General features: G+C 33.4%; 7 protein-coding genes across 10 annotated transcripts; 2 read left to right on the top strand and 5 right to left on the bottom strand.

The window, feature by feature from the left end:
* The first annotated feature begins 791 nt into the window (after window positions 1-791).
* LOC125189680 (NAC transcription factor 32-like) lies at window positions 792-1806 on the top strand. Its single transcript, XM_048086932.1, has 3 exons — window positions 792-954; window positions 1031-1326; window positions 1387-1806. Exons 1-3 carry the CDS (start codon window positions 792-794, stop codon window positions 1804-1806), a joined length of 879 nt encoding a protein of 292 aa, XP_047942889.1.
* A 448-nt stretch (window positions 1807-2254) lies between these two features.
* Window positions 2255-4352, bottom strand: LOC125191398 (syntaxin-71-like). 3 transcript variants are annotated; one of them, XM_089059719.1, is made up of 10 exons: window positions 4131-4352; window positions 3938-4063; window positions 3368-3521; window positions 3201-3286; window positions 3040-3108; window positions 2926-2970; window positions 2795-2857; window positions 2630-2706; window positions 2442-2501; window positions 2255-2339 (listed from the first exon to the last, which is right to left on the bottom strand). In XM_089059719.1, the coding sequence occupies exons 1-9, from the start codon at window positions 4284-4286 to the stop codon at window positions 2486-2488; spliced, it is 792 nt and encodes a 263-aa protein (XP_088915845.1). In that variant the 5' UTR covers window positions 4287-4352; the 3' UTR covers window positions 2255-2339; window positions 2442-2485. The 3 variants fall into 3 exon arrangements, with proteins under 3 accessions (XP_088915845.1, XP_047944908.1, XP_088915846.1); XM_048088951.2 differs by lacking the exon at window positions 2255-2339 and having other exon boundaries at window positions 2346-2501; XM_089059720.1 differs by lacking the exons at window positions 2255-2339; window positions 2442-2501 and having other exon boundaries at window positions 2626-2706.
* Window positions 4353-6113: 1761 nt separating this feature from the next.
* LOC125187364 (uncharacterized) lies at window positions 6114-8443 on the bottom strand. The gene is made up of 6 exons (XM_048083944.2): window positions 8160-8443; window positions 7984-8011; window positions 6777-7007; window positions 6621-6684; window positions 6476-6535; window positions 6114-6388 (listed from the first exon to the last, which is right to left on the bottom strand). The coding sequence occupies exons 1-6, from the start codon at window positions 8285-8287 to the stop codon at window positions 6330-6332; spliced, it is 570 nt and encodes a 189-aa protein (XP_047939901.1). The 5' UTR covers window positions 8288-8443; the 3' UTR covers window positions 6114-6329.
* A 2617-nt stretch (window positions 8444-11060) lies between these two features.
* LOC125187039 (Preprotein translocase Sec, Sec61-beta subunit protein) lies at window positions 11061-11598 on the bottom strand. Its single transcript, XM_048083548.2, has one exon. The coding sequence runs from the start codon at window positions 11508-11510 to the stop codon at window positions 11193-11195; it is 318 nt and encodes a 105-aa protein (XP_047939505.1). The 5' UTR covers window positions 11511-11598; the 3' UTR covers window positions 11061-11192.
* An 814-nt stretch (window positions 11599-12412) lies between these two features.
* Window positions 12413-17443, bottom strand: LOC125187310 (MLO-like protein 12). Its single transcript, XM_048083873.2, has 15 exons — window positions 17191-17443; window positions 17047-17104; window positions 16725-16969; window positions 16521-16637; window positions 16365-16425; window positions 16191-16279; window positions 14750-14824; window positions 14562-14656; window positions 14384-14433; window positions 14142-14182; window positions 13828-14001; window positions 13499-13534; window positions 13169-13236; window positions 13022-13082; window positions 12413-12946 (listed from the first exon to the last, which is right to left on the bottom strand). Exons 1-15 carry the CDS (start codon window positions 17311-17313, stop codon window positions 12530-12532), a joined length of 1710 nt encoding a protein of 569 aa, XP_047939830.1. The 5' UTR covers window positions 17314-17443; the 3' UTR covers window positions 12413-12529.
* A 2551-nt stretch (window positions 17444-19994) lies between these two features.
* LOC125189604 (uncharacterized) lies at window positions 19995-21541 on the top strand. Of its 2 annotated transcripts, none has more exons than XM_048086867.2 (4): window positions 19995-20164; window positions 20265-20340; window positions 20437-21046; window positions 21135-21541. In XM_048086867.2, exons 1-4 carry the CDS (start codon window positions 20137-20139, stop codon window positions 21321-21323), a joined length of 903 nt encoding a protein of 300 aa, XP_047942824.2. In that variant the 5' UTR covers window positions 19995-20136; the 3' UTR covers window positions 21324-21541. The 2 variants fall into 2 exon arrangements, with proteins under 2 accessions (XP_047942824.2, XP_047942823.2); XM_048086866.2 differs by having other exon boundaries at window positions 20431-21046.
* On the bottom strand, window positions 21458-26224 carry IVD (isovaleryl-CoA-dehydrogenase). The gene is made up of 15 exons (XM_048086865.2): window positions 26021-26224; window positions 25591-25674; window positions 25447-25504; window positions 24421-24545; window positions 24295-24339; window positions 23874-23922; window positions 23665-23774; window positions 23191-23267; window positions 22710-22760; window positions 22561-22625; window positions 22267-22421; window positions 22146-22186; window positions 22013-22067; window positions 21866-21922; window positions 21458-21750 (listed from the first exon to the last, which is right to left on the bottom strand). The coding sequence occupies exons 1-15, from the start codon at window positions 26117-26119 to the stop codon at window positions 21604-21606; spliced, it is 1218 nt and encodes a 405-aa protein (XP_047942822.1). The 5' UTR covers window positions 26120-26224; the 3' UTR covers window positions 21458-21603.
* Window positions 26225-57530: the final 31306 nt, after the last annotated feature.

Below are 57530 nucleotides of genomic sequence, written 5' to 3'. Positions count from 1 at the left end.
AAGTAAAAAATTTAATAAAGTAAGATGGATGGAGAAAGAGTAAAGTATTAAAAAAGATTAAATTTTTGCCAAGACCTAATAGGGCAGCCGCGTCCGGATACGACTCAAAAAGATTAAGTAAAAAAGATTAAGTTTTTGAACTTGACCAAAAAATGAATACAACTCAACTACCTTAAGATGTCTGAGGGAGTATAATATATTTTGTGAAGACACAAAGCTCATACATCACTATTATCAAATATCTTAATAGAATAGGATCTGATATGTAAATAGAAATTATTGATTGTCATTTTTTACTGAATGTGATTAACTACGTGGAGAGAAATAGTAGAATTTTAAAAAGAAGAAAAAGAATTCATTGTTACTAGTTTAATTAAGTAGAAGCTCTCGATATTTTATTTCTTATACTTTTTCTTATTTCTAGATGGAGTACTTTTTTTTGCGAAAATATCGCTATTGAGCTCGTTAATGCAAACGATCCATGAGTTATGTTTCCTAGATTCGTCACTGACGACAACGAGCCCTTGAGAGAAGAGAACAAAGGACAGCAATGTTAACAAAAAAATTTAGTATAGTAGTAGTATTTTTTTCATCAACTAGGTAAATGATACGCACATAAGATAAAAATGAAAATAAAAAGAGGAGAGTTTTATTAGAGTAAAAGTTTAATCTCATGACATCAATATGTGATCATCTAGCTAAGCCAACGCAGCAATATAATGCGGAGCTGGAGTGGCACTGTTCTCCCAATCCACACCTCACTTGTACTAGTAGTATATGTTTAAGTTTGCATGGAGGATATTCGTAGCCAATACCCTCCTGGGATCAGATTCCACCCCTCTGATGAGGAACTCATCTCCTTCTACCTCCAAAGGAAAATCAAGTCCCTCCCTCTCCCTCCAAACGTCATCACAGATATCCACCTCTACACCTACGATCCCTGGGATCTGCCTCGTGCGTTTTCACGTTTCTTTCAATTTACTAACTGGAGTAGTACTTATGGATAATTATTAAGTTTGTTGATGTGCAGGAAATAGTATGTTTGGAGATGAGGAGGAGCTGTATTTCTTCAGCCCGCGGGACAGGAAGTATCCCAAGGGTGGGAGGCCTAATAGGGCGGCCGCATCCGGATACTGGAAGGCCACTGGCACGGATCAGCCTGTTTGGAGCTCTTTGGGATCCAGGAAGATAGGAGTCAAGAAAGGCCTTGTTTTCTACAAGGGAAAGCCTCCTCGTGGCCTCAGGACGGACTGGGTCATGACCGAGTACAGACTCCCAGACACCTCCCATCCATCCAGATCCACTGCAGGCTCAGGCTCAATGAGAGTAAGTTGTATATATAAATATATATGTTGTTCAGCTGCTGACTCTCTCTGTTCCTGTTAGCTGGATGACTGGGTGCTCTGCCGCATTCGTCACAAAGGCAACATGTCAAAGAAAGAGAACTCCATGAATCATGATTCTGCAGCTCCAGACATGCTTTCAGAATATCTCAAATCAGATGAGTACAATCTCATAGTTTCACTACTAGCTGGCCTTGATCCTGTCTCCTTAACTACTCCCAACCCGATCAACCATAACTCCACTGCTACTACACCAACAATGGATCATGCTGACCAATCAAACTTGGACCTCATCACCTTTGGAGGGCCGTTGGTAGCTGCCACTGATGCAAGATCATACGGTCAGAATGTGTGCAAGTCTACATATTCGTCGAATCCCAGCATCAGCATGCAGGACCAGGATATGCTGCACCCATTACAACAAAACTTTCTACATTGCCCTTTCACACAACAATATATATAGCTGGGATGATGGTCCCAACGTCTCTCAATTCAATTAGACGCCTCCATTTGTGTCGTTGTTGATTGTGTTTGTGTGTTTGCAGTTTCCAAGTTCTGAAGTTTGTGTTTGTATCATGTTGTCTGGTTTCATGTTGAATAATTTTGAAAATAATGTGATCTTGTTTCATTCTCTTCTATCTTTATAATTTCCCTGAAATTCTACACCCATTCTGAATCATAAATCAACTCTTGATCTGCATAAAACATTGGCCTTCAATCTTCATGCAAGATAGATTTACTTCCATTAGTGTACATGGCTTATTATTTGTTGTAATTAAATCATGAAGAACAGGGAAAGTTTGAAATTACTTGATGGAGAAATCGATTAGTTATGAAGCGTACCAAGCAAAACTTGTCAAGTGAAGACAATTTCCGGGATCAATACTCTATTGTTATACTTGGTTAGAATTGGTTTCTCCACAATTATTTAATACCACTCATAAATTACTCTCCTGTTGAGTTATGGACTCTTGGATAAGTATATGTATTGTAGTCCTGAATCAGTAGCTCCAATCGAGTTAATTCCAACAGAATGTGCCAACAAGATTTATTAGGAATAAATGATTATGATAATAACAATTGACACACTAAACATACATGTGATAGAGGAAACTCCAGGTCTTCAAGAACTACGGCCTTGGCTAATAGGTCAACACACTGCATTGATCAAAGAAACACCAAACTGTTACTAAACCATTTAATGTCAAATAGTTTCACTATGTAGAAAACAACATGTGTTGAAATGATAAAATTTGCATTTATCTTAGACTATAAGACTAGCTTACTTGTATAAATAGGCTGCGATTCCCAGAAGAATGATAATCAAAACTATATCGATGCAGAAGTTCCTAGACGACCTCACCTGCCACAAATTTCACGTTTCTGATAAATAGAAACTCCAAAAAAGATCACGACACGTTACGTGGTGTATGGACATGAATTGGTTTTACCCTTGTAAGTGTCTCCTTCAGCCTGACATTAGTATGCCTGAGATCACTTGATGCCTTATCTACCTGAACAAAATATCATGTTAGAGCATACTCTACTGTCTTGTCCATAGAAAAACAGCTGATAACCGAACCTTCGTGTCAATCTCATCAACCAAGGGGACCTGTCTATCCAATTCCTGCACACAAGAATCGCATATGTATTAGTCTCTCTTTGAACTGCAGAACATGGAACAGAAGTGGTAGACCTCATTCATATCCTTAGCCAAATTCTTTAATGTATCTAAGCCCTCTGATATCACCTCAAGACCTTGATCCTGCATGAACGAATCAAACCACGTGAAGAAGATTGCATCGTATGGCTTTATTTTCCTATGTAATAACAAGAAAGAGTGGAGAGACTACAAGCCTGCTTTTTTTTCCTCATTTCATATTCCTGCCTAAACTGGCTCGATTCCTCAGATTCTTCAAAGAAACCATCATCCATTTTCCCATCTGACATTAAAAAAAGGAGAAAGTTATAAGAAGATGACAAGAGAGCTCTATGTACAAAGATTCTACAGCAAATGCAATCACCAGAGTCAAATTTGATGTGCTTGTTGGACGATGAACCAAATATTTCTGTGGCTGGACCACCTCTACTGCCATCTTGTATCGCTTGGATTCTGTCAGGAAGCGTGACAACCAGCTCAACGCGAGCTTCTTGTTCTTCTTTAGACATGCCTTTCACCTGTACAGAAGTGAAGATCATCGTCCAAATCAACAGTTGCAATGCTTACTCGTAAGCTACTAATGCTGCATTCGTATAGAATCGCAGCATAATGCTGTCGAATATCTTTCAAGTCGATATAGGCTTTTGGCCTCTTCATCTCTTGCTCTTTTGTTCTAGGTGAAATCTTGTTTTGTTTGAGCTAACATAGTAGTAGTAGTATAGTACTAATTTATTTCTTGTTATCTTACAAGGTATACAGTGAACTCATGAAGATTCAAACATGTTACTGTTAAGAGGGACATCACGCATTATTATCCAATCAATTTCGTTTATCTCTTTTTTCTTTTGTCCTGTTGATTTTGTCTATGTTCAACACTTTTCTATAAAGACAAACATAAGATGTTACTACAAAAAGGCTAACACAAAAAAACAACCTTCCTTTGAGCAAGTTTCCTCAACTTAGGCACTTCATCCATGAGCCTGGCCTTGATGCGCCGCACCTCTGCATACAACGCCACCACGGTCGCCCTGTCCGTCTCATACGCAGCAAACTTCGATTTCTGGAGACAAAAAATCAAAAGAAGATTTTGTTTTGTATGGTGAAAAAAAATTGATGGGGAAACCAACCTTGAGAGCGAGGTCGATTTGGGAGTCGAAGGTGGAGTAGAGGTGGGCGAAGGCGTCGTCCGAGAAGGCATTCTGATCGCGCTGCTTCTCAATATCGTATTTTTCGTATTTCTTGCAGATGGAATCTACCCGGAACAGAATGTCGTACACGCTCATCTTGTTTGAATTTTTTGTATTTGATGATTGAGGGCGATACTAGATTTGTTGGGGGAATGAAGAGAGAGATAGAGAGAGTCAGCCTTCTCTTTCCCGCCATTTTTGCCTTTGTTTAGCTGTGTTTAGTGGTGCAGGAGGAGGTCAGTGGTTTACCGTTATTGACGGCAATGACTGGCGCGCATTTATCAATTCAATTAAATCCAGAATATACATATGAGTTACTTAATTTCCAAATTATTCTCTCAATACTCCCTATCTCTCTGTCTTTTTTAATGCCATAAATCTGAGAAGCAGACACATAAGAGTACTTTTCATGTATGTAAATATACATTAATATCATACAAATGAACACAATAAACATGGGTTATGATCTATACAAAACTAGATCTTAATATGTAGGGAATTTTTAGATTATTTTGAATTTATTTTCACATTATTTTAATAATAGATGACCTAAAATGATCTAAAAAGACATCAAACATGAATTTTATAAAATGACTTAAAACTGATTAATAATGACCTTATGACCATGTTTGGTTAGCGGGAAAGTAAAGTTGGCAAGGAAAATGATTCCTGGAAAAATGAATCCCGGGAATATGATTCCTAGTAACTTTACTTTCCTGTGTTTGGAAAATATCAAGATTTTAAATTTATATTTAATTTAAACACCAAACTAAAAATATACTTATTATTATTATTTTATTTATGAAAAGAATAATATTGTAAAATTTTTATTAAATTATTAATGACAAATAATAATAATAAATATATTATTATATTTATTATTATGATGGATAGTTTAAATATGGATTATCCATCATAATATATAATAATATAATTATAATTCTAGTTACATGGAGTATTACAGTACTCATTTATTATAACAATAAATATAATAATTATACTATAGTTATAATATTTATGAATATTATAATTTAATAAATTTTATAAATTAAAATTGCACTATGACTTTATTGATTAATTATTAATTTATAAAATAAAATATTTATTATTTATTATAAGATTTATATTATATAATTATATTTTAATTATTTAATAAATTATTATTATTATTATTATGAATTATTATAAAATAAGTTATAATTATGATAATTTTAATTATATTTTTTTAATTATAGTGAAATTAAGTATGATTTATAATTTTAAATTATTTTAAAAACATTGTAATTATTATTATTATTATTATTATTATTATTATTATTATTATTATGTTATTATTATTATCATTATTATTAATAAAATTATACTATATTGCTTAAATATGTAAGAATCCTAAAACTGGAAAAAAGAATACCTAAGAAAAGTTAGGATTCAGAATCCTGGAAAGTTGTACTAACTTTCCTTGTTCTCGGATTCTGATTACTTTCTCAGTTTGATTAAAAACCGAAATAAACACAGGAATTTAAAATTTAAGGAATCAGATTACTTTCTCAGACAGAATCCTAGCAACCAAACATATGTATTTTTGGTTAATTATTAGCGGTCAGCTCGCCTAATCATAGGGCTATGATTTGGATTGCATTTCTGTATTAAGATGCATTTTTGTTTTAATCATATTCCCAATAAAAATTATTGGGAAAAAAAAATGTCGGTAATCCTACATAACTAGGCTTAATCCATCAAACCAAATTAAACTTCCTCTTCATTTGAGATTTTGACTGTAATCTCTGGTTTCCACTTCAACAACCTCTAAAAATAGCTATTGATAGTGACACAAGATGAAAACTGAAAAAAGACTTGGACAAACACAACTAAAAAATGTCACACTACCTCAATTTAGAGTAACTAGCTGCAAGAAATCCTGGATAAAGTTAAACCGCCAGAAGCTAATTTGAAAATCCAAGCATACATTATACAGATGCCACAAATAAAATCATGGTTTGATTACAATTTGATGAGCATTGATATACTAAAAAAAGGATTTAAAAAAAATTTCTATGAAAGAAATAACTGTCCAAGCCTAATATTTCCACAGTGATAGCTTATGATCTTCCTTGATGAAGTTTATTACTGCATTTTTAGTCAGTTTTCCAATGAATCTCCAGTAGCCATGTAATGTTTACGCACTGTTTTTCTGTACTCTGCAATCAAAAATTGTATAAACTGCATTTCTCAGTACTATGCACAACAGAGTTGAGTTCAAGAATGGAATGACAATTGCAACCAACCTTCCTGGTTCTTCCAGAGTAAAGCAGCAGAAGCATTGAGAGGGCTCTCAGTATTTGGTTCTGCACATTACAACGCGAGCATAAGATAAGACTATACATCCACAAAAGAACCAGCAGAAAATTGAGAAACCAGCGCCATTATGACCTCCTAGTAGACTTTGTATAGACAAGAGAATTGTTCTGCAATCGTATGCTGAAGACCACTTGTCCTGTAACAAGGAATTCAAGTCAGAAAATTTGGGATAAAGCAAATAAATCTGTAATTTTTGACACTGATGCAATAAGCAAACAAGAAGGTTACCTGAAGAATATCTAAACAAATATTCCCAAACTGATCAACATTCGGATGGAAGCATGCCGTCTCAAACTTGACTTGAGGAGGCTTGAAAGGATAATCTACTGGAAAGCGCAGCGAAAGTTTGTAAGACAGACCATCATACATAGTTCCTTTACCACCTTCAATTGTGCCAGTCCATGCAAATATGCTATCCCCATCGGGGAAGGCAGATACTCCCAGATCTCCACCTGTCATCTATGTTACGTAATATAAGTTCATAATCAGAGACAGCAATTGAAGACCAAAATACCACTTAACAAAGCACCGGCATATCTGGTTGGCACAACAGATTGTTAAACATCAAGCTAAAATAGCCAAGGTTACCAAGAGATGCTGCAAACGAAGAAATGAGTCACATCAACTCTACTGCTTTACCTAATGTAACACCATTACTTTTTTATTCTGAAAGATAAGCATCTCTCTGAATAATGAATATAAATGGAGCAAATAGGATTTTTAATGCGACCTATGATTCATTCAGAAGTTTAAATTGAACTAAACTTTAGTATTAGTTGTTTGGCTTAGCCCAATAGATGGTTTAAGTCTTCATGAAATAATACCATGTTCTTCCAAGTGTTACTCACTCAAATTCAACACGTACGATCTGTATCTTCATCATGAAGCTGGTAGTTCCATTGTTGTTGAACATGAACTCTAAATCTAGATTTTACCAAATTTATACTAAAGGAAACTCAGTGCACATCCATTTTGAGGAAAAGAAAATTCTCTATCATCTTCAACTTGTTAAAAGAAAAGGATCCAATCAACATCAAAATACTCCCTCTTTCCACTATAATTGAGACATTCTATTTTTTTAGCAAAAAAAAACAACACTTTACTCTCTTACTTTATTCCCTCTTCTGCTTTTCTAATCATCAACTAATTACCCAATTAACAAGTATTTATGGCATCGATAAAGATTTAGCAAGATAAGCAGAAAATAGCTAGGAGGGATGAAATCAGCTACTGTTCATTAAACAATGAGATGGTAAAGTTTGAATTGTTTGCAATCTTTTTCAACTTCTAAAATGATAAGAGAATATCACTTATACAGAAAAAATTTAATTCCCTTCTCCTTATCAGGAACAAAACTTTTACTTGTGTCAGTGTGTGTGTGTGATACACACAGAGATGAAAATGAAGAAATAAGTTTGATATGAAATGGACATACCATTAGAGCCATGAGCTCCTTTTGCAACCTGCAAATTGCAAAACACATTCCCATGATAAAATAGCACTCATCTCGATTCATTTTATTGAGAATTTTACTAAAAAGAAACCGCCAGTAATCCCGTAAATTTGAGAAGACGCACTTGAGCACTCAGAAAAAAGGAATCGAGAGTGGACCTTTGGGTAACGGAATTGGTATCGATATGATTGGGAGAAGAGTGGAGTTGCTTGGAGGAGGCTGTGGGCGGCGATTGCTGCTCCTGCTGATGGCGCGATTGAGCATCGCCGTCGTCTCGAACCTCCATCGCTGTGTCTGTGTGTGCTGATTCAATAACGCGCAGAAATGGGCTTGATGGATCAGTTTATTAATGTTTGGGCCTCATGTTCTTACCCTTGAATTGAATGCTGTAATCAAAAAGAGATGAGAGAGATAAAGGGAGGAAAAGTTTGATAGATTTGGCATATTTTAGGAATGTGTCAAAATGTACTGATGGAAAATTGATGCACTAGTCATTCAAAATTAGTCACATCAAACCATTTTGTTTAGCCTTTATTTGTCCCAAATTGATAAATTGGTTTAGGTTGTTATTTGCTGCATTTATTACAGAACTAAAGGGTAAAAAATGGATGATTGATTCATAGTGTACTACAATATCAATACCTGTGTTTTATAAGAGTGTGATCGCTTTATATGGACTTGGAATATAAAATCAAATTCTAATTTGGTAGGAATATGTAGGATAGTGAAATAAAAGATGTCAGAGGTAAATAAGTTGAAAAGATTGAATAAAAATAGTATAGTTCCTAAATGAGAATGAGCAGATTCTTGTTGGGACAGATATAAATGACAAACTGAGCATATTTTTTGAGCGTATGAACCATTAAATTTTAGCATATGTATATATACTCCAGATTTTATTAGTACAACTTCAATCTTGTCACTAAACTTGTCTTTAGCATGTCCCTCACAATTAAGGTAACAATGTCACCGATATAATTACTAGCAATTATAGTTTCATGCAGGCAAGTTGCATCCTACAATCCAAAGTGGGGATGGGTTTTTGGGATTCGCTAGAGACGAAGCTAGAAATTAAATTCAAGGGGCAAAAACATATAGCATAAGCAAATAATTGAAAGAATTGAGAAGGACATTTAAGAAGAAAGTCAAATAAATATACTCCCTCCGTCCATGAATATGAGTCTCATTTCTCCGGCACGGGTTTTAAAATATGTTAAGAAAAGTGGGTGGAAGAAAATTAGTGGAATAGATGTCCCACTTGTATATATTATTATATTAATTTTAAAAATTATGTGTGTAGAATGAGTTAGTGGAACGTGAGATCTCTTTACCATTTATGGTAATTATGAATCAGGACTTCTATTAGCGGACGGACAAAAATAAAAAAATGAGACTTTTATTCGTGGATAGAGGGAGTACAAAGGGCAACCAACGGGCCATGTGGCTCCGCCCTTGAGCTCACCCTCGCGAGATCACAACCTTTTTTCCTGCCATTATAAGGCGTGTGCCACTCATGGCATAAGAGCATGATGACTTGTCATTATACTCGCCTTAAACTTATACAAATGTGAAAGTATGTGCACAGGTAAAATATGATCCGTATTTAAACATAATATATAGTGTGTATAACAAAAATAATAGACTTATACATCTAAAAAAACTTTTTTTAATGCAATGGGCACATGAACTTTGATAGCACTATTATCCAACATTGCTTAAAATATCAACATTAACAAAACTCTCTCTTAGATAAGTACTACTCCTCCCTGTTAGGGCATCCGCAATGGGGCGGATGATGGGTTAACCATCGTCCGCACCCGATACATCGTACGCGGACGATGTGCGGAGGATACTCATCGTTCGTCGCATCGTCCGTCACTGTGGACGACGCGGATGATGGGCACGCGTTTCTTTTTTTTTTTGAATTTTTTCAATTTTTTTTTCTTATTTAAACACTACTATTCTCTACCATTTCACACACTCCAATTTCACATCTCTTCAATTTCTCTTCAATTATTCTCTCTCATCGTCTCAAAAATGAATCCCGACGATTACGATTTGAGTACATCGAATGGCTGCAAACGGGCCTTGACTCGAGCCTTGTTCGATACCGTTAATGAAGCCAAGGCGGAATGCTTGGCACAAATGCAGCGGGAGCAGGCGGCGATGGCGGAGGCGGAGGCGCGGGTCCCTCGCCCGGTACGACGTCGGACGTATGTCCCCCGCGAGCATGACGTAGCGCACGAACGTCTGTTCGCAGATTATTTTGCCGAGAATCCAAGGTGGGGCGCGAATGTTTTTCACCGCCGTTTTAGAATGAGCCGAGATCTTTTTCTCCGCATTGTGCACACGTTGGAGAGACGTGATGAGTACTTCCAGTATCGGGAAGACGGGATCGGCAGACCGGGACTTACACCGTTGCAGAAGTGCACGGTTGCGATCCGCCAGTTGGCCTACGGCACAACAGTGGATATGTTCGACGAGTGCTTTCACGTCGGGGATACAACTGGCCGCGAATGTCTGAAGAAATTTTGTAAGTTAGTTGTGGAGACTTTTGGCGACACATATTTGCGACGCCCGACTGCTGATGATTGCCAGAGCCTGATGCGGATGCACGAGACGGTGCACGGCTTCCCTAGGATGCCAGGGAGCATCGACTGTATGCACTGGCAGTGGAAGAACTGTCCGACGGCCTGGAGAGGCCAATTTACTAGCGGCTACAAGGGCAGATCCTAGAAGCCGTCGCTGACCACCGCCTCTGGATCTGACATGCCTACTTTGGTGTAGCTGGGTCGAACAACGACATCAACGTCCTCAACTCGTCCATCCTATTCGCCGATCAGTGCAGGGATCGCGGTCCGGCCATTCAGTTCACTGCCAACGGCCACACACATCATATGGGGTACTACTATGTGGGACAATCTCTGTGGTACGGAGGGAGGGAGCAGTGCTACAAATAATAGTTAGTCTTGGCATCTACGAATTGATAACATAGGGAAATCAATCCATATTTATCAAAGACAAGCCAGATATATTATTGTAACATAGGGAAAGCCATATTTATCAAAAAAGCTACTATATTATTTTAAAATAAAAAAGTGGAAACATTATTACATGAGAAACTGCATAAAATTAAGTGAGAAACGACACGTGGCGGCGAGGAGAGGTTGATGCGAAGGAGAGGATGAGGATCAGGATCCGGTCTTGAAGCGATAAAACTTGCCGATGACGTGGAGGGCGGTGACGAATCCGATGAAGCAGAGGCTCATGATCAGAACTACGGTGGGCCCGATCTTGAGCCCAGGCGAGTCGTCCGTGTAGAACCGGAGCATGTTTCCTCCGCCGCCCACCCCGTTAGAGCTGGAGTTGGTGGAACCGCCGCTTCCTAGCCTCCGGCGACGCATCCCGGCTGTGGCGGCGGCCGAACCGCGTGGGGCCACGGTGCCGGGGCGGGAGGTGGTTGAGGAGGCGGAGGCGGTAGCTTGCGATTGGGAGGAGCCCCGAGCCATGCTTGATTAGTGACAACTATTGAATTCTGGAGTTTGATCAAAAGTGAAAGTGATATCCAAGAGTCCAACACCAAGATGGGGATCTTCAGCTTTTATCTTTTATCTTTGTCTTTTTCTTTTTTAACTATAAATAATTGGTTTAGGTAATAGCTTATTATTTTTTAGTTGAGTAATTTTTTAAAAATTCTTTTAGTGCTAAAAGTATGTCATTTCAGCAATATTGTTTTACTAGTAATAATTATAAGTGCAATGTTTCAAAATTATAGCTATACATATAATAAAAACTTGTGCATTTAAGCATCCAACTATTTGTATCAATATGATTATTTCAATTTACTGAATATTGTCAAATTTAGAGCTTACATTTTTGTATAATGGGCCCCAACGGCCCAGTTGCAGTTATTCACATAAAAATATACAAATAGACAAAAGAAAATGAAGCGGCCCACACCGATGTTGTAATTTTTAAGAAACATACCCTAGGAAAATGGTAAGTACTTCTTGATAGGAGTACTACATTTCTCGGCCTTTTGGCTATATGTTCTTATATATCAATTTAATTTAATACTACTATCTGATACTTGGATCATTGTTTATATGATACTCCAAGTTTATACATCCAGGGTTCATGATGGTAGCTTATTAATGTATACATAGGCTTACACTATTGCATTGGCCCGGAATTCTCACCAATTCTAGTTCAGTTTTTGTTATTTTATGATTAAATTAATATATTTGAATGTATTTTTCATTTGATGTGTCAACTGTATTTAAATTTAATAGGGATGAAAGTCTCTTCAAATAATTACATAATTATCATACAAAACTCGCCACAATACTCTGCTTAAATGATATTGAAGATGAGAGTATGGGCAGGGATATATAAGAGATAAGACACGATGTACAGCTGTGACCTAGTAAATTAATAAAATACAAAGTGTAATCCTTAGAAAAAAGATTCCATATTGTCCAACTTTACAATTATAATAGTAGGAGCTGAATACAAAATAGTGAAGTCCTTAAATCTCTCGTATACTATTACTATTACTATTACTAGCCGCCTTATCAAAAGAAAACTCATTTGGCGTGACAGTACGGATATCGATCTCATGTTGGTAATCGCGTTGGTGTTGTTCAATGTAGGCCGCTCGAGGCGGGGAGGGCGAGGAGGCCTCGGGCTCGGTGTCGCTGTGCTCTCCGTAGTAGTAATTGGGGTTTGTCGTGGTCATTTGGGGACTGTCCGTTTCGCTGGGATGGTAGCGGAGGAGGTGGACTGGCGATAACCCATGCGACGGCGTCACGGGCTGGCTCGACGTCGGCGTTCCCGCGCGCGAATGCTTGTTTTGCTTCACATGCTTCTTCGCCGTGTGGTGCCAGTTTCGTAGGGCCGTTGCTACTCTGTCGTTGAATATTGTTGGCTTCATACTTGTTCCCATCTAATAGTCATATATGCACCATTAATTACTTTTATTATTTATGATAATAATTTAGATATATAAATATAGTAGTACCTGGGTCACAAGAGCGTAGAGAGGGAGTGTGACATAGCTGCAGAGGATCTGTATGAGAATCCTGTGCATATAACAAAGTTTAAAATTTATTTTACATTAAACTGAAATAAATATATTGTGTAACCACATCACTGAAATACGGCTCACCCCATTGCCATTCTGATGATGATATCCTCTACATGTTCATGGAAACATGTTCTCATCCCGAATTCATACTGATGGAGGAAATATTTTGTCAGAGTTTATCTTAATTTATTAATTGCTATATGCAGTCATGATCTTTAATTAGTTCGTCATGATTAGTTCTTTTATTTTTACACATTTTAATTTGGAATGACATTAGCAATGACTTTGAATTTATGCATCAGATGAAATTAGAAAATTTATCTTTATAATAACCTTATTAATTTAAAATTTTATTAGATATAAATAAATAGAAGCCTTATTTGTAAACGGATATTGGAGTAGAAGCATTACCCAGCTCCATGCGAAGAAGGCAAGCTGAAATGCATTCTGCAATGTGAAACCAAAATTAGTTCGAGTTAAATACTCCCTTAACTAGACAAAGTCATTGACTCCTTAAAAAATACTACAAGTCTTTGATCAGTATTAGATAACTATACAAGACTAAGACCATTTTAGTTTAAATAATCTTCAACGGCATCTAATACTATAATTTACTACCGATACAACTGAATATTGATATGTAGCACCTTCTATTAATTAGATCATATATATAGTTAATATTTTAGCATGATTTTCTTCTAAATTTTAAATTGGCAATTTTGAATTATTATTGTATATACCTGAAAAAGCACAAAATTAATAAGATAAAGAAGTAGATGGGGACGATTGAACCAAAAAAGGTCATCTCCTGGTTCAACTACTGGAACACCCTTCACCACTTCGCCGCGTTCTTGAATTCTAAGCCCCATTTTTGTAATTATCACTTGTAATTTCGTCCCCACCAACAGTATTATCTGCAATTTTCAAAATTCTTATATTATTTGACCCTTCATATTAATTATATAGGCATTGATAACTGAAAAAAATAGACGTATCAACAGCTTAATTTATTTGAAGGTGGACTTTTGCTTGTGATAGAATATTGAGTACTTACGAATAAGGGTAGGAAGGGCAGCCAAAGATAAGAATACCAGCCTGTCCACAATAAATAAAAGAAATAAAAAAATTGTAAATTGTTATTGAAAATAATAGCACGCCAATGCTTAATGTTTCAGTTGCGGTATTTGATGGTTAACTTTAAATTAAAGATTAATTTGTGCAAAACTCATCACTCAACAATTGATTTACAATTGGAATTTTTTCCTATGTAGTATATTTATTTATTTACTTACTTACCATGGGTATTGAAAAGTAAGAATAGGACTGCCAGAAACCAAATGGGTGGACTGAGAATCAAAATACATATGAGTTAGGGGAGATCATATGAACTAATTTACAAGTTTATGTATAGATTTAGTAATTTGAATAAATGGCCAAATTAAAGGAGTAATAATTAAACAAATCAAGCACAAACCTAATTCCGACGACCACCTTGAAGTCCTCTTCAAGTGACCTATTTATGTACTTTTGAAAATCAAAGTTAGCATGGCTTTGTGGTGCTAAATGTGCCTGATACGTCACAAAGAAATTCAATATGAATATAATACTAGTATTTACGATTTATTCCTGTATCAATAATAAATTTGATACGATTCTGATTACCATAATAAATCCATGGCGCAAAGTCAAATAGTCGACTTTTGGAACTGATCTTACAAATTGTCTAAAGAAGCAAACCTGAAAATGAATAAGATAATGCACGTCAGTATTTAACATTAAATTTTGATATTATATTTCTCTATTAACAAGTTGGAATAGACAATTGATATGTTTATCCCCGTTTGTCCATTCAAATTAATAAGAGTCGAAGATAATACTACAAAAGTCATAATACACATCTATGATGTTCCCGACCGGTTTGATTTATTTAACTAAATATGATGATAATGATAGCACAAATTTCAACATGACCACAATATTCTTGCACAGTTACTAGTTTAAATTAGATTATTATTTATTGTTTAATTTTATTATATCATTTTTTTTTACATTTTTCAACGTTTTCATATATTTCAAACAATGTTATGCTGTTACTAAAATTGTTATAAATTTTTAAAATTGTATTTATGGCTCAAGATCACTATTCAGTGTATTCACTATGTATAAAACCGGTTTATATTATTAACGTTCATTGCATTATTTTCGATTAAATTTAACATATGTATTACTCCATATAATATGGTATAATATATTTACATAAGTCAATATTCGTAGATTATACAATTAATGATCATCCTACTCCGATTACTTGAGAACTTCCACGTGCTCAGGAGACGTATATATCCATTCATTAATTCGATGAATCCACCAAATATCTACCCAAATAACTGATCAGCTACGTTACAAGTCAATCAAATGATAGAGCTAATATAAATTAATGTCAAGACTTTTATAGTGGAAAAAGTCAAACAGACATGACAATAGTATTTTAGTGATTGAAGCAAGATATCATATTCACATGTATAATATGGATTTTTCTACACTAAAATGAAATACATATGGACCCAGTACAAATCATAAATTCTCTTGGACAACTGAGTCAAGTTATTCATATAGAAATTAAATATTCACATAGATTGTGAATATTTAAAGTTTATTTAAAAATCTATTAGTTAATTTATTAAATAATAAGTAGTACTATAATTAGGTGATTGAGTGGGGGCACTGGTAGTCCTACATTGTTGTTGTAGATCGGAACTAACTTCACTAGAAATGATGAGATAAGTATTTGTTTGGGAACAGATTTGTTTCCCACTAGTTTAGCTAACTGATCATCACAATCAAGCATCAAGTAGCAACCAGTAATTAACGAATATAGCAATACCTAACGCGTCATATTATGCATCACTTAGATTTTCTTTCACACCACTATTTAGTTATAGTAACTAGTAGTAACTTATATTGTACGTGATTGAGTTTATGTGATATCAAATCACTGGAAGGACATTATCCAACCACAAGCAGTGTTCACATAGAATAATACTAGTAGTAAATTGGTAGCTTTAATATTAATTTGTTGATATTGAAAATTAGCATCACTTACATTCCACAAGAGAAGTGGCGTTTTGCTCCAGAAGCTCAAGTGCCTCCTCCCAAATGATGTTTCTCTTGCAAACCTAAATCTCTCTGGATCTGCCCAATTCAGAAAAAAATAAATTAGTACTACTACACTAATATCTTCATTACGTAGAGCTCTATTTATACATGCATATTATACCGTGAGAAAATTGGTATTCCACTGTTTTGGTTTCTTTTTCCCATGCTTTCCAACGTCTCATCTTAAACAACATAACCAATTAAACAAAAATTACTAATATTTAATAAATATACTTGGTAAAACTTACAAGATAAAAACCTTTTAATAGATGCATACCTTAGCTCTTCCCAAAGCCAGGGTGGTAATGCAATAGAGGACGTGAAAAATAGCCAAAACAAATATGAAAATATGCAGTTGATGAATACCATCCGAAGATATAAATGCCACCTTTCCCTGCATATATATTAGTAATAACATGCATTAAGTTTATTTATTTACATATAGAGAAAGAGGCCATTAATTAATTAAAAATAGTCTCACCTTGGCCGCGCATTTGTCCGGTGCGCCAGCAGCCAAGATTCTTCGGTAGCTGTCAGCATCGCTGCCATCCATGAGAAGTCTCCGGCGGCTCTCGCCATCGACTTTCTCCAAAGGGTACTTCTTAGCCTCTTGTTTCTTGTTACATGGGTGCCACGTGGCAGCAACCTCCTCTGATATGCATATTTCTGATATTGGCCCTTGTCCCACTGTTAGCAGCAGTGATATAAACCCCAAAAGCATCAACTCTGTACATACATACCACAACCACAAAAATGTCAAATTTATAGTAAGAAAAAACATAAATTCTTGTTAATTCGAATACCTGATTTGACCTTCTCCAGTGCTTCATATAGAGCTCTTTTATGTCTGGATTGCAGCCACTGCAAAATTGCATGATTTTATATTAATTTCAATTTAACTTATGTACTCCTTATCCATTTTATAGCTCATCTATAAATATATGAACCTTTGCTATTAAGTGGATAATATATTCGATAACAATGGAGATGGCGACGAGAATGAAACAAACGACCGCAACAGCCCATGTTGGCGTCTGCTCCAGACTCCTTCCTCCGCCGCCTCCAGCCATTTTCTATAATCTCCGCAGTCGACCCTCCTCAAAAGTTTAATAATTACCTCACTCTTATTATTTTCTTTGGAGGAAAGCAAGCAGCGTTAACTAAGTTAAGGTTATTGAAGGAGAATGTCAGAAATACATCTGTGCTCACTCAAATTTATACAGTAGATGTTTGGAATAAGATAAATCCTACTACAGCAAGGGTAGAAAAGGAAAATGAGTGTGGAGTAATATTGGAAGACTTTGACTTTAGAGACGCGTGAAAAGGAGTTGGCCAATTGCTTGACTTGATCAAACAATTTGTAAGCTTCTTATAATTTAGATTTCTTTGACTATTTTCCTTTTTTAACTGGATTTTAGCCCTTTCTTTATTCATTTCGATTTTTATTGTCGAAAATATAATAATGATAGTATTTTTTTTGTCAGAAAAATAATTTGCCGTTGATCACTCCACTCAGTCAAACTTTGAGTATGATCATATTTTCGCTGAAATGAATATAAGCAATTACATTTGTTAATTCAATGATTGGATTATTGACTTACATAAGTTTCCTTCTCTTTTCATTTTTCTTTTAAATTCAGTGTTAATATAGATATATACAACCGGTGTCATAATGTAATTGATTACTATATCGCATTCGGTATAATCCCTCCAACTAATTAAATTAAATTCTTGTTTTATCTGCTTTCACAAAAGGGCAAAACAAAATTAAAATATTGTGCGTCTAGAATTTCAAATCCGTGATTACAATAGATCCAAAATATCGGTCTCATAAAGACATTCTTATTGTAATAACAGTGTCCACGCAATACTAAACTTTTACGAGAGCTTTTTTCCATAATTCCATGTTGATTATTTAAGAATTAAGATTCAATTTGTTAATATGCAGCAGGTGTATTTGTCATTGTCATAACTATTTACCGAGCTAGTGAAATAAAGTGTACATCCGATTCCGACCCACTATAAATGATGAAGCATTCTAATTAAAGATATTTTTATTGCAAATGAGGAGTATTCTAATTTAGATTTAAATTTAAATATATGTAATTTTAAGTAAGAACAAATACTCTCAACATACATATAATTAACTAAAATAACTAATTAGAGATTTCATAGCTAATAAGAACATGTGCAAACAATATATTTTATTAGTATAACTAATTAGTAGTACATATGAAGTATTATGGGGATTGTCCCAAGAACAAAATAGTAAAGACTTTTCGCCAAACCCTAACCGTTACAATATAATAATATTAATCGTACCAAGTTAATAACATTATATTCTAAATCTAGCTCACTTAAATTCATTATCACGAGCTACCTAGTTGAGTATTATCAAGCACAACCTTAGTTTATAACGAACCTTCACTAAATGAATCCTTGTTTGAGTTGACATATAACAAAAATAAAACTATACTATATGAGACCAGATCTAACACAATGTTAACAAACTAACACGTACACCTAGTACAGTATATGATATTTATGTATTTGTTGAACAGTACTGAACACTGTGTAATGTAATTTGATTTAAACATTTACTCATTCATAGTGCTTTGGAGAATGTCATGACTCATGATTAACTGACATACGTATTAGTAGTATAGTAGTGCCGGACACTGCTGACTAATTCATAAATGCTATGTACAAATAATGAGTTAAAAAATATGGATGTTGCGTCGAAACTAATGGTAGCAATATTCTTTATGGTGAGAATGCTGATGTCTAAGAAATTTGTATTCACTTTCTAGGTATTTGTGATGTATATATAATTGTAAAACTTAAATACTACTAGTATACTACAATTTATAAATGTTTTTTTGTAGAGTTGATGATAATTAATATAATGGCCTCGCAGTTTTAACGTAATAAGCTGCTTAAGTACTTGGTTCGAAATGTTTGACTAGGACTAGCAGAATAATGTTTTCTATTGCTTATAATTCAAATCCTTAAATTTGCAAATCCTTAGTTCGAAAACTTGTCACGTCACTTCAACTTCATCATCCTTTTCCCGGCCATATTTTTGTACCAATCAAATGGATTAGTTCAATTTACATTCTTACATGCAAAAATTAATGAAGAGAATATATATGAAAATTTATGACTAGGTGCATGCATATATAAATAGTACGGAGTACTATATATATGACTAATTAAGTGCATGCAAAAATAATTAAGAGAATAAATGAAAATAAATAATATACTCCATATGATATATGAGTAATGAAGTTCATGCATATATAAATGATATATGAACAAGGATATTGCAAGTTGAATCCCAAGTGGCGGTTCTATATATAGTCCCTAATCCCATCAACGCAGAATATGCTGACTTCAACGTATACGTTGATATACTTTACCTTTGTTTTTTGATTTGTGGATTGTGCTGATCAATGTGCATTTTCCTTTTCTTTTCTTTTTAACATTTTTTTTGTTTTGACTTTTAACTACTTAAGTAGTCATCAACATGCTTTAAAGTTTAATCAGTCAGTCTACCGAGAAAGATCTTATACATTCAAATCAAATCATATATTGGGTTCGTTTTTACATGAACTCAATTACCTCAGAAATATTAAAACAATAATATCATTATTTTGGTTTATTTTAATGACTTTGTTTTTAAGAAATTGGGCCCATATTTGTGGCAAAAGGAATTATTGACCCATTGGGCCATGATTTAGCAAGCGTTATTCAGAAACTTTTCCCGCTCATCCTTCATTTAAACATAGCTGTCTTCTCTTCTTAATTTTGAGAAAATGAAAAGAATCTAAATCAGCAAGATTTATTCAATTCTCAAGAAATCTAAGTCCCAGTTTTAACTGACTTTCGCCGCGATGGAAACTCATCCCACTCCGTTCCCAGGTTCAATTTTGTTTTTCCTTATTTTGCGATTATCTGTTCGTTTCGGTTCATGTGCGTAATTTGAAACAGTTTGTCCTGGATTTTCTTGAAATTTATGCAGTTATCAAACCAAGACACACAAGGAAAATCTCCGAACCCCCGAAAATCAAAGCGAAGGGTGGATCGCTCGTTCACAGGTGAAAAAATTGGCATCTACAAGGTGTTTGTTTTAATACCTGAGTGAATGACTGGACAAATGAAGGATTCTTATGCGGTTGGTTGGTTAGTTGCAGGGAAAGGCGAGTGTTTGGAACTGCCCGAAGCCCTGCCGTTCCTTTGAAGACGAAAACAGTGATCGAGAAGCCAGTGAAGTCGAAACCCGCATCAGGGCTGCTAAAGAAGCCTTCAAAAGTGACAAAACCATCCCAAGCAACTCGATCACCAATCATACGGAGGCCAATTTTGGTGGCTGGAAAGCCAACGGAGAAGACCCCGGCTCGGCCGATGAAGGCAAAACCCGCATCAGGGGTGCTAATGAAGCCTTTAAAAGTAACAAAACCAACTCGATCACCAATCATACGGGGGCCTATTTTGGGGGCTGGAAAGCCAACTGAGAGGACCCTGGCTCAGCCGATGAAGAAAACCGTATGTTTTCAAGAGAAGGGACCCGGAAAGAATTCGGATGATGGAAGTGCCGCTGAGCCTCACACTCCTCTGAACGCGATCATAGCCAAGCCAAGAGTCGCCACGCCTTTTTACAGCGCAGAGAAATGTAGCAAATGTAGGTTCGACAAGCTTGAGACCGCGACTTACTGGCTGTCTCAGATCAAGTTGGCGGAATCTGTGGGGAAACATTGGGTCTCTGCTACTTTGTTTGGACTGGCTTTCGACTGCAATGCAGAGGTGAGTTTTGTTTTCATTTGAGGTGTTTAATGTTAAGGCATCTTTTTTTCGAATCCAAAGCTCATTGGGATGTGAATTTCTTGCATAGCCCATTCGTAACTTGAGAGTTGAACTAAGGAAGTATCTGGCACGACATGAGCAAGTGAGTGAGGAAGAGGTGTGGAGGAAGATGAAGGTTAGCTATGGATTGGTAAAAGAAGAATGCAATGCAAATGTGGAGGTTGTAGAAGGCGGCCGTGGAAGAAGCGAATGCAAGTCTCTACAGCCACAAAGATGATAATTTGCCAAACCAATTTGATGAAGAAGATATGAAGTGGCCTTTTACAAAGATGCTAGTGTTGTGAATTGTGGTATAGAGTAGTTTAGTTCATGTTAGAAAACGGCTGTTTTATGTCTTTTCAATTCGGGGGATAACAATTAGGCAGTTTCCATTTTGTAGGCTAAGCTTGTTGTTTGGTTGACATAATCTTTATAAATTATAATGATTTCAATTTATTCTCTAAGTAGAACAGTGTAAATTTAACATAGCCCACAGTACTGAACACCAGCAGTCAGCCTCACTGTTCCTTAAAGAGCTCACGGCCAATAATCATTCTTCGAATTTCACTCGTTCCAGCTCCAATCTCATATAATTTGGCATCCCTCAAGAAACGCCCGGTTGGGTATTCATTCACATAGCCATTGCCCCCCAAACACTGAATTGCCTGAAGCAGAATCGACTAACAAAGTCAGCTCACTAGTTCTCCTTTATTCGAGAATCATGGTTCAGTGTTGTAGACTAAGAGGAAGTATATCACACAGAACTTGAACTTTTTTTACCTGAAGAGCAACTTGTGTAGCTCTTTCAGCTGCAGTAAGTATGACACCAGCACAGTCCTGCACAAAAGAATTTAATAGAGAGTTCGAAAAAAGGGCTTCAAAGTCAGGAATTTAGTCAGCCAAGACAGAGCAGGAGAGTTTGCAGACCTTTGGATTAATAATTCCACTATCACAGTCCCTAGCAACAGAGTATACATATGACCTGAGATGTATAGAAAATTATTATGTATCTGTACGAATGAACGTTAGTGTAAATAACGAAATGATGCAAATCTCCCACCTTGAAGACTGTAATGAAGTATACATATCAGCAACCTTTCCCTGCATTTAATACAATATCAAGTTCAGTAACAGATTGTAGAACCACTCGAATATTGTGCCTTGCTAAAACTTATCTTGACCTGTATAAATTGAAATTCCCCAATTGGTCGGCCAAATTGTTCTCGCTGTTTGACATAGGGAAGAACAACATCAAGACATGCCTGCATGATTCCTAGAGGTCCTCCGGCCAAAACAAGCCTCTCCAGATCTAACCCCGACATCATGACATAAACTCCTGATATATCAAAGTACTATCAAAGACCTCCCAGATGGAAAATATCGGGTTTCTGACAGAAAATGAGAAAAAAAAAAAAAAAGAGTTTGGCTCTGAAAGAATGCTCAAATAGTTGTTAAATAAAAAATAACTGAAATACCTTTCCCCTCCTGTCCCAAAACATTTTCGTCAGGAACAAAGCAATTTTCAAATACTAGCTCACATCTGCAATTATTTTTATGAGTTCTTGGTGAGGGCCAACAGAAAAATTGATAATCAGAGACAAGATGTTTGAGCAATATTGCTTACGTATCACTTCCACGCATTCCAAGTTTGTCCAGTTTCTGAGCGGTGCTAAATCTGCATTCACATTAGGAAACAAAAATGTTCAGTTAAGATTAATCTAAAATTACAGAAGAATCTCCCGAATCTGCTTTACTGTAGATTTCCACTTCCTTAAATCTAGTGCATCATATATGTGCATCTGGACCCTTGTGCCTAAATTGCACATATACATGTAGTATAGATAGTTTATCCATCTCTTCACTCCCAAAACTAAAAATGTCCCATGAATTATAAAATTCAGCAGAAATGACCAATTTACATTCTCTATCCTAAATGCACTTGCATGAAAAAAATGTTACTACATTCTTTCAGCACTTGGATCGGGACATCCCGGAAGCAACCCAGGTTAGACTATGCCTGATAGTCTACTAAATTGAGCTACACTTTTTCACCTAAGCAAGGTATTGACAACAGGGCATTTTCACTAGCAGAAAAAGTATCATACCCAGGCATATCCTTCTCTATGATAAATGCTGTGATTCCTTTTGAGTGAGCTGCCATATCTGTTTTTGCATAAACAACCTGCTCCAATCTAAGTAATGAGCAAATCAAAGTCACTGAAAGCTAGAACACAAATTGAGTAGAATTATATAGCATTAAATACTGATTCCCGAGGTTTAGCAACGGTGAGAGGCTTTAGTAAGAAAATGTGTATATTAATTATCATTACAAAGTTCAGAATTTTAGTCAAGATCCCCTAGAAAGTGGGCGTTTGGGAATTTTCTGTTAGGGCATCACATTTTTCAAAGACTCGTATTATATCAAAAGGAATGCTTCTGGTGCCTATGGCATTTATGCTAAAACGTAATGATTTTCATGCTTTATCTTCTCCCATCTTCATTAGTGTATTTTGTCAAAGTAATGAAGTTCTTAAGCCGGCTGTTGTAAGCACCGAAAATAAGGCTTGTCATTTACATACCAATGTCTCTGCAACAGGACCATTAGTGCACCACATCTTGTTCCCATTGAGAATGTAACCACCTTTAGCACGATCAGCTTTGCATTTCATGCTAACTACGTCGGAGCCAGCTAAGTATTCAAAATAATAGAAGCAAATGTCACAATTAACTATTATTTTACCCATTATGGTTTGTAGCAAGAAGAAATACATAGGTTCAGAGGAACTACCATTAGGTTCACTCATTGCAAGAGCTCCCACATGCTCCCCGCTTATTAGCTTCATCAGAAAAATAACATTACAAAGAGAATTAGCTATTGTCAGTATTAACATATACGAACAGAAATACAGGGTATGTATCATCGCGCATAATTGAAGAGGAAAATATAAGAAGTATGTAACAATATTGTATTAGCAGAAATAAAGTTAACTAGCTTGACCAACCAAATCCTCTGAACAATCTCCTGCTTAAACCCATAATGGAGAATGTAGAAACTGGGGTAGTAACAAAGTATCGCTAGTGAGGACATTGTCTTTCCTCAAACAGAAACTAATTTGATTTGCCATTCCATAGGTTAAACTTAGTTTGTAATATTGATTTGATGAAATAACAAGAGTTCATAGAGACAGACAAGTGAGATGTAGGCAAACCTTTGGCAAGTATTTTTGCTTCTGTGCAGGAGTCCCATTCCTCACCTTCAAATCATGAATGTTACACAAGCTTAAAAGGTATATAATTGGTTAAAGGTAAGTTAAACTTAAGGTTTAAGTAGTTACCAATTGATTTATGCATAGGTTAGAATGTGCACCATATGAAAGACCAACAGAACCAGAGGCACGGCTGATTTCCTCCATAGCTATACAATGGTATATATAGCCAAGGCCAAGTCCTCCATATTCCTCTGTAGAATTCAAGGATGTCAAATACAATTTGACAGCATACATCACAAGTTTCGATGTACAAATACAGAAGAACATTTCAACAAAGAAGAACTTGAAAGCTACATGAATAAAGAATGAGTAGCTGCTTCATTCATACAAGTCTCATCTGCTTCTCTAAGAAGTTCCTGATATGTAACAGCATAAGAACAAAAATACGTATGGTAGACGTATCATTGTATTGGAGGAATCAATTTCCACTAAACTTCTCTTTCTGAAAACAATAACTTTTTTTGGCTTCTTCCAAGAGAAACTATAGAATAGATTTAAAGATGAACAGAAAAACAGAACAGTGAAGTATGGTGACAGAAAATACATGAGAAGTTCCTCCATAAGAACCTAGGAAGAAACAAAAGAAATTGAAGGAAATAATTTGAATTCAGAGATGCTAATTTTCTTCCTGAATCTACTTTTAAAATTTCAAATGAAGATAGCGTCTGTCGATGGTCGGAAATTTGTCAAAATAACAGACTCATCTCAGTCAATCTAAACTTCTACTCCTTTGCCTATAACCTTATATATACAGCAATTACAATACAGAACCAGAGTACATTGATTTCTACTCCTTTGCCTATAACCTTATATATACAGATTACAATACAGAACCAGAGTACATTGATTTATTTGATAAAACAAAAGCTCAGACATATGTGATATGTGCCCTAGGGATTTATTCAAAAAATTCAAACAAATAACGTGAAGATTGACATTCACAAAACTGACAAAAAAAAAAAGAGAAAAGAAGCAGAATGTTAAAAAATTTCAAAGAAACTTCAAGTTCAATTCTTGGAGAAGAAAGTAGTGCAAATAACTACTGTACAGTGCAATGAAAAAGTTAAAGAATTGTGTATTGAGAGGTTGTACCTGGGGCAGTGATCCCATGGAGGTTAAAATCACCCATTAGTTTCCATAGATTAACATCCTAAAGAGGTAGAAGGTAAGTAATTAATAACAAGTTAACACGAATTTGAGTAGCATTGCTCATGAGAAACCCAAAGCATATACTACCTTAGGTAAGTAATTAGATCTGTCTATTTCTGCAGCATGAGGTGCAATGTTTTCTTCAGCAAACTGAGCCACGCTTTCTTTAAACTGTCAACATAAAAGGGTTATTAAGCAGCAACAACACTGAAGAACGAGAAAACGATACTAAGAGTAGAATCTGCAACAAAATGTAAAAACAGAATTCTGGTCCCTGCTAGTAATTCATCGCACTAAAAGTAGAAAGCTGATAGCTATTGTTTTCAGAAAAAAAGATGTCATTGAAACAATCACTAATTAACGAAAGGAAGATCAACTCAATAGAACAGCCCGATCAACAGTATTCGAGCTACAATTTTTAAAAAACCCATAATCCAATTGAAAAGCCAGCGCAGCAAAAAGTGTGCATATTCTACACATACACACAACCGTAAATAATTGCAGAAAAGGAAAACACCTGTTTCTGAGTGTCGTCGAAGAGGAGAGAAGTGGAAAAAGCTGCGGAACTGCGGGTTCTTCTGGACAATGAAGAAGTGAGTGCAAACAATTTGTGCATCTTGCTACTCTTCAATCAGAAAGGAGAAATTTTGGAAGCTGGGATTATGTTGGTCCAAAGAAAGGAAGGAAATGGGGTAAATATATTTCTAATACTGAGAGTGGCAACACATTTCTGCCAAGAGATATATACAGCCATATTGGCTTGCTTCAATAATTTGTATACGTCACGTCTACTAAGCAAATACGACTTCATTTTGACTTGTATTAAATTTTTGATTCTATCTTATCTTAACCCTATGATCCTAATTGGATTCAAGCTAAACTTTAATAATCCAACCCCCTAATTGAAAAATGCCCTAAGCTAAAAGAAAAAAACAGAGTCCTACTACTCTTAATAAAACTTTATACTTTTATTCACGGAAACTAAAAAACAAATATTTAATAAATTAAATGAATAAGAATAAAATGGGTTAGAAAATAAAATAGATAAACAGTATGAATAAAGTAAGAAAATTAATTTTATTAAAATCTGTAAAAAAGAAAAATAAATGACTCACTTGTATCAGAATTATCAATTATCTAATAAAAAGACGCAATGTATTAAATTAGGTTTTGGGGGGATGAGGCAGAAATGGGATGCGTTGCAAGCATCCGTCCCTTGCATGTTCCTTAGACGAGTGATGGAGGACCGTCCCTCCACAACCTACTAGTCAACCAATGGGAAGTTGTCGTAAAGTCAACTTGCGAACATGCAAGTAACCTTTGTATCTTCTAATTTTATAATTGTGCATATATAGATATATTTTTAATTATAAAAATTAATTTGTATTGACATACAATCAATTTTAGTTATAAAAACATAATAAAATTATAATTTCACAATGATCCATAAAGTTGGATCCGTGAAAATTATATTTTGTGGTATACAATATCTTTCATATATTAGAGGCCTAAAATTTTGCATTGCTTGATTGAGATTATTTTATAATAATTTTTCAACTCCAATATTGTTTGCGAGTTCGATGTGGAATGATTTGTTTTGTAAGGAGTACTTAACGCGTCCAGAGTCTTTGTCCTAGCAGCAAGGAGCTTAGACATCAATGTATAAGGTGTCGAGTTCGAACCCTCGAGATTTTAGAAGATGTTGTTTTGTCTGTTAAATGAAAAGAAAAATTATATTTTTATACTATATTAATTTTGAGATAGAACACCTTTATTGTCAAAGAAGAGAGACATGGAAAAAGCTGTGGAACCATGGATTCTTGTGGACAATGAAGAAGTGTGTGCAAACAATTTATGCATTTTGTCAATGAGACAATGAATTTGCTAATCGGAGAGAAACTTTGGAAGCTGGGATTTTGTGGTTAGTTCATTAGTTGTTGGTCCTAAGATAGAATGGGATGAATATATTTACTAATATTGAGAGTGGCAACAGTGTTCTGCCAATAGATATGTATTGCCATATTGATATTGGCATGCTTATATACATTGAATATGGTGAACCAATGCTGAAATATTTTTGAAGCACGGGAATAATAAAATTAAATAGATTGAACGAATATGAATAAATTGTTAAAAATAAATTAATGGAGTAAGAAAATTAATTTTGTTAAAATTTGCCAAAAGAGGAAATGACATACCTCTAATGGAAATGGCCATCAAAAAGATTCAATACTAAAATAGGTATGAAGTCAGAGAATTTGCAATGCGGCTCCTCGATCTGTTACATTCTGAGGAGGATGAGGCGGGAACATGATGCGTTTCATGCCATCCCCATATCTGTTCCTCAGACGAGTGATGGAGGGTTGTCCCTCCACACCCCCTAGTTTATCATTGGGAAGTTATAGTAAAATCAACTTGCGGACACGAAAGTAACCTTCGTATTATCCAATTTTAAAATTATATATGTATAATCAATTTTATCTATTCAAAGCTATTTTTATAATACAACTGTAATTACACAAAGTTTAGTGACAACATAAGTTATATTTTGTGATATAAAATCTTTCATATTACAGACATAAATAAATAGATTCCACAACTGAAAGTCTGAAACCAAATCAAGCTCCTCATATTTGGATCCTTTATCCTTATTACTCCAGTAAAATAACGATATATGACTAAATTATTATCCAATAAAATAAATACTGGAATCGAAATAATGCTACACTAAAATGTATTACCAGTTCATAAATCGATAAGAAAGCAGAGGAATGAGAAATTTAATCATAATCCGAAAACAAAATTCATAATAAACCAAATCTAAATTTAAAATTCAGTTCATAATTTCGGGTCAGATCACATTTTTCTAAAAAAATTCAATCAGATCAAATATATTTCCATTATTTTCTTAAAAATACGAACATTTGAAACGACATTAAATTTTAATTTTAATTTAATATTATAAAAGAAATATAAAAAAATATACTTATATAAAATGATTCTCATCTTATTAAGAGAAAAAAGTTTGTTAAAATAAAAAAATTCCATTTTTAAGAAATGAATTAAAAATGAAAGAGTTTTAATTTTTAAAAAATGAAGTGTTTATTAAATTTTTAAAAATCCGAAATCCAATATATATATATATATAGGGTCTTGTTAGGTTGAGATTATTTAGTTAAATTGAGAAATGAGATGCAATATGGGCCACTAATCCACAAACTAAACAAAATGTCAAAAAATACTACATTATGTCAACAAGGAGGTAAAATCGTAATTTCATTAATAAGAAAAATCGTAAAACACACAACTGATTTCAAATCAGTTTCTAAAAGTTTCTCTAAAATCTCGCTGATCTTCATACAATTCGAATCCCTTCAAATTCTGCAAAATCTCGCTGATATTCAAAATCTCGCTGCTCTAAATGACGAATGAAGAGGAAATCGGAAAGAATCGGTTGAAAAATCAATTGAAGCTAAGGAACAGAAGTCAAAATCGGCAATGCATGAAGCCACTTCTTCAGGTTAAGAAATTGATTCAAATTTTAAAGTATATTGCTTTGATTTTGGTGTTTTAATAAACATCTCGATTTTGTTTTTTATGAATTCGATACTTGCTGAATTTTTTTGTTGATTTGCGATTGTAGAATCGGAAAAGATGGCAATGAAAAATGCTGCTGTAAAAAAAAGGAAGAGAAGAAGCTTCACCTTCCAGTTAAGGATTTGTTTAAATTTTTAAGATTATTGACATTCTATATACTAGCTATTGACATAACTATAATAATATACTGTTGACAGTAATGACAGTAGTGTATGCTTGTTTGAATAGGTATTAACATATTGTATGCTTGTTAGAGTGACCGTAGAAAACATACAAATGTATGGCTGTAGTAGTATGTCAACAACTATAGACATAGGGTATGCTTGTTTCAATAGCTGTTAGGATGGCTGTAGAAAACATATGTATGGTTGTAGTAGTATGTCAATAGCTATTGACATATTCTAAGCTTGTTTAAATAATAGTTGACATAGTCATATTTATATAAACAGAGTATACTTGCCATAAACTTTATAAGATAATCAACAAGTTATGTCAACTTTAACTGTTGACATAATAGTAGTAATATAATTGTTCTAACTATATATGGAAAATACCTTTTAATGACAGAGCATACTTAATGCCTGAAATTCTGTTAATTGTGATTGGTATATCTAATGAAATAATTTTAGTAATATACACACACTTGATGTCAACAGAGTACACTTGTTATTGTCATGATACTTTGTATAATTGATATAGATTTATTATGTTTGATTTTAAACCAGAAAACAGAAGAACATCCAAGCGAAAAAGGAGTACCTCAGTATCTCAGAAAGAGTTAATTATTGTTAACAAAAAGCAAAAGAAAAGTGTAGAGGATGGAAAACAGGTTGTTATTGCTGAAAATCTATCTCAAAGACTTCTAGTGAAAAGAAAGCCGATGTATTTTGTTGATGCAATAAGCAGACTGAATGAGGAACAGATTAATTCTGTGAAGGAGATGGGTTTCGAGAGTGTCCTACATTTCAAGATTGATTACATTCCTAGCAGATTAGCATTAGTATTATTAAAATATTTTGAAGAGAATAAGTGCAAGATAAAGCTTAACAATGGTAAAAAAATTCATATCACTGAAGAGGATGTGGAGCTTGTATATTGATTCCCAAGAGGTGACATTACTTATTCTAGAGATAAGTGTAAAAGTAATGCAGCTTTCATGAGGAAGATAGCAAAGAAATGTCGTACGAAAAAAGAAAGTATGAACCATAACGATGTTTTAAAGGTTATGTTGAATTATCTTCAAGGAGGAAGGCAGTTTAAGACAATGTTTTTGTTATTGCTAGAATCAACATTGATTGAGCAATCAACATGTGGAATGGTAAAATCTAAGATTGGAGAGATAATTGATGATCTGGATAACGTGAGAAATGTAAATTGGTGTTCGTATGTAATATCTGTTCTCAAATTTGCAAAACAAAATTGGTCAATCACAGAGAAGAATGCATTTGCTGGACCACTTCCCTTCCTTATGGTATGTTTTACATTTTGCATTGTTGATTATTAACATTATTACATTAGGTTGTGCGTAGTTGATATAGCTCGTACTATAGTTGACATAAGCTGTATTAGTTATTTTAAGTGGCTTTTGTATTTAGTTGACACGACACAATAGTAATTGACATGCATTTTTTAACATATGCAGCTCTGCTACTTAGACAGAGTTATACAAGACAAGCGTCCTGTTCCTCGGACATTTCCATTAATGAAAAGATGGAAAAGTGAGCATCTTCAGGCTAGAGAAGATAGAGAGATTAGTGCAGGAGTTTTTGGTTTAGGAAATGTAAAGAAGAGATACATTCGAAATGAAGAGCAGCAGCAAGAGAATGAAGAACAAAGAGTTGATGTAGATGACAGTGGAGTGGGGTCTTCTTCTCAGAACATACTCCCATCAGATATGGTGAAAAATGTTTTAAAATATATCAATCAGATAAATGATGGAAGGACCAATCTTGTAAGAGTCCTCAAAGAAGCTTCTTCACAGATCAAGAATAATGATTTATTCGGATTTGTTTGTGACATTGCTAGAAGCGCAATTGGAAGCCAAAAATCTCCGGTTGTATCTGTGAGTGACATTTTCCTGCATTTGTCCCAGTCATTTCATATAGACGACAATGTTGTTGTTCATAACTGGAAAGCGGTATTTGACTCAATACGGAATGCTGAAAAAGAAAACGAAACACTTGAAGATTTGAATGAATTTTCAACTTTCAGATTGGGAGATTTCTTCGATAAAGTAAGCACATAATCAACCTATATTTAGATTAATACATCATTTTGTTGATACATTGTTGAACTAATTTTTGAACAGGCTGTAGAAGAAAGAAATAGAGAAAATTTACCTACATCACCAGTTGATAATCCTGAAGAGGTCAGACAAACTGTTGAAGAAGATGAACAAAGCAAGGAGAACATGATGTGTGATGGTGATAATGAATCAAACTCTCCTATCTTGACAACCGTATTAGGATCTCCACACACAACATCCCCATCTCTCCAACAACAAGAAGTCAATGCTTCAGAGCATGTCAACAATCAAGCATCAGTTTTAGGATCTGAGAACAGAGGAAGTGAGATGGAAATTCAAGTACAAGTTCAAGCTGATAGGGCATCACCAACTACTGAATATGCTGGACATGTCAATACTCAAGAATCAATTATGGAATCTGAGAACAGTGGAACTGAGTTGGAAATGCAAGAAGAAGTTGAACCTGATAGGGCATCACCAACAACTGAATCTCCTGAACAAGTCAATAATCAATCATCACTTATAGAATTTGAAAACAGGAGTAGTGAGTTGGAAATTCAAGCAGAAGATGAAGCTGATATAGAATTAAGAACACAAAATGCCTTGCATCTATTATCAAAAGCATGTACTGACTTTGAAATCAGCAACAATGAAGAAGCAATCAAGGCAACAAATGTTATTGTTGATATCATAAATGAACAGGTACAGTTTATAATAATTATATTAAACGCTTGAATATTTTTATATAATTTTATATTAGTTATTGACACTGTGGATATCATAGTTGACATAGATAAAAATATAATTGACATGGTATAGCATGGAGTTTCAGGAAGACAGGGAGGATGCAGCTGCATGCTCAATTGTTGAGTATATGATGAGAGAGGGTATTGAAACACTGGATGACACTCCTCCTGAATCCAACATACACATACAAGAACATAAAGGGAAAGAGAAGATGCATGAGGAAAAAGAAAAAACTCCTGAAAATCCGGAAAGAAGAATGATTGTTTATAAGGTAAAAAAATGAATGAATTATTGTTTACATTGCTTGTAATAGTTGTTAAAATGTAATTGACACGGTTATTGACACGATATGTAGTGCAGTTGACATGATATGTAGTGTAGTTGACATAATCATATTAGTTATTGAAACAGTTAGTGTAATATAGTTGACATGATTTGTAATTGCAACTAACATTAAATTCACTGACAACAGCATCTGAACCCTGTTCCGATATCTGAGATTCCACTGGCTGAAGCTAGAGAGAAACGGACTCGTGCTGAAATGCGTCCTAGCCCAGTGCTACGCTCACCATTTGAAATACGAGCCGTGCATATGAAAACAACCCTGAACCCAGACGAAAGAGATATGTACTACTACATAGTAGAAACTAAAGGAACAAATGAGTATGCATAATTTAATTCTTTGAATAATCTCTACAATCCTTTTATATTTACATGCAGTTGACATAATTTATGAATGATATTTAAATGTTGTCTGCACGCTTTCATTTCAGTGATTTATGTGTCTACACTAATGGCTTTGTTTGGGCAAGCAAAGGAGTGTTTTCATCTCTGAAACCCCATTCAGAAATCAGTACAGGTGTAATTGATGTATGGGCAGCACACCTGAACTACAAGGAAAGAGAAAGGGCAAAATCGTCACCTCCGCGCCTGTTTCTGACAACATCCTCATGCGCGAGTAATCTAAATTTCTGTGTCAACTATGTGGATGACAAATTTCACTAACAAAAAAATGTTAAATGCAGTATTTGAATATAACAAATCGGCAGCCTCATTGGGATCCATTACAATCCCAGAACAACTTTGTGTCGCGAATTCAACAGGAGATTAGAACAATAGAAGATTTCGATTGGAGAAAGATTGATTTGGTAACAAATTTATTTTTGTGCAAAGATCTCACAGTTTCACCTACATAGTTTTTGACAGGAGTTGCCAAATTCTTTTCTCTAATTTTATCTAACATACAATACAGGTATTCTTCCCTGTTTTTAAAAGTGGCTATTACTATCTTGTGGTATTCTGGATGAGGACGAACAAAATTGAGATAATTGATAGTGCCAAACCACCTAGAGACAAGAATCCCTTGGAAAAGTATAGCTTTGATGTTGCAATACTGGTATGCTTTTTTAAATATAGCTAACATTATGATTAGATTTTTGTTGACATAATTTATGTATCTTGCTAAAATGCTTTGTATGCAAATTTTAATTTAGTTGTTTATATATTTGCAGAAAGATATGTTTGAGGCATACTTTATAGAGAATAACATGACAGATCTATCACAAAATATAAAGAAGTCTCCTTACAAGGTTATTCCTTTAGATTGGGCCACAAGCACCAATAAAGAAGACAACGGTGTTTATACGATGAGACATATGGAGACATACTTTGGCAGGAAGGGAAGGGATTGGGATATTGGCTTTACTCCACGCGGCTTGAAGATTCTACAAGTACTCAGAGGAAGATATTGCGAAGCAATGCTTACATCAGAGAGCAACAAGAAGTGTATGGATATGATATGTCATGCTAACATCTGAATGAATGCAAACAAACAAAGATTATCTGCGTTACAGAACAAGTACAAGGAATGGTTTAGCCGTAGAACCAATAAGTAAACAGCTGTTTTATTTTGATTTGAACAAAGACTAGTTTGAATATTTGATGTTATCATGTTTTTTAGATGGATGTGTAAAACAATTATTATATATCGATTTGAACTACGCAGCCTGTAATAATATATCAACTATGAAATCAGTAAAGCAACTTCAATAGTAATGTCAACAACTTGAATTTTATGTCAACAGCTCAAAAACAATTGTTTTAACTAAAAAAAATATACAGCTATTTTTCTTCATTTTTTAATTTTAAATATGTACTGGCATCATTATCATAAGAAACATGTTAATAGTTTCCATATAAAAACTCAACAAATGTGAACAGCTTGTCAATAGGCTTCATATAAAATTTCAGATAACTCAATATGGATAGAGTTTTACAAGCCAAACGTTCAGTTCCTCGCACATTCCCATTAATGAAAGGCTGGACAAGCACACATCTCCAGGCTAGGGAAGATAAGGAGATAGATGTGGGAATATGTGGTAATGGACTTATCTTCAGAAGATATGTCCGTAATCTGGAGCAGGAGCAGGAGCAGGAGCCTCAACAACAGATTCCACACGTAGTTGACAGTGGGGTTGGGTCTTCCCAAAGCGTTGTCTCAAAAGATATCATGCAGAATGTAATGAAATACATTCTACTCATAAATTATGGGAAGACCAATCTAGTAAAAACCCTTGAAGAAGTTCCTACACACGTCAAAACTAATCATCTATTTGGATTAGTGTGTGATATTTCTAGATCTGCAATTGGAAGCCCAACAACTTCTGTTCAATCTGTGGAAGACAAGTGTGTAAAATTGGCAGAGTCATTTCTTCAAGACAAAAATGAGGCATTTGACAACTGTAAAACAATCTGTGAAGCACTAGTTACTGTTGAAAAGAAAAAGGAAGCACTTGAAGATTTTACTAAATTTCCAACTTTCAAATGGAGAGATTGCTATAACAAAGTAAGTAAATCATTTTGTTTACATACCTTTTCTCTAAGTTGAAATTAATTTAATATTAATTATAAATAACCCTTTCAATAGACTGCCGAAGAAGAAGTACGTGAAAAACAACAAAGTGAAGGACAAGAAGAACAAGAAGGATCAAAAGAGGACAACACATGTGGCATCAATAATGAATCAGCGTCTCCTATATCACCACTTGTACTAGAATCTGATAACAAGGGGAGTGAGACAGAAAATCAGAAAGATCTTGAACAGGTACAATTTACAATAACTATCTTAAACTATAAAGAAATTCTGCATATTATAGAAAAAAATATAATTAACATAACATAATGTGTTTCAATTGAAATAACAGGAAGATAAGGAGAACCAAGATGACACACATGGTGAACCGGACAGAGAAAATCCACTGGATAAAGAAGATAATATTGTTGAGGTAACTAAACTAAGATTAAACAGTATATTATTTTTATAAAATGAGTGAAGTGTTATTGACATGACTTGATAGTGTAGTTGATATAAGTTATAATAATTATTGACATGGCTTCTACGTGTAGTTGACATGGACCATTTTGTTTACATACATTTCTCAAAGTTGAAATTAATTTAATATTAATTATAAATTACTATTTCAATAAACTGCTGATGAAGAAGTACATGAAGAACAAGATAATGAAGAACAAGAAGAAGGAGAAGCATCAAAAGAGAAAACAACATGTGGCGTCAATAATGAATCAGTGTCTCCTTTATCAACACCTGTACTAGAATCTGATAACAAGGGGAGTGAGATAGAAAATCAGAAAAATCTTGTACAGGTACAATTTACAATAATTATCTTAAACTCTAAAGATATTCTGTATATTATAAATAAATATATAATTGACATAACGTAATATATTTCAGTTGAAACAACTTGAAGATAAGGAGAATGAAGATGACACACATGTTGAAACGGACAGAGAAAATCCACTGGATAAAGAAGACAATATTGTTGACGTAAGTATAACTAAAATCCATTATATTATTTTTATAAAATCAAAGAAATGTTGTTGACATGACTTGATAGTGTAGTTGATATGATTTATAATAATTATTGACATGGCTTTAACGTGTTGTTGACATAGCCTCTATGAGTAGTTAACATATTATGTACCATAGTTGACAAGAGAAAGAAACAGAATACATATCTCTACATCGCCAGTTTCTGATCCTAAAGGGATGAGCCAAATCTTGTCTTTTTTTATTTAGAATTAATTCAAATTAATTTAATATTAATTATAAATTACTAATTTAATAGGCTGTTGAAGAAAAAGAAGAAGAAAGAACAAAAGAAGACACAATGGGTGATAACAATAGTGAATCAACCTCTACTATTTCACCACCAGCTGCAAGTTCAATGGATGACGCACATGTTGAAATGAACAAAGCAAAACAACAGGAGAAAGGAAAAGAGAAAGAAGAGAATATTGTTAAAGTAAGTAATTGAAACTAAAATTAAATATTGTATTGTTTTTATGAAATGGCTTGAAAGTGTCAGTTAGTTATAATTGTTATTGACATGATTTGTACGTGTAGTTGACATGTCTTATAATTGTTGTTGACATGATTTGTATGTGTAGTTGACATGTCTTATTATTGTTGTTGACATGATTTGTATGTGTAGTTGACATGTCTTATAATTGTTGTTGACATGAATTTTATTTGCTGTTAACATGGATCTGTGTGTAGCAGACATAGCATACTGTAATTTATATAACTCATATGTGCGGTTGACACGATATGCACCATACTTGACATAATTATACTAGTTGTTGACATGGCTAGTATATATAGTTGACATGATTTTTTTATTGAAACTAACATGAATTTTATTTGCACTGACAGAAGACTGTTGTTCCATTCTCTGAGATTCCTCTGACAGAAGCTAGTATGAAAGAGTTTGATGATAAAACGCATTCCGACCCATTCCTAGGCTCTCCAGTTGACATTAGAGCTATAGATACAAAAACATACCTGGAATCTTATGAAAGAACTGTCTACTACTACATACTAGAAACAGAAGGAACAGATGAGTATGCATTATTTAATTATTTCATTGATCTAAAAAGTATTTTTAGTTTTCTATGTACTCCCTCCGTCCCGGCTAAGATGACACATTGCTTAGTCGGTACGGAGTTTTAGGAGTTATTGGTTAAAGTGTTTAATTGGAGAGAGAAGGTGGATGGAAGTATTAAAGTAGAGAGATAGAGAAAGATGAATATTTTAATATGAGTGAGAAAAAGTGGTTGAGTGTATTAATTGGAGAGAGAAAGTTACCAAAAAAGGAAATGTGTCATCTTAGTTGGGACAAACGAAAAAGGAAAACGTGTCATCTTAAGCGGGACGGAGGGAGTAGTAAACATAATTTATGAATATTGTTCATATGTCATTTGTATAACTTCATTTCAGAAATGCATGCGTTTATGAAGATGATTTTACTTGGGCGACCAAGGAATTGTTTTTATCACTGAAGCCCCATGTTGAAATTAATGTGGGTGTAATTAACGCGTGGGCTTCACACCTGAACAACAGAGAAAATGAAAGGCCAACAACATCACTTTCACGCTTTTTTATGAGTACATCTCCATGTGTAAGTAATCTTAAATTATATGTAAACTGTTTGAGTCAGATGTCACCCTAACCAAAAATGTTTATTGCAGAACTTCAATGTAACAAATCGGCAGGAAAATTGGGATGCTTCGACAGCCAAGAGAAATTTTATTTCTCAGATAGATAATGAGATTGAAAGAAGACCAGATTTCAACTGGAGAAAAATTGATTTGGTAATAAGATCTAAAAATGATATCTATGTTAGAATATGAACAAGTATTCTATGAATATAATTATATATTTCATGTCATACAGGTCTTCTTCCCAATTTGTGCAGATAACCATTACTACCTTGTAGTATATTGGATGAAGAAAAACATCATTGACATCATAGATAATATAAAGCCACATAAAGATACAGATCCGTTGAAGAATTATGACATTGATATTGCTTTACTGGTATGCTTTTATCTATGTTATAAACATATTCTCTTGAAATACTTTGCATGTGTAGTTTAATTTAGTTATTTATATATTTTGCAGAAAGATATGTTCGAAGCATACTTCATAGAGAAGAAATTGGTAGATCTTTCAGAAAATATAAACAAGTCTTCATTTAATTTTCTGAATTTAGAATGGGCCACAACCACAAACATAAAGGACTGTGGTGTCTATTTAATGAGGCACATGGAGACCTATGTTGGGAAAAAGGGCAATGATTGGGATATCGGCTTTTCTGCTCGTAGTCTGAAGATTATCCAAATACTCAGGGAAAGATATTGCTGCACGATGATTGCATCAATTTACAATAACCAGAGATCGGCAATGTTACAACTAGCTCATGATTGGATGGAAGCAAATATGGACAAATTGTATAAGCTAAACAACAAATACAAGAAGTTGTTTACTTGTAGAAAGAGGAAGTGAACAAAAACTGATTTTAATGTTTGATGTTAACTTATTTTTTGGATTGGTTTTAAAACGATTATTATGCATTCTGACTTTTATTGACATGGCTAGTATGTGTAGTTGACATGACTTAAAATTGTTATCAACATGTTTTCTATGTATTGTTGACATGGATGCGTAAAACAATTATCAAATGTGGTTTTTAAACTATGCAATCTTTAATAATATGTCAACTATGAAATCAGTACAGCAACTTAAATAGAAATGTCAACAACTTGAATTGAATGTCAACAGCTCAAAAACAATTCTTGTAACTGAAAAAAATTTACACCCTTTTTTCTTAATTTTTAAATTTCAAATATGTACTGGCAAGATTATCATAAAAAACAAGTTAATAGTTTCCATATAAAAACTCAACATTTTGTCCATACCTTAATTATGAAATGTGAATAACTTTTAGGAAAAATTTGAACATCTTGTCAATAGGCTTCATATAAAATTTCAGATAACTCAATATTTGGAACAAATTCATGAATTATGGTCATACAATACATATCAATATACAGCAAATTAAATGTCAAAATCAAAAAAGAAAATATAAATAAACTATATGTATTGTGAATAACTAAATAAATGTCATGTCAACTGCCTTTTTTTCAAAGGTTAACGATGTCAACTGTCTTTTTTTTCTAATAAAATGGCGGAAAAAAAATTTAATTCAAAACCCTCTATTCTACAAACTATTTCACTAACTCACAAAAAAGTATAGCAATAAATGCCAACAAGAGAGATATGAGCTAACCTCTATCCATCTTCTACTCTCTCACAAATAGGTTACCGCTCAAAAAATTTCGATTACTCTCTCATATACAAACCCTTCATCTACTCGACTTCATCTCTTTTCTAGATTTCTAAATCGATTAAGAGTATTAGGAATGTCAACCGGACAAAAAAACACAAGTGATTCAGTTGGATCGTCGGTCGTTCCTGGAAAAACATCAAAAATGGAGGTCAACAGCAAATCAACAAATAGTACTGTAACGACTCATTCATGTTAAAGATTTATTTCGTTTATTAATTGTATGACTTCAATTTCAGTTTTTTAAAACACAGTTTGATTATTTAAAAGATTTTATTTTTAGATTTCATTATTTAATAATCTGATGAGTTCGACTTTTGCTTTTTTAAAATAGCAGAAGAATAATTTTGAGGTTAAGTAGTATGTATTTAAATTTTTATGATTATTGACATTAGAAGATGTCTGTTGACATAGTAGTATTGACATTTTATAAAATAAATGTTAACATAATGTATGCTTGTTTGAATTTCTGTTAACATCAATTGATGAGGATGAGTTGATTACATTTGAGATCAGAAGTAAAAGAAAAAATGACAAGAGACCATTAATTGCTTCTGTGATTAGAAGCAAAAAATAGAATGAAATGTATACAGAGGCTAAGGAACAGAAAAAGAAAATTACTTTCTTTTCTAAAAGGTTTCTAGTCAAAAGGAAAACGTGGTATTTTATTGAAACACTGAGCAAATTGAATGAGGCCCAGATTCATGCTGTCAAGGACTTGGGTTTTGGGAATGTTTTTCATTTCAACGTCGATTCCATTCCTACCTATTTGGCATTTGAATTGGTGAAATGTTTTGATGAAAAAGAGTGCAAGATAGAGTTAAATAATAAGATGAGTGTTAGTATAACAGAGGACGATGTGGAGCTAGTATACGGATTTCCGAGAGGTAGGATAAATTACTCCAGAGATAACTGTAAAAGTAATGCGTCTTTCATGAAAGATATAGCCAGACATTGTAAAATAAAAAAGGAGGAAATGTTAGCCATAAAGCTGTGGAAGAGCTTATGTTAGAAGATTATGAAGGAGGGCAATGGTTCAAAAGATTGTTCTTGTTACTACTAGAATCAGCATTGATTGAGCCATCAACATGTGGAACAATAAAGTCTAAGATTGGGGAAATAGTTGGCGATCCGGACAATATTCGAAATGTCAATTGGTGTTCGTACACATTGTCTGTTCTGAAGTTTGCAAAGGAAAATTGGTCAAAGAAAAAGATGAATGCTTTTGCAGGACCACTTCCTTTGCTCATGGTATGTTTTATGTTTCACATTTAAGATTATTAATAGTGAACATAATGTTGACATAATGTTGTATATGTAGTTGATATAGCTTATAATTGTTATTGATATGTATTTTATATGCAGCTCTGCTACATGAATAGAGTTTTACAAGCCAAACGTTCAGTTCTTCGCACATTCCCATTAATGAAAGGCTGGACAAGCACACATCTCCAGGCTAGAGAAGATAGGGAGATAGATGTGGGAATATTTGGTAATGGACTTATCTTCAGAAGATATATCCGTGAACCAGAGCAGGAGCAGGAGCAGGAGCCTCAACAACAGATTCCCCACGTAGTTGACAGTGGGGTTGGGACTTCCCAAAGCGTTGTTCCTAAAGATATCATGCAGAATGTAATGAAATACATTCAAATGATGAACTATGGGAAGACCAATCTAGTAAAAACCCTTGAACAAGTTCCTACACATGTCAAAACTAATCATCTATTTGGATTAGTGTGTGATATTGCTAGATCTGCAATTGGAAGCCCAACAACTTTTGTTCAATCTGTGGAAGACAAGTGTGTAAAATTGGCAGAGTCATTTCTTCAAGATAAAGATGAGGCATTCGACAACTGTAAAACAATATGTGAATCACTAGTTACTGTTGAAAAGAAAAAAGGAAGCACTTGAAGATTTGACTGAATTTCCAACTTTCAAATGGAGAGATTGCTATAACAAAGTAAGTACATCATTTTGTTTACATACATTTTCTCTAAGTTGAAATTAATTTAATATTAATTATAAATTACTATTCCAATAGACTACTGAAGAAGAAGAACATGAAGAACAACAAAGTGAAGAACAAGAAAATGAAGAACGAGAAGGATCAAAAGAGGACAACACATATGGCGTCAATAATGAATCAGCGTCTCCTATATCAACACCTGTACTAAAATCTGATAACAAGGGGAGTGAGATAGAAAATCAGAAAGATCTTGAACAAGTAGAATTTACAATAACTATATTAAACTATAAAGATATTCTGCATATTGTAGGTAAGAATATAATTGACATAACGTAATATGTTTCAATTGAAAAAACAGGAAGATAAGGAGAATCAAGATGACACACACGTTGAAACAGAGAGAGAAAAACCACTGGATAAAGAAGATAATATTGTTGAGGTAACTAAAAATAAAATTAAACAGTATATTCTTTTTATAAAATGAGTGAAGTGTTGTTGACATGACTTGATAGTGTAGTTGATACGAGTTATAATAATTATTGATATGGCTTCTACGTGTAGTTGACATAACTTATAAGTGTTGTTGACATGGCCTCTATGAGTAGTTGACATATTATGTACCGTAGTTGACATTACTTTTATGACAAGATATGAACCGTAGTTGACATGGCAAGAATTTGTAGTTGACATGAATTTTATGTTCACTGAAAACAGAATATTGCTTCATTATCTGAGATTGCACTTCTAGAAGATAAAAACAAATCAGAACTCTACAAAGCAGAAGTAAATGATGTTGATATACTGTCATACCTCGAAGTTCATGAAAGAGATCTCTACTACTACATAGTAGAAACATGAAGAACAGATGAGTATGTATAATTTAATTATATTCATGATATAAAAAAAAATTAGTTTTCTAAACAGTTGACAAGATTTATGATTGTTGTTCATATGTCATTTTTATAACTTCATTTCAGGAATACATGTGTGTATGATGATGATTTTACTTGGGCAACCAAGGAATTGTTCAACTCACTGAAGCCCCATGAAGAAATCAAATCTGGTGTTATTGACTCATGGGCTTCACATTTGAACAACATTGAAAAAGAAAAGCCAACAACATTACCTGCACGCTTTTTCATGACAACATCTCCAACAGTAAGTAATCTAAAAATTTATATAAAATATTTGAATTACAGGTCCCCTTAACCAAATATGTTAATTGCAGAATTTTAATGTTACAAATCGGCCAGAAAGTTGGAATACTATGATGGCAACAAACAAATTCATTGATGAAATAGAGAATGAGATTCAAAAAAGACTAGAATTTGATTGGAGAAACATTGATTTGGTAATTAGATCTAACAATTAAATTTTTGAGAAAATATTAGGATGTGTTCTTTGAATGTAATTTTATCTTCCATGTCATATAGGTCTTCTTTCCAATCTGTGAACACCGACATTACTACCTGGTAGTATTTTGGCTAAAACAAAGTAAGATTGAGATCATAGACAACAGAAAAGTTAATGGCATGGATGCATTAGAGGAGTATGGACATGAAATTGGTTTACTGGTATGATTTTTTTTATCTTATTGAAACAGTCTCTACATTTTGTTGATATAATTTATGCACAATGTTAAAATGTTTTTTATGTGTAGTTTTATTTATTTATTAATATATTTGCAGAAAGATATGTTGGAGGCATACTATAAAAAGAAGAACTTGTTAGAGATATTCGAAAATATTAACAAGTCTTACATCGATATTCTTTCCTTGAAGTGGGCCACAAGCACCAACACAAAGGACTGTGGTGTCTATTTAATGAGACACATGGAAACTTATGTTGGAAAAAAAGATAGTGAATGGAATGTTGGCTTCTCTGCACGCGGCATAAAGATACTCCAAGTACTGCGTGGAAGATATTGCTACAACTTGATTGCATCAAGTTACAACAACCAGAGTGTGTCCATTTTAGAAGTAGTTGATGCATGGATGGAAGAAAACAAGCACAAATTGAATAGTTTAAACAACAAATACAAAAAGTGGTTTGTTAATAGAAAGAAGTGAAACAAAATTTGGGATGTATTTAACGTTTAATGTTGTTAGCTTTCTTGTTTTGGGATGGATTTCAAAACAGCTACTATTGCGGTTTCTAACTTTTGAACTTATGAAAATGTATATTTTCTGTTAATTTTGTTATGATTCACATGACTTATTTTTATTGTTGACATGGCTTAAAATTATTGTTGACATAGTTCTGTGCGTAATTAACATAGTATGTAACGTAGTTGACATGGGTCTATACGTAGTTGACATGACTTATAATTTTTATTGACATGATTCTATGAGTAGTTAAAATACAATGTAATATAGTTGACACGACTCTAACGTGTAGCTGATATAATTGTAATACTGATATTAACATGTTCTCTATGTATAGTTGACATGCCTTGTACGTGTAGTTGACATGGCTTAAAACATAGTTGACATGACTAGTATATGCCGTTGACACGATGTGCACCATAGTTGACATAATTATATTAGTTATTGACATGGCTTGTAACATAATTGACATGACTTGTACGTGTAGTTGACACGATATGTAGCATAGTTGACATGACTGATATGTGCCGTTGACACGATGTGCACCATAGTTGACATAATTATATTACTTGTTGACATGGCCAGTATATATAGTTGAATTAATTTTTAAGTTGTTGACATGTGCACATTAAAAACATAAAGGAGCATTAAATCAAGGCATGTCTAACTTGTATTGAAATGTCAACAACTTATAAACAAATGTCAACACTTTGTATAAAGGTGTACAACTCAGAAAACAAATCTTAAAATTAAAAAAAACAGAATCATGAATAGATGTTAATAGAGATTAAAATCAGATATAAACAACAAATGAGAAAATGTCAATAATTTATAGTCTATGTCAACAAATAAAAAACAACTCTGACTATTAAAAAAAAAACAATCATGTCTGATTTCTGCCACAACTTCTAGCATTATGATCAGTAACTTTGTGACACTTTCCACAACGCCTATGAGGTTTATTTGCTTTTTCAATTGCTTTCTCTATGCTTGACTTAATCCTGCTTTTCTTGTCACTTGCACCTCCTTTTGTACTAACCACATCTGGAGCATGGGCAGTTATTTCTTCAGGAACATCAATACCATATATGTTCATGATTGAATCATTTTTATCAAGAGAAGACGATCCAGCACAATCGTCTTTAAAGATTTGAGAACCAATACCCGCAAGCAAATTATCCAAATCAATCAAATGATCTTTATTTCTAAAAGCACGCTGATATAGACCAAAGTAACGTCCATGACACCTATTAGCAATCTGTAGTTTGTCATCTTTGTTAGAACCTGCAGACATATAAGATGTCAACAACCAATATAAGATATGTCAACAGCCAATATAAGATATGTCAACAGCTAATACAACATATGCTAAAACTTAAACTAAAATATCTATAGAAAACAGTTTGCATACCTCTGTCAGACGCACTTTCATCAATCGTGAGACCATGAACTGCCTTTAGTAATTCACTTTTAAGCCAACGGTTACCAACATATTTCTCTGGAATATTGTTGACATCTTTGTTTCTGAGAATGAAAAAAAGGTGGCTGCATAGATAACCACACCTTAAAAATAGTTTACACTCACATTCATATGACTCAGTCTCTATCTCATGTCTAACTGTAAAGATCTTCTTTCTAGCATCAGAAACTTTGAAGACCTCGATGTTCTCCAATGTGGACATGCTAATCATCCGACAACTCTTATCAGCCTCAGCAATCAAATCTTGTACCACTCTAAACATCCTATCTGTGTAAACAAATCTCAATTGCTTCTCAAATGCTAAATCAGTGACATATTTTGGAGTGATTACAGAATCATAATAGTCAAGCCTTTCAGTTTGATTCCTTTGAGCATCAATGGCATTGTTATGCTGGAGAGTGAAGTCAGCAAAATTGAACAACGGTTTCGAGTACCTCTTAAAAAAACTGTTTTCAGATTCTGAAAAAGATGTTGTTCTCATTAAAGAACCCATAGGAACATCTCTAAAGAAGGCTGGGATCCACATCTGTCTGATCAAAAACATATCTTTAAACCACTTATGATCTTCTACACTATATTTTTCAACAATACTAGTCCATAATATATCAAACTCATCGGGATCTAACAACTCTGACCAAACACAAGACTTAAACTCCTTACTAAACTTTTCTCTATCAGAAATTGATTTAGGTATCTTCTCAAATAACTTGCTCATAATATGCCACATACACAAACGATGCCTTGTACCAGGTAATACCTTCTCAATGGCAAGCCTCATTCCCCAATCTTGGTCAGTGATTATGATTCTTGGAGCAACACCCATACATTCAACAAATACAGTGAAAAGCCATGAAAATGCATCACAATTCTCACCGGATACGAAACCAGCTCCAAACGCAATAGGACACCCATGATTGTCTTTCCCGGTAAATGGACCAAACACCATACGATACCTATTGAACAAATACATCAACACAAAACATCAATAATGTCAATTATAGGTATATGCTATGTCAACTATTAAATCAGAAATGATGCAAAGTACAAATGTATCCTATGTCAACTACCATATCAACTACTCCCTCCGTCCCGGCTAAGATGACACATTGCTTAGCCTGCACGGGGTTTTAGGAGTTATTGGTTAAAGTGTTTAATTGGAGAGAGAGAAGGTTGGTGTAAGTATTAAAGTAGAGAGATAAAGAAAGATGAATATTTTAATAGGAGTGAGAAAAAGTGATTGAGTGTATTAATTGGAGAGAGAAAGTTACCAAAAAAGGAAATGTGTCATCTTAGTTGGGACAAACTAAAAAGGAAAACGTGTCATCTTAAGCGGGACGGAGGGAGTACTGTCTATGTCAATTACTAAGTATAATAAATAAACTACCTGTTTGTTGAATATGTTGTATCAAATGCTACAACATCTCCAAACATGTGGTAATGCTTCCGAGACTCGGCATCAGACCAGAATAAGCTGACTAACTTATTATCTTCAGGTGATAATTGATATTTGTAAAAAAACCCTTCACAAATTCTCTTCTTCTCTTGCATCTGATTTAGGATCATTTGCACATCCACTTCTTTTAATTTCTCTTTAATATCACGTGAACAATTCCTAACATCAGTCAACGTACACCCAACAACATCATAACCACCGAAAAACTCCTTTAATAAGTTAAAAGTAGAGGTAGGACCGATGTTAGCTTTGGTGCAATCTTCAACAAACTTGTGATGAACATCATTCAAACTCCGATTACCTTTTATAAATCTCTTATGATCTTTGTCAACCATAGTATGATTATGTTCCTCAACAAACTGATGCACAAGGTAATACTTATCACCAAAATCAGAAAAAAAACTTAAAACTAATTCTCGCTCCACATCCACACCTTTTGGTGCCACGTCTACGTCTCTTCTTTGAAGATACTTCATCATCATCAGACACATTACCATCCTCAGATACACTAACATCAACATCCAACGAATCTACTGTATGAAATCCTTGTCTATTGCAAACAACATACTGAAAAATAATAACACCACCACTAGACCTATTTCCAAATCTTCGACTATCAAAACAACACTCCTGAGCATACTTTTCATAAAATGAAATTCCTTCCTCAAGAGAAGAAAATTTTTGACCTTCATAAGGCCTCAACTCAGGCTTGCAAATTGGAATAACAGACCCTACAACATAGAATATTTACCAAGGAACATAAATCATGTCAACAGATTTTCAAGTCATGTCAACAGAGCATAAATCAACAACATAAAACCTTTAGTTATCTCTAAAGAGGTGGATGCACTCTTGTAAAATTCTTAGACAATTGTTATAAGTTATGTAAGCCAAAATATCAGAACAAGCTTCAAATTACCAGAATCAAAATGTCCAGTTTAATTAGAATACACCGATTGAAACACACGATGTCAACAGAATAATTAACAAGTACACATAAATCATGTCAACAGAGCATAAATCACCAACATAACACAACAAAATAATGTTAATGAAACAGAATGTCCACAAAGAGCATAACAACAACACAGAATATTTACCAACTAACATAAATCATGTCAAAAGATTTTCAAGTTATGTCAACAGAGCATAAATCAACAACATCAAACCTTTAGTTATCTCTAAAGAGGTGGCTGCACTCTTGTAAAATTCTTAGACAATTATTATAAGTTATGTAAGCCAAAATATCAGAACAAGCTTCAAATTACCAGGATCAAAATGTCCAGTTTAATTAGAATACACCGATTGAAACACACGATGTCAACAGAATAATTAACAAGTACACATAAATCATGTCAACAGAGCATAAATCACCAACATAACACAATAAAATAATATTAATGAAACAGAATGTCCACAAAGAGCATAACAACAACACAGAATATTTACCAACTAACATAAATTATGTCAACAGATTTTCAAGTCATGTCAACAGAGCATAAATCACCAACATAACTCAAAAAAATCATATTAATGAAAATAAAACCAAACTACCTCCACCATTCATAAATCATGTCATCAAATTTTCAAGTCACGTCAATGCAAATCAAAAGACTTACGTAAATTACCCCTATAGTTATCTCTAAAGAGGTGCTGCACTCTTGTAAAATTCTTAGACAATTGTTATAAATTATGTAAGCCAAAATATTAGAACAAGCTTCAAATTACCAGGATCAAAATGTCCAGTTTAATTAGAATACACCGATTGAAACACACGATGTCAACAGAATAATTAACAAGTACACATAAATCATGTCAACAGAGCATAAATCAACAACATAACACAACAAAATAATGTTAATGAAACAGAATGACAACAAAGAGCATAGCAACAATACATAATATTTACCAAGAAACATAAATCATGTCAACAGATTTTCAAGTCATGTCAACAGAGCATAAATCAACAACATAACACAACAAAATAATGTTAATGAAACAGAATGTCAACAAAGAGCTCATAACCCATACTTTTCCTTGAAAGCTCACAACTGATTAAGAAAAAATGGTTAAACGGTCTACACCTAAAGTATCCATAGATTCCAAAACTCAACCATGTTTCTCAACCTTCTAAGTATTTATGATCTTTTGCTTAGCTAATAACTAATTGATTTTTTAAAGTCAAGTTAAGGACTTTGATTATGGTTATATCATATGGACTTTTACATTCAAGAAAATTCTACCAAACATTGATCCACTCAGACAAGAATTATTGAGCTAATTTCTCAAGTAGCTTCACATAAATCAGAAAATTACCCCTATAGTTATATCTAAAGACGTGGCTGCACTCTTGTAAAATTCTTAGACAATTAATATAAGTAATGTAAACCAAAATATCAGAACATGCTTCAAATTACCAGGATCAAAATGTCCAATTTAATTAGAATACACCAATTCAAACACACTATGTCAACAGAATATTTAACAAGTACACATAAATCATGTCAACAGAGCATAAATCACCAACATAACACAACAAAATAATGTTAATGAAACATAATGTCCACAAAGAGCATAACAACAACACAGAATATTTACCAAGTAACTTAAATCATGTCAACAGATTTTCAAATCATGTCAACAGAGCATAAATCACCAACATAACACAAAAAATTCATGTTAATGAAAATCAAACCAAACTACCTCCACCGTTCGTCGACGTAGACTCGGAATAAGATGAAGAATCCATCAAATAACACTTAGCTGTTGATTATGAACTGAAATCGAACCAAAGATGAGAAAATAAAAAATAAAGAAAAAACTAATTAGGAACAAATTTAACTGGGCATCAACAAATAAAGGATAAAAACAGAATAAAAGTGGGTATAATCGACCGAAAAACGTCAAAATCAACAGAGAAATCCGTCGAACAGGTCGTCTATTTTTCGAAAATTGAATCGCAAATCAGGTATTGTTGAAACCGTCTGAGTCTAATTTTGCAAATCAATTGAATCATAAATCGTTAAAATAAATTCAATGAGAGATATGATTCAAACGTTAAATCTCACCAGAATCGCCGACGAGAGATGAAATCTGATGAAGAACCCTAAATTAAAATGCGAAAAGACAGTTTTACCCTTTCATATTAAATTAATCTAATAATATTTATTGTGTGGCAAAATCTGGACCACTCATTTAATAAAAATGAATGACTGATATTGCATCTCATTTCTCAATTAACTTAAATAATCTCAATTGATCATGATCCTATATATATATAGGGTAGTGATAAAATGCAAACTTATATATTGTACAAACTCAAAACTCCTCAACACAGCTTCAACACAGTTTCAATACAATATCAACACAGTGTAAAATTTCAAGATTTTAATGTCAACACGGTATCAACACAGCATCAATTATTGACTACCGTTGAAATTCTGTTGACATTTTCCTGTTTATGCTTTTTTGTGATCTGTTGACATTTTTCAATAGTCCAGATCATAGTTTTCAGTTTGTACAATATTTAGAGTTTTCATTTGATCATATCCTATATATATATATATATATATATATATATATATATAGGAATGTGATCATATCATAACCCATATTTATGGTGATAGCCTAATAACCCTCATTTTATGGACGAAAAATATCATTTTATGGACAGAATATCATTTTATAGAATAAAAGTATCATTTTATGCTTGCTGAAAAAATATCATTTTATCGTGTATAGATATCATTTTTAGTAAAAATGATACTTTTGACCCATAAGATGATAGGGTTATTAGGTTATCACATAAATATGAGTTATGATATGATCGCACCCCTATATATATAACGCACCCCTATAGGATTGTGATCAATTGAGATTTTTTATGCTAATTGAGAAATGAGATGCAATATTAGCCACTCATTTTTATTAAATGAGTGGTCCAGATTTTTTCACATGGAAAATATCTTTAGATTAATTAATTATGAAAGGGCAGAATGGTAATATCATAGTAAATTTTATTCAATAAATATTTTTTTTATTTTTAATTTTAATTTTTTATTAATTTTTTTTATTTTTTATTTTTTTTAAAAAAAATTATTATTATTTTTTTAAATTTTTTTAAAACTTTTTTAAATTTTTTTTTTCATTTTTTTTTAAAATTTTTATTTTTCAACTACATATACAATTCATGTCAACTACACACATATAATGGCAACTATGTGTACAATCCATGTCAACCACACACACAATTCATGTCAACTACGCACATATAATGTCAACTATATGTACAATCCATGTCAACTACATATACAATTCATGTTAACTACACAATATAATGTCAACTACAAGTACAATTCATGTCAAATAGTATTTATTGAATAAAGTTGTTGACATTTGATGTGTAGTTGACATGAATTATACATATAGTTGAAAAAAAAAATTAAAAAAAAATAAAAAAAACGAATTTTTTTTTAAAAAAATAAAAAAAATTTAAAAAAATAAAATAAAAAATAAAATAAAAAATAAAAAAAATAAAAAAATAAAAAAATAAATAATATTACAATTATGCCCCTCTGTTGACATAAACTACATTCTGTTGACATTTCACAAATATTCTGGATGAGTGGCCCATATTGCATCTCATTTCTCAATTTAGCTAAATAATCTCAACCTAACAAGACCCTATATATATATATATATATATATATATATATAGAGGTGCATTATAATGATAACCCCAATTTGTGTGATAACCCTATAACTAAATCTCCACCACACATTTTTAAAATATGTGGTCTAGATTTAATCTAACAAAACTATCATTTTATCAAATAAAACTATCATTTTTGGATATATTAAGGGCAAAATTGTCATTTCGTTTTAAAATTTGGTGGGAAAGAAGGAAACTTGACTCAAACGTTCCATTCGATTTCTCACACACTCAAACCCTGCATCAATTTCTCACACAATCAAACCCTCTTAATCGCGTTTCAAAGCCTTCGAATCGAAGGAAAAATCATCCGATTCTGGAAAATGTCGAAGGAAAACGATCAAGCATCATCGAAGAAAGGTTGGATGAAGTTTATTACTTATTTCACTTTTGATTTTGCTCGATTTATCATTTTGCTGGAGATTTTCTCGATTTTTTTAGATTCTGTAGTTTTTTAGTGTAGATATTTCTTATATTTATACAATATCATTCATGCATAACAATATTGAAAACAATCTATATATTTAGATTTACATTTTGCTGTGTGTGCTGCTGGCGTGTGTTTTTCTGTGTTTGTATGTGTGTTTTGCTTTGTTTATGTGTGTTTTGCTGTGTGTCTTACTAATAAAATGATACTTTTGGCTGATAACATGATACTTTTTGGCTGATAAAATGAGCAACCTTGGAACAGAGTTTCTACAACGGTTTACATCTACAAGGAAACTTCTATGACAAACTATCTTTGAAGAGGGCTTCCAAAATAATTTCAATTGAACTATACAGAAGAGTTCTCTTCACATTGCACAGACCTACAAATGAAAAGTCTAATCTAGTTCAAATTGAACCACAAACAATGGCAAAATAATGTTTAAAGCCTACATAAGTAAATGTCTACCAACAGAATCTATGTTGAAGTATGGTAATTAAAACAAGCGCTGAGTTTCAGTTAGAGATCCTATCATGCTTGCGCTTGGCTTCACCATCTACGCACTTCATGCCTGTTGGGCGGCATCTTCCTGGGCGCCATTAACAGCAGGCGCTGGCTGTTCACTGTCAGCGACAACAGCTTCTGTTTTCTTCCGCTTTGTGGCGGACTTCTTTCTTGTTTGAGCCGCAGGACTCTTCGAAGGCTGCGGAAGCAATAAGCACCAAAATATTCAGGAAGCAGAAAAATCTAGAAAGAAGAATTCAACATCACGAATGTTCTTACCTAATAAACAAAAGATTTTAGTGTGTTAAACAGTTTATGTAATTATATAAAGTCAAAGTATTCACAAATTATCATTTTATCATTTTCAGAAACTATCATTTTATGCACCCAAAGTATCATTTTATCAAGCAAAAGCACAATTTCTACATTTAAACAGATCATCCAAACACATAGCAACACACACACACACAAAAACACAAAGACACACACAACAACACAAACAAACACAGCAGCAGTAGCCTCAGGAAACACACACACACAAACATAAAGTATCATATTATCCCATGAAACTATCATTTTATCCCATGAAACTATCATTTTATCTTCTGAAACTATCATTTTATCAAGGGCAATTATCATTTTATCAACTATCATTTAATAATCTGAAACTATCATTTTATCCCATGAAACTATCATTTTATCTTCTGAAACTATCATTTTATCAAGGGCAATTATCATTTTATCTTCTGAAACTATCATTTTCTAAATTTCAATGAGTTCAAAAAAGCAGAGAGGGCATAACTTGTCACTTAAGTAGAACACTAGTCACAAAGTATCATTTTATCATTTTCAGAAACTATCATTTTATGCACCCAAAGTATCATTTTATCAAGCAAAAGCACAATTTCTACATTTAAACAGATCATCCAAACACATAGCAACACACACACACAGCAAAACACACATAAACAAAGCAAAACACACACACAAACACAGAAAAACACACGCCAGCAGCACACACAACAAAATGTAAATCTAAATATATAGATTATTCTCAATATTGTTATGCATGAATGATATTGTATAAATATAAGAAATATCTACACTAAAAAACTACAGAATCTAAAAAAATCGAGAAAATCTCCAGCAAAATGATAAATCGAGCAAAATCAAAAGTGAAATAAGTAATAAACTTCATCCAACCTTTCTTCGATGATGCTTGATCGTTTTCCTTCGACATTTTCCAGAATCGGATGATTTTTCCTTCGATTCGAAGGCTTTGAAACGCGATTCAAAGGGTTTGATTGTGAGAGAAATTGATGCAGGGTTTGAGTGTGAGAGAAATTGAATGGAGAGTTTGAGTCAAGTTTTCTTCTTTCCCACCAAATTTTAAAATGAAATGACAATTTTGCCCTTAATATATCCGAAAATGATAGTTTTATTTGATAAAATGATAGTTTTGTTAGATTAAATCTAGACCACATATTTTAAAAATGTGTGGTGGAGATTTAGTTATAGGGTTATCACACAAATTGGGGTTATCATTATAATGCACCCCTATATATATATATATATATATATATATATTTAAGGGCAAAATTGTCATTTCATTTTTAAAATTGGTGGGAAAAAAGAAAACGCTCTGAATTCATCTCAGACTCAAACACTCTGAATCGAATTTCAAACCCTACGAATCGAAGGAAACACTCAAACACTCTGAATCGCATTTGAAACCCTACGAATCGAAGGAAAAATCATCACAATTCTGGAATATGTCGAAGGAAATCATAGTTTTTTCATCGAAGAAAGGTTGGATGAAGTTTATTACTTATTTCACTTTTGATTTTGATCGATTTATCATTTTGCTGATGATTTTCTCGATTATTTTTAGATTCTGTAGTTTTTTAGTGTAGATATTTCTTATATTTATACAATATCGTTCATGCATAACAATGTATGCTGCTGGTGTGTGTTTTGCTTTGTTTATGTGTGTTTTGCTGTGTGTGTTGCTATGTGTTTGCATGATCTGTTTAAATGTAGATAAAATGATAGTTTCTGATAAAATGATAGTTTCAGATTATAAATAGTTTCATGGGATATATGGAATAAAATGATAGTTTCTGAATGAAAAAATGATAGTTTCATGGGATAAAATGATACTTTATGTTTGTTTGTGTGTGTGTCCTGATGCTACTGCTGCTGTGTTTTTGTGTGTGTTGTTGTGTGTGTCTCTGTGTTTTTGTATGTAGAAATTGTGCCTTTGCTTGATAAAATGATACTTTGGGTGCATAAAATGATAGTTTCTGAAAATGATAAAATGATACTTTGTAAATAGTGTTTTGTTCTACTTAAGTGACAAGTTATTCCCTCTCTGCTTTTTTTAACTCATTGAAATATAGAAAATGATAGTTTCAGAAGAAAAAATGATAATTGCCCTTGATAAAATGATAGTTTCAGATTATAAAATGATAGTTTCATGGGATATGGAATAAAATGATAGTTTCATGGGATAAAATGATAGTTTCTGAATGAAAAAATGATAGTTTCATGGGATAAAATGATACTTTATGTTTGTTTGTGTGTGTGTCCTGATGCTACTGCTGCTGTGTTTTTGTGTGTGTTGTTGTGTGTATCTCTGTGTTTTTGTATGTAGAAATTGTGCCTTTGCTTAATAAAATGATAGTTTCTGAAAATGATAAAATGATACTTTGTAAATAGTGTTTTGTTCTACTTAAGTGACAAGTTATTCCATCTCTGCTATTCCCTCTCTGCTTTTTTAAACTCATTGAAATATAGAAAATGATAGTTTCAGAAGATAAAATGATAATACCCTTGATAAAATGATAGTTTCAGATTATAAAATGATACTTTGACTTTATATAATGACATAAACTGTTTAACACACTGAAATCTTTTGTTTATTAGGAAAGAACATTCGTGATGATGATGATGATCAACGTAGAACATTAGCAGAAGAAGTAGAATATATAAGAAATAAGAAGAAAAGAAAGAATGACGATACAACTGATGGTAAGACAGCATCAAAGAAGGGCAAGAAAAAAGTTGTTCAAGATATTACAGTCATTAGGATAGCAACTTTGGCAGGAAGAAGGAATACTGACTTCTTCGTTGACATGCTTGAATCTCTAAACGAGAATCAAAGAAGAGCTGTTAGAGAGATTGGGTTTGGCGCACTCCTAAACTTCAATATAAGAAGTTTCCCAAGAGCATTAGCGTATTATCTAATCAACAACTTTAACAGTAAAACTTCATCAATTGAGTTGAACAGTGGGGAATCACTGTTTTTAGATGATGAAGATGTTCACATAACTCTTGGGTTCCCGATTGGATCTTTACCTATCAATAAAAGCAAATTTTAGAAAAATACCCACATCAAAACTGAAATTGCTAAATTCTGTAAAGGTGGAGAGAAAAAAATGGTGCCAAAGTATGTTGTAGAGCAGATGGAGAGAGACAAAGAAGGTGGTGAGTTCTTTAAATGGACTTTTATGGTTCTCATGGAGTATGCCTTGATTAAAACACTCCTGCTGATGGAAATTTGAGGCCAAAAATTTTAGATTACATAGCTGATGTTGAGAAGATCAAAGAATACAATTGGTGTGGCTATGTCATATCCAGATTGCATGAAACACAAAAGAGATGGAAAAAAGACACAGCAAAGATATTTACCGGGCCAGTTATCTTTGTAGTGGTAAGAATATATTTGTTTTCCATTGTCTATGAATCTATTTACAGAAAAACTAATATTTAGTTTTTGTTTAATGTAGGCTTGTTACGTGGACAGGATTCTCTTTGAAAAAAAAATGGTGCCAAGATGTTACCCAACAGTGAAAGGATGGACTGCGGAACTGTTGAAAGATAGACAAAGAGCAGAAATGGAGAATTCAACATTTGGTCTGGGTCATATGTATGACCGATATAAAAAGCAGCCACATGAAGAAAATGATAAAGATGACGAAGAAGATGAATCTCAAGATGTAGAAGTTTTGAAGACAAATGATCATCATGATCATGATGAAGTGGGGACAACCAATGAATGGGAGAATTTCATACATGAATGGAAGGCAGCTGCTAAAAATGTTAAATCGTCAATGGAGAAGATTGTTGATGTCCTTGAAGCAGCGCCAGAAAAACTCAGGAATCTAAATAGCTTTAAGATAGTCTGTGATACAACAAGAAATGCAGTGGGATTGAGAGACAAAGGTGTGGAGCATGTTATAGAAAGTCAGAATACAATGACAGAGGCTATAAACAATGATGAAACTGATGATCCTGAATGGATTGATATCATGATTGAGTTAACTAAAGCTGCTGAGAGGACATATATATTGAAAAATAAGAATGAGTTCCCTACCTTCACTCTGATACCTGAATGTGATGACAGTCCTAATGAGAATCAAGAATTTAATCGGGAAAAGGATGTGGAGAAGGAAAAAGATGATGAGGTGGAAAACAAGCAAGAGAAACAGAATGAAAGCGAAAAGGAAAAGGCTAATAAAGCAGCTGTAAAAGAAAAGGAAAAAGTTTCAGAGAAAGAAGTTCAGAATGAAGAATATGAGGTAACTTTTAAAAATGATAGTTTAAGTACATAAAATGATTGTTTATATGTTTAAAATGATATATGTTTGATGATGTTTTTTTGGTAGTTCTGTTTTATTTGAAAACTGATACTTTTGAATCATAAAATGATAGTTTAAGCGGATAAAATGATACTTTTGCATGATAAAATGATAAAATGATACTTTTGCCTGATAAAATGATAGAAATTGTGCTTTTGCATGATAAAATGATAAAATGATACTTTTGCCTGAAAAAAATAATAGAAATTGTGCTTTTGCATAATAAAATGATAAAATGATACTTTTGCATCATAAAATGATACTTTTGCATCATAAAATAGTATCCCTTCTGTCAATAACAATTTATATTTTTTTTAAATGAAAGCATGACAGAGTTGATAACATAATATCCACTGTCATCAAGGATATAAATGTTGAAAAAGGAGATGATGAAGTTTTAAAACAGAGAGAAGAAAATTTGAATAAGGACAAAGGGAAGAAGATGGTTTCTCAAGATCAAGATCCTCCAGTCGAAAAGGAGAAGGAGAAAGTGGTCAGAACAACAAAGAAAATTGTTGAAGCAATGTGCTCTCCCTACAATGTCAGAGCAGTAAATCTGAAAGGAAAGCTGAATAAAGAAGAGAGAGAAATAATGTACTGGTTGATGAAAGATGAAGAAAGTGAACAGTAACTTTTGAATTACATAATTATATTCTTATTCGGTTCTTTTAACTAACATTAAATATGAATTTGAAATCAGTTATGAGGTAGTTTATGAGAACGACAAGATCACATTGTTCAAGATTGACTTCCACAGCCTTGCTCCACGTTCATACGTCAGGATCAACATCATAGATACATGGGCTGTGTTCCTCAACTACAATGAAAAATTCAAATCAAAGGCATCACCGAGTCGTCTTTTCATCAACACCACACCTACGGTACAGTAAACGAGTAAATAAATAATAGTATTACATTAAAAGTTAAAATATATTTACAAAAATGTA

The sequence above is a fragment of the Salvia hispanica genome, chromosome 5 (assembly GCF_029641045.1).
Source record: "Salvia hispanica isolate PSC_SH4W2 chromosome 5, Shi_PSC_v1, whole genome shotgun sequence".
NCBI lineage: Eukaryota > Viridiplantae > Streptophyta > Magnoliopsida > Lamiales > Lamiaceae > Salvia > Salvia hispanica.
This window is presented reverse-complemented; position numbering and strand designations above follow the sequence as displayed.

Coding starts and splice junctions, on each gene's coding strand:
- LOC125189680 (XM_048086932.1), top strand. CDS start 792: ATGGAGGATATTCGTAGCCAATACCCTCCTGGGATCAGATTCCACCCC. Junction 955..1,030: donor CGATCCCTGGGATCTGCCTC/GTGCGTTTTCAC, acceptor GTTGATGTGCAG/GAAATAGTATGTTTGGAGAT. Junction 1,327..1,386: donor CAGGCTCAGGCTCAATGAGA/GTAAGTTGTATA, acceptor TGTTCCTGTTAG/CTGGATGACTGGGTGCTCTG.
- LOC125191398 (XM_089059719.1), bottom strand. CDS start 4,286: ATGAGCGTGTACGACATTCTGTTCCGGGTAGATTCCATCTGCAAGAAA. Junction 3,287..3,367: donor GCACATCAAATTTGACTCTG/GTGATTGCATTT, acceptor TTTTAATGTCAG/ATGGGAAAATGGATGATGGT. Junction 2,707..2,794: donor TGAAGGAGACACTTACAAGG/GTAAAACCAATT, acceptor AATTTGTGGCAG/GTGAGGTCGTCTAGGAACTT.
- LOC125187364 (XM_048083944.2), bottom strand. CDS start 8,287: ATGGAGGTTCGAGACGACGGCGATGCTCAATCGCGCCATCAGCAGGAG. Junction 7,008..7,983: donor AGGAGCTCATGGCTCTAATG/GTATGTCCATTT, acceptor TACGTAACATAG/ATGACAGGTGGAGATCTGGG. Junction 6,389..6,475: donor ACTCTGGAAGAACCAGGAAG/GTTGGTTGCAAT, acceptor TTTTGATTGCAG/AGTACAGAAAAACAGTGCGT.
- LOC125187039 (XM_048083548.2), bottom strand. CDS start 11,510: ATGGCTCGGGGCTCCTCCCAATCGCAAGCTACCGCCTCCGCCTCCTCA.
- LOC125187310 (XM_048083873.2), bottom strand. CDS start 17,313: ATGGCTGGAGGCGGCGGAGGAAGGAGTCTGGAGCAGACGCCAACATGG. Junction 14,657..14,749: donor TGCGCCATGGATTTATTATG/GTAATCAGAATC, acceptor GTGACGTATCAG/GCACATTTAGCACCACAAAG. Junction 13,535..13,827: donor TTAATTTTGTGCTTTTTCAG/GTATATACAATA, acceptor TTCACATTGCAG/AATGCATTTCAGCTTGCCTT.
- LOC125189604 (XM_048086866.2), top strand. CDS start 20,137: ATGGAAACTCATCCCACTCCGTTCCCAG. Junction 20,341..20,430: donor GGTGGATCGCTCGTTCACAG/GTGAAAAAATTG, acceptor TTGGTTGGTTAG/TTGCAGGGAAAGGCGAGTGT. Junction 21,047..21,134: donor CTTTCGACTGCAATGCAGAG/GTGAGTTTTGTT, acceptor TTTCTTGCATAG/CCCATTCGTAACTTGAGAGT.
- IVD (XM_048086865.2), bottom strand. CDS start 26,119: ATGCACAAATTGTTTGCACTCACTTCTTCATTGTCCAGAAGAACCCGC. Junction 23,923..24,294: donor AGCAAAAATACTTGCCAAAG/GTTTGCCTACAT, acceptor TTTCTGATGAAG/CTAATAAGCGGGGAGCATGT. Junction 22,068..22,145: donor ACTTCATTACAGTCTTCAAG/GTGGGAGATTTG, acceptor TATACATCTCAG/GTCATATGTATACTCTGTTG.